The sequence below is a fragment of the Ambystoma mexicanum genome, chromosome 3p (genome assembly GCF_040938575.1).
Source record: "Ambystoma mexicanum isolate Mex_15411 chromosome 3p, UKY_AmexF1_1, whole genome shotgun sequence".
In the NCBI taxonomy this organism is placed as follows: domain Eukaryota; kingdom Metazoa; phylum Chordata; class Amphibia; order Caudata; family Ambystomatidae; genus Ambystoma; species Ambystoma mexicanum.
Window position 1 is genome coordinate 492,756,785 of NC_090925.1, and position 72,089 is coordinate 492,828,873.

Genomic DNA, 72,089 nt, shown 5'->3' on the forward strand with positions numbered 1-72,089 from the left:
TCAACACCAGTGGGCATAATTTATAAAACACCTGTTAGGATCTATAGTTTCCTGGCAAATACATGATCTCACAATTACAATCTTGCAATTTTCTTGCTTTTCATGACAAGACCCTTGAAATTCCCTTAACTGCAAAACTTTCACCATGGCTTTATGATCTGATCTAGTTATCAATGTATCACTCTAAACACATTGGCCCTCATTACAAGTCCGGTGCTGGACCATGGTGCTATTAGCACCATGGTCCATGCCGGACTCCGGCATGGTGGATGGTGGAATTACCGCCCCATTCCAAGGTGAGTGGGGTGGTAATTCCCCATTCACCATTTGCCCATCCCCATTCCCATTTTTGCCCCATAGGGCATAATGGGAATGGGGAAAGGCGCTAAGTACGGTGCCGCAAATTGCGGCACCGTACTTAGCACCAAGGTCACTTTGCGGCATGGGTTTTAACGCCTGCAAAAAGCAGGCGTTAAAACCCGGGACCTCTTAATCAGCCGTTAAACCCTTAACACCTGACTTGTAATGAGGGCCATTATGTGAAATGCCCTGCTCTGCAACAACATGCTAAATGCTATCTCTCTATAATTGATGATGTTAAAATGGATTTTCAGAATAAACACAGGAGGAACACGATGTCTAGCCAAACCCAATCAAGGAAGAAGAGCTGTTACGCTCACTTGGTATCCACGGGGATGCCACCCAGCTGCCGGAACCCTGGTGCCCTTCTCGGTCGCTCCCGGGTATTATCAGCGAGGAGTTCTTTCTGGAAAACAGGTGGGCAATGTTCAAGATTGAGCAACTGGGGAAATAACCACCCAACACCCGGTATGCCCGCAGCGCCTCCCCGGGCCTTGTTTTGGGCTTTGGCGAGCTCTACATCCTGCCTTCTTGGCAGGGGTGCGTTGTCCTCTGTGGGCGATTGCAGTCGAGTTACTTCACTGATGCTGCCCCTTTGAGTCTCTCAGGTGGGTCTTATTACTGTTATTCTGTAAGCCTTTCTTTGAACTAATGATGTCTTTTCTCTCCCAGTAGGTACGCGAGAGTCCGCTGTGGGCCGTTGGCTGGATTTGGGCTCACCGGCAAGTGATGGTGTTTCGGGAGCGCCTCGATGCGGTAAGTGAGCGCTATAAGTAGCGCTATGGTGCCGTGCTTCTGCTAACCTGTTGTCTTTTATTCCCGTTGGCCGCTGCGTTCACCGAAGCAAGAGGCTCCTAAGCGGTGCTGGTCGATGGGCGACTGGAGAGGTACGTTGCCGGCTCTGATGTAAATGTCCAATGTCTCTTTTCTCTCGTTTTCAGGTTCGAACATCCAAGAAGCTTGATGTTCCTTGGGTGCTGATTGCAGTCTGCGGTGGAATCTCAGCTAAGCTGCTGAAAATAATGATGTCCCTTTGTTTTGCAGGTGCAGACTTTTCGAGGTTCGAAGATGTTGCAGAACACGATGAGCGTCACGTTGCTGGAATGCAAAGTAACGCGAAGCGTGTACTGGAGTTCGGGTGTGGTTTATATAGCCTGCAGGCATCCCAGGTATCACGGGGCCTGCCACACCCAAAATGCTAGACCGCATGGTTCAGTTTAGGAACTGAGCCATGTGGAGGCATCCATGTTGTTGCGCAATGCCCTTATAGGCCCTGATTACTCCTTTAGCATATGAGCCTGGCGCCAAAGGCGCCAGGACTGACTCCAAGAGAGTCTGGGGGCAAATGTCAAGGCCCTTGAGGGCCTGATGGGGGTAGAAGTAGCCCACCTTGCCTGGCTATCCAGGCTTAGGGCAAGGATCGGGATAGCACTCCCCCTTACGGCCCCTCTCAAGGTGTTTCTTCTGTCTGGCCCAGGTTTAGTTGGGAAGTTTCGATGGTAGCTTTTAATCAGACGTGGTGCGTGAACATTTTTGCAGGGTTCCCAGGATCTATCTTGGGGTCCAAAACCTTTCCACTCGATTAGATAGTATAGCTTTTCTCTTGAGTACTTAGAATCCAGTATGCCTTTAACTTCGAATTCTGGTTCTCCGTCGACAAGAATGGGTTTTGGTGCTGCCTTAATCCGTGTACCTGGCTGCATTGGTTTTTAGAAGGGACACATGAAATACCAGATGGATGCGTAGAGTGGATGGTAAATCTAATTTGACGGCCGCTGGATTGATAACCGCCTTGATGGTGTAGGGTCCCAAATACCTGGGTTGGAAGGTCCGGGTTCCTTTGATGGGTATGAACCTGGTGGCTAGCCAAACCTTGTCTCCTACTCGATAATCAGGGGCCATAGTCCGGTGTTGGTCGGAGAATTGTTTTTGCTTGTCTTTGGCATGAATTTGATGTTCTTTGGCCTTTTTGAAAGCCTGAGTGATGTTGGTGGGAAGGGTGTTTACAGCTGGCATTTCTAAGTTGGTTGGGAGATCCAATTCTGAGGTACGTGGGTGTCTGCCATATAGAGTATAAAAGGGTGTTTGTCCAGTACTGGAATATAAGGAGTTGTTAATAGCATACTCGGCTATCCAAAGTAAGTCCTTCCAGTCTCTTAACTCGTGATGTAACATACACCGCAGGTATTGCACAAGGGTCTGGTTGGTCCTTTCGGTCTGGCCGTCCGATTGGGGGTGGTGACTAGTGGATAGCCAGACGTCAATTTGTGCCATTGCACAACACTTTCTCCAAAAGTTGGAAACAAACTGACTACCTCGATCGGAGATCAGGATTGATGGGAAGCCGTGTAATTTAACAATATTGTCCAGAAACACCTTGGCTAGAGTGGAGACATCTGGAAGGTCTTTGAGTGGAATAAAATGGGCCATCTTTGAGAATAGGTCTACAACTACAAGGATGGTGTTAAATCCTTGACTGGTAGGTAGATCAGTGATGAAGTCGAGGGAAAGGGTGTGCCATGGGGCTGGAGGTTGTCCAAAGGTTTCAGAAGGCCAGATGGTTTGTGTTTTTGCGATTTATTTTGTGCGCAGACTCCACAAGATTGGATGTATTGGATGATATCTCTTTGCCAAGTAGGCCACCAGAAGTTCTGTTTCACCTTGGCTAAGGTCTTGGTAATCCCGGGGTGCCCTTCGATCAGGGAATCGTGGTAACCAGAAATTACTTGTTGTTGTAAGTTCTTGGTGGGGATGTATAGGCGGCCCTTAAAGAAGGGTAAACGGTCTTGGATAGAATACTGTTCTCCCTGCGCTTGCCATGCAAGGAGGGTATCCGGATTCATGGTTTGTTGGATTTCCTTTTTCAGTTCCATGTGGGTTAAGGCTGTAGTAAGGCCTAAGAGTTTGTCTTCAAGTATGATGGGGACTGGATCTGGCACCATATAGACCAGGTCATCAGTGTCAGTACGGGAATGTGTGTCAGCTTTTCCGTTCTTGACACCTGGTCGAAATGTTATGACAAAATCATATTCGGTGAAAAAGAGAGGGCATCGCAGTTGGCGTGAAGATTGGGCCTTTGCTGTTTTAAGATATTGCAGATTTTGGTGATCAGTAATAACTGTAATGGTGTGTCTGGGTCCCAGAAGATAGTGTCGCCAGGCCTTGAAGGCGGATGTGATTGCTAAGAGTTCTTTGTGATGGCGTAATTAGTTTCTGGAGGTGAACATTTCTTCGACTAGAATGCCACTTGGTGTAGCTGGCCAGTTTCGGGATCCCTTTGTGAGAGGACAGCTCCCATAGCTATACTGGTAGCGTCTGTTCCCACAATATACGGGAGGTCTGGATGTGGATGTTGCAGGATCGGTGATGAGGTGAATCTTCTCTTTAGTTCCTGAAAAGCCTTTTCCACATCTTCGGTCGAGGCGAATTTCTTATTATTTTTTCTTAATAATGTGGTGATTGGGTGTACAACCTGTGAGAAGTCTGGTATGAACCGGCGGTAGAAGTTCGCAAAACCCAACATGCTCTGTACCCCTGTTATTGACGTTGGACATGGCCATTTCAAAACAGCATCCACCTTATGCAAGTCCATTCTGATGCCTTCTGGAGTAAGAACGAAACCCAGAAATTAAACTTCGGTGACGTGAAAAAAACACTTTTCCATTTTTGTATATAAACAATGTTCCCGGAGCTTGGAGAGAACTGAACGGACGTGCTTGATGTGATCCTGTTTTGAAGTTGAGTACACTAAGATATCATCTATTTATACTAGGGCTCAAACATCTATTAACTCTCTCAAAACGTCATTCATAAAATACTGAAACGGTGCAGGGGCGTTGCATAACCCAAAGGGCATGACTTGGTATTCGAACAAACCATACTTGGTGTGGAAAGCAGTCTTCCACTCGTCTCTGCTTCTGACCCGCACCGGGTGGTATGCTCCTCGAAGGTTCAGTTTGGTGTAAATTTGGGCATCTTTGACCTGGTCAAGCATTTCAGGGATGAGGGGCAAGTTGTAACAGTTCTTTACAGTGATCTGGTTTAATGCACGGTAGTCGATACAGGTTCTCAGGTCCCCTTCTTTTTTCGGTACAAAGAACAAAGGACTGGCTGCTGGGGACTTGGATGGGCGGATGAATCCTTTAGCGAGGTACTGGTTTAGATAAGCCTTCAAATGAAGGTTTTCGGGTTCTGTGAGAGGATAGATCCTGCCACAAGGGACCTGCGCACCCGGTACAAGGTCAATCTGGCAGTCATAGGGCCTGTGCGGAGGCAGGGTGTTTGCTTGGTCCTTCTGGAATACATCCTGGAAATCTTGGTATTCTTCAGGCAAAGTATTAGTCACTCCCAAAGCTGCCACTTCTGGAGTCGTAGAGATACTGAAAGCAGGTTTGTGTCCTTGGTAATAGCAGGCTGGAGAGCAGTTGCTGGGAAAGGTTAATTTTCTTGCCCGCCAGTCAATCATAGGGTTGTGAGCAACTAACCATGGCATCCCTAGTATGAGCTGGAATTGAGGTGCCTAGATGAGATCGAACGAAATGAGTTCTCGGTGTCCGTCCTGGCACAGCAAGGTTAATTCTGCTGTGTGCTGGGTCACGGGTCCAGAAGTGATTTCAGTCCCATCCACTGTGGTTACCTTATCTGTAGTCAGCTTGGAACATAGGGGAAGCCCCATCTCTGCAGCTAGATCCTGTTCTATATAATTCCCAACAGCTCCGCTTTCGATATATGCTTCAATGGCATGCATTCTTGACGATTGTTGGTTATTAATCAAGATCACCGGAATTGCAAAGTGTGAGGTCGGTGGCTCCTTTACCTCATTCGACAAACTGACCTCTACGTTTGCCGAGCTAAGCAGTTTCCCGACAGACTCTCTTCCTCTTTTTCCGTGGCTCCAACGAGCTTCCTCTGAGGTTTCACTGGGCAGTCCCTCAGGAAATGCCCGGACTTCCCGCAGTATAGGCATAGTTGTTGTTGTCTCCTTTTATCTAGTTCTTGTTTTGTTAGAGGGGGTCGTACCCCTCCAATTTGCATGGGTTCCACAGTATTCTCTTGTAGCCGAGGTGCATTGTCTCTAGGCCGAGCGTACCCAGGCCGAGGGTCCATCTTTGAACGGTCTGCTTTTTGGTCTTGCAACCAGTGATCCAGTTAAAAACCAGGTCTATGAATTCAGAACAATCTCTGGGAGGGTCAACCACTTGAGTTAGAACGTCCTTTAATTCACCTCGTAAGCAAAAACAATGTGGTTCTTTTGTTCTCAGGCCACCTAGCTTCAGCAACCAGTCGGTTGAAAGTAGCAATGTACCTTAACAAATCCTGATTTCCCTGTTGAAGGGAAAGGAGTTGATTGTCCACAGCTTGTTCACGGGTATGGTGAGCGAAGAGTTTATCCATTTCCCTCTGAAAGTTTCCAAAATTATGTAATAAAGGGTCATCCTGGGACACCAACGGTACCTACCAATCAGCGCCACTGCCACTTAAGTATCATAAAACAAAGGCTACCCGGGCTTGGTCATTTGGGAATGCTCCAGGCCTGCAAAGAAAATGAAGGCGACACTGATTTATGAAGGCTGCGTATTTACGTGGATCTCCAGAAAACTTCTCCGGAGGTGCCAAAGGAACTGTACCTGGTAACACGACTTGTACCAGAGCAGAGACTGTGGATGACATACTAGGATTTTGCATCAGTGGGTTGTTTCCAGGTAGAGGTGTCTGACCCGCATGGGATTGCAAGACTTGCCTGCTAATGTCTTCGGTACGCTCTTTAGTTGCCAACAAGTCTCTCCAAAGAGCGTTAGTCTCCTGGCTGGCAGAGTGAACCTCTGCACAAAGTTCTCCCAATAAGTGGGCCAATTGGTCTAATTCTGATGTTTCCATGGCGCCCAGGTGGATAGATTTGGTAGGCTTCGCGTTCTGTTACGCTTACCTGGTATCCACGGGGACGCCACCCAGCTGCCGGAACCTTGGTGCCCTTCTCGGTCGCTCCCGGGTATTATCAGCAGGGAGTTCTTTCTGGAAAACAGGTGGGCAATGTTCAAGTACTGGAGTTCGGGTGTGGTTTATATAGCCTGCAGGCATCCCAGGTATCACTGGGCCTGCCACACCCAAAATGCTAGACCGCATGGTTCAGTTTAGGAACTGAGCCATGTGGAGGCATCCATGTTGTTGCACAATGCCCTTATAGGCCCTGATTACTGCTCTAGCATATGAGCCTGGTGCCAAAGGCGCCAGGACTGCCTCCAAGAGAGCCTGGGGCAAATGTCAAGGCCCTTGAGGGCCTTATGGGGGTAGAAGTAGCCCACCTTGCCTGGCTATCCAGGCTTAGAGCAGGGATTGTGACAGTAGCAGATCATTAAAGTTAAGACTCAGTAGGGTGTGAAAGTGGTCTAGGGCTATAATGAAACACACAGAGCACTCCAATAATTTAGGATAGAAGGAAGATGTTCAAAATGTACAATTATGTATTAGGCCTTTGTGATATACTCTAAGCAATGAAAACCTTAGGTAAGTATTTTCACACAACTGCAATCATATACATATATACATTCTCTATTTGGGGTTCTTCTAACAGAACAGTAACTCTGTACCTTTAAAACAGTTATGCAGTAGTCAGCAATTTGCCAAGCAATACTTTAATTAGCTGAGTATGGTAAAGCATGCTAGAAAAAGAGCAAATAGCAATTTAGAACCAGTTGGAGACAGATAAGTAAACTGAAAGAACACATTTAGAACAAAACTTAAGATAAGGTCCCTAGTTCTGAATAACTTCAGCCCTTCTGCAAATTAAGGTCTAGTGCCTAAAAGCCACAAGTTGTACTAGTTTAACTTTGCAGAAAGGTTTTACTTTGTGATTCGCAAACAGGAGTTGCCAAGGTCAACGGTTGCAGGTAAACATTGCAGAATTAGAATAAAAAGGTAAGTAAAGTTCATACAAGTTTCTCTCCCAATACCACCAATCTAGGGGAAGGAATATGTATGCAAACTCACCCTCTTACTCCAATTTCCTGATCAACCATTTCAGTGGTTCTTGAGTCCACTGAGCCCACTTACCTCTAGGGGCTACTGATGCAGAGGTCACTTGAGGGTTCCGGTTTATGTTTGCCAATCATGGACAGCCTCTGGCCTACACATCTGCCCAGCAATAGTCAGACAGACCCAGCCCCCACATCTGGCCACACACACAGACCACCACTTTGCCTGGGAAAGCAGGAGCTTTGCCTTGTAAAATGCTTTCCATATATGGTAATAATTCCTGACCCAAGAGGGCAGTAAGAAGGCAAAGGGACACAATGGTCAAAGGACAGATGAAAATATCATTGCACTGCCATTTTAAAGTATATTGTACTTGGCATTATGCTGTAAAATGCAAATGTAAATAGTAATAAACACTGGTGAAAAAGTATTTCCGCTGCCAACAGTTCATCCTGGATACATTGTGATAGTAACCACAAAGCTACAAAATAAAAAAGTTGTAAGGATACAAAGTATCCAAGCCAGATTTCACTTTAAGGTGCTGTGTACTGCTTAAAAGTAACACAAATTCTACTAATGGAGACAAGGGGCCTCATTATGACCCTGGCGCTCCCTGATTGAAGGGGGCCGGTACAGCACCAGCCCCCTTAATTCCGGGAACGCCGATTACAAGCTTCCCATCGCGGAACCCGATTGCACGCCTGGTAACACCAGGCGTGCTTTCTGGGTCCCGCGAGGGGAAGAATGAGGCAATAATGGGCCAGATGTAATCTGCCCGTTATTACCTCCCTCCCCATTTCCATTGAACCCTATGGGGGCTCAAATGGGAATGGGGAAGGGTTCCTGCATGGAGGACTTACTGAGTCCGCCTATCTCGGAGTAACCGGGTAAATCCCCATTGCAGGAACCCGGTAATGGAGCCCGGAACGGTGGCAGCCATGGAGCTATTAGCTCCATGGCTACCGCCGTTCTCGTAATGAGGCCCAAGGTCTCCCTGTACTGAAAGTCTAAGGGACTAATCAATTTCCCCATGAAAGTGAGCAAAAAGCAATAAAGTAAAGCTGAGGTTTTTAATTCCCTCCTAAAGTCAGCACAGAACGCAGGCAATGGAAAAACAAATAGGGTGTCCAATTGAAATTTATGGGAGGACAGTAGCAAAAAGAAAATATTATAAACACGATTCTACTTCTGTTACTCCTCATGAATAATAATGGATACACTTTCTCAAGAGTGATCTGTGGGCTCCCACGAATCTCCTATTGAGATTTGTGTCGGTTCACAGGTTCTTGCAGAGCTTTCAACCTGCCTGAATTTGCCCAAATCTCCTTCGAGAATAATAAATCAACAGGGAAGTTCAGGAGACGTTTGGGCAGGTTTGGGCTGATTTGTGGGAAAAGTATGGACACAAACACTTAAAACACTCAGTCAGGTGAGGTTGGGTGGGTAATTGTTTAGCAGGAGAAGATGGATGCCTGTGCATTTGTAAACGTTATCCAATTTTGACAGCACATTAACATCTTCAGTACGCCTCCTTAATGCATTAATGCATCTACAGAAGAGATATACGTGTATGAATTTTGAATCTGTGTAAGAAGAGCTCATACTTGCATTCTTCTGTAGTTACATTTGATGTGTTACATTTTAAGATTGAATATCAGACTAGCAGAATGAGTCACACATCAGAAGTTTACATCTTTGCACTATTGAGGTTTATATGATATTATAATACACTGCATGTATATATAAATCCTCTAGGGCTGGGGAAGAATCAGTCATGCATTATGGGTGCATGATGTTTCACCCAGCTGAGGTTGCTTACATGAGGACTATTGAGGATATTTATATAATAATATGGAGAGTCCATGTCTGCAGGTCAATTACCTCAGAAAGAGCAGTAGTGCATTTATGATATAGACTCAGACATTCCTTAAATGAATACCATTTAGGCAGGTAGGATTTCACTGTTAGGAGCTCCCATATCTGGGAAAACACGTAACATATATCTACAGTAAAAGGTCTATGGGTGCAGGAAGCATGATGTATGCTCCCTACACTAATGTATGCAATAGGGTTGGCTAGAGCATCATTAATGATTACAATTATTTGTCAGTTGTAAAATTAAGAGTTCATTTTGGTGTGTATATTAAGGAAGTAACCAGGTGCACACCATTAGTCATTTAGACAGTTTGCTTTAATTGAGAGCATCCGTGGAAGGAAAGGTACTGAACTTCTTAACTATTCCCTTAAGGTTATACTTGGTTTGCTTTGATCTTGTGCTGGCAGGCAAATGCCTGACCTATTCAACCCAATGGCCCTCATTACGACCCTGGCGGAATTCGCGGTGCTAAATGCACCGCGGAGCACGGCGGAAAGCCGCCGATAGCGCCATGGGGGTTGGCGGATTTACCACCCCATGCCGACCTTGGCGGAGCGGTAAATCCCCAATCCCCATTTTGCCCTTCCCCATTCCCATTCTTGCCCCATAGGGTATAATGGGAGTGGGGAAGGCGTAAATTACGCCACCGTAAAGTACGGTGGCGTAATTAACAACGAGGTCCCTTAGCGCCATGGATTTCTCCGCCCGGTAAAACCAGGTGGAGAAAGGCTCCATGGCGCTACGGGAACTCGTAGTAGGGCGGACGGGTCCGCCGCGAATAACGCTGGCGGAAACCCACTCCGCCAGGGTCGTAATGAGGGCCAATGTGTACAGCAACATTTCATGAGCATGTGTTGTCAAAAGTTTAACCTAAATCTGTTATCCAAATATGTTAAAAGCTTGGCTGAATCATCAGAATCACCTGAATAAAGTGAACATTATTGTGATTCATGGTTTGGCTGAATTTGTTTTCCCATGCCTATTTGTCAAATATGTAAATGATACACACCATTGAGCCATGAGGTTGGAGAAGTAAGGCCCCAAGACCATTGCTGCTGTGTCCACCATTAGTGCTGAATGGCATCCAGGTTCAGAAACTCCCTGAGTGCACGCCCAATACATCACATCCTTTATTCACCCCAAAACCCAAAACTCACATAACGCAAACCACACTTGCTATTTCAGAAAACATCAAAATAAACATGATGTACTATTAATTTACTGTTTATGTCATTCTCGCTCAAGTAATGTTCTTGAACTAGGCACTTCCAGGAGCTGGTGGAGCAGAGCGGACGTGGGATGGGCTGTTACCTGGTGAAACAACTCCCCATAGTCACTAATCAACACAGCACATCAGCAGCAGAAGAGGAGGCAGTATATCTGACCACCTGAAAAGGCCCTTGGATCCCTGTGAGTGGAGCCAATGTGGGCGGCCTGTTACCTCGGGAGGATAGCTCAATGGCAATGTGCTTGCCTGGGAAGCAAGACGAAACAGAGCAACATAGGTCCGATCCCCGGGTCCGCGCTTAGAAACATCTGGGTATTAAGCGCATTATAAATAACCTATCACATCATATACCTGCTGCTCCAACTCATCTTACTTATTAATCAATGCAGCACAGCAGCAAAGGAGAAGGCAGTGTCTCTGACCACCTCAAAAGGCCTGTGGATCCCTGTGAGCAGAGTGGACGTGGGACAGGCTGTTACCTGCTGTTGGCTGCTTTTGGAGACTGGCGCACCTCTCCTCGCTTCTCCTGGATTTGACTGTTGCTAGTGTTTTAAATTTTTTATCCTGGTTCCCGGTGTTTGGGCTGCAGCTGTTCTTTGCTTTGCACTGATTGTTCTGGTAACTTGTTTCTTTTCCTTCCCGAACATCGGAGGTAGCTGCGTCAGTGATTTGAGCATTGTGGCCTGCTGCTGGAGGGTTTCTTCTTCAGATAATTTCCTGGAATTGTGGCAGCATGTTGATGTGAGGCAAGCCACACTGATGTTGGTTCCTATGGTGCTGTATCTTCATGAGATTCACAACTCATAAAGTGCTCAAGGAGTGATCGGGAATGCCAGGGAGTGTTGCTAAAATTCAGCAAGAGTCTGCTGTGCTGCACCATTGATTGGCGAGTTGAGACATAATTATCTTTTGTGATCTGTACATTCATGCCAGCCCCCCATTGTTGTGTTGGTGCCTCATTGCTCCCGAGGGCATTATGAACTGTGCACTGTATTGCACTGTGCAGTTACCCAGCAACAAGACTGAGATCTGGAGGGTGTGGTGCTCCTGGTTTTCTGATTACTGAGCTAAATTGTTCTATGGACGTCCCTGGATTATCTTGGAGTGCTTTGAAGTATCCTCTGCTTGTGCTTGCTTTGGGTCGATTTGTCATCTGTTCTTATTTATCAGTTCAACTTGTTCTCCCAAGAGCTACTATTTAAATTCAAACAAGCTCTTGTATGAGGTGTCTCAGACTGTATCAAATTGATTTTGCCGATATTCAGTTAATTTACAGCCAAGCCTGAGACTGGAAGATGCCCATAGTTTCCCTCATGGGGTCCTATTCATTACTGAAACCTTGGAATCTTGGATCTTGGTCTTGGAGCTTGAAGATCATTGAAGTGGACGTTTACTGAGAAACTAATCAATGTCTTGAAAGCCGGGTTCGATTTCTGACGATCCTGTCACTGACCATATATTCTCATTGTTCACTTTTGGCCCGTTCTTGATTGGTTTTATTACATGTATTTATAACTTCTTATTCATATATCCAAGTGAGTTTTAACTAATTATTGGTTGCCCTTGTATTTTAATACATGTTTTTCAATGGGCATGGCATTTTAATTATTTTACATTTTTAAATCGTTGTGGGTTTTATTGTAAGACCTAGCACTCTATAAATACAACAAATGTTTTTGAAATGGTTAAACACAGAGCTACTCTCTCCCTATAACCTTTGCTCCTATTTAAGAAAGTGGTATTGATTACTAAACCCATTAGTGAGGCTAACCTGTTAATTGAGGAGAATGAAAACGTGTTATTTGATATCAACAATTCATCCCTGACTTTTGTTGGGGTGGCCGGGAAGGTTCCCCATGATCACGAATTGGGCATGAGGTTACAATTTTATATACATTGAGTGTAGGTAATTATGGATGAGAAATAATACTTTAGTGTTACTGTTAGACTAGAAATTGATACATATTAGCTTGTATGCACCCAGAAAGATAAAATGTTAAACAACCAAATTTGAATACATACATTCACAGTAAAACAAATACGTGAGTAATTCATGAATCTCATAAATGAATCCAAAAACACAGTAGTTTGGGCCCTTTTACAAAATGCACTTTGACTTTTAAACTGACTTTGCTAGGTTTTCATAAGGCAGAGGGCAGGTGAACGAATAACTTCACAACCTTTGCGGTCAGCAGCTGCATGATGAATTTTAGGTAGGAGGGACATTCTGGTTTTCTCGGCCTGGGGTTTGACAGAAGAAAGAATGAGTCATCTGGTAAAAAAGTCAGTTTGCGAACAGGACAAAGGTTTATGATTTAACAGTTCTGCAAGCGAACAGATTTAATCTCACTCATTGCATTGCAGTTGCATAGAGGGTATCGGCCATTTGCATAGACCAGCAGTAAAGATGAGGCCCGATGCCAGAGTGTTTGGCGGTCAATTGTTGAACATGTTGAAACTAGAGGCTGTATGTGCTGAAGTGGTGGTCACAAAAATGTGTATGTCTTAAGAAGTGCCAGGAGTCTGGAGCAGGTGAGATGCAATCAGTAGTTCAAAGAAAAACCTGTTTATTCAGGCCTGCCTCGTATCGCTAAAATAATCAAGTGGACCATGTGCAAAAACTCTTAAGATTAAAGGCCCTAGACCAGTTATTGTTAGCAATGAATTATGCTCCAATACCAATGTTTAACCATGTGTTGATGTCATGACCTACTATGGACGAATCCCAAGAAGGGGTGTTATGAATATGATCTGAAGATGACTATTAAGGTAATACTGTCCAATGAAAATATAGGAATTGGGAAAAAATAGGATTTCTTTGAAGAGGCTGTTATCCAATCATGTTTGGGGGGTGGATTGTAATAAAATATTGGGGAGTGTTTTAACTGTTGCAAAATTGTATAAAAGATGTCAACTGATTTAACTGTTCCCCAGAGAATTACACAATAAACTTGCTTTATGTACAAAACGTGTACTTGTTCCTCAGATAGTGGACCTGGTTTGGGGTGAAGCAATTAGGCGTCTACCCCTACACTTTCTTATCTACTAATGCTAATCAAAGCCCTTAAGCCAAAACAATCTATTTCTAGGCACGTGATGCTACCGTTTTACCACTAAATACTAAGGCAATGCTGCTTAATCACCAGCATCGCCAACCTAATGTGATAAATGTTATTTATGTAATGTCATCTGCTTCAGACATAATTGTGTCAACATCCACTGAAGAAATGTCTCTCTGTATCATAGAGGCCTGTATTCCACTGATACCTACGATTGTGGATGGACCAGTGGTCTATGAGATTGATAGAACAGTGTGCTAATCTGGTAGTTGCTATTTTTGCAGACAGGCTAAAGTGTATGACATATCTAATAAAAATGCCTCAGAATCTCATTTTACTCTTGTCACAAAATTGTCCAAATACAAACAGGTTTACAATATTTCAGGATACTACTAAATGTGTTGATACTTGGAATGATGTGGTGAGACCACTTGATGAGATTGTCACAACCCAAAAATGTACAATGGCTAAATTGCGGTTACTAATGACACAATAAATGGACAAAATAATAGTGCAGGTGAATACATAACGTCCCTGTTGTAACGTATCTGGTGCAGCTGAATGTAATGTGGAAGTGGTGCAGGTTCCTCATTCTTTATTTCTACTGCATGATTTAAATACCAGTTTAATGGGAATGATGTGAGCTCTACGACATGGTCTCTAGACTGTCCAAAATGAAAATAAACATTTACGATCAGAGATAACAATTTTATTGAAGAATGACCTCATAATTTCTGTTGTTTCCGTTCCATCAAGTTTCTCGTTTGAACCATGCCTTCTAATAGGAACTGTGGTCTAGTTGTTGATAAGGCCCCCCAAACAAAAGTGTTAAGACATACTAGGGAGAATCCCAAATATTCTTCTTTGACTCCAATTCTGAATGTCATCTCAAAATTCGAGTCAAGTACTTGCTTTGGGACCCTTGAAAATGTCTGCCCAATACAACTATAATAATGCCAAAAATAGTTCTGCCAATGATTACATAAATACACCAGGGGATACTAACCTGTTGGTCATTTTTCTATGTGGGGTGCCTAAACTTGCACAGGGGCACTTTGAACATTCAACTTCCGTATGTAATAAAGTCATCCGTTGGATTAGACATACTAGAGGGTATTGCTGTTTGATCAGGTCTTACAGTAAATTGGTGGAGCGACAGAAAAACTATCTTTGCCCAATCCTGTAATCTACAAATAGCATAATCATTTGGGGATACGGGAATTCTTGTAAGGTTGCCCCTGGCTGGAATATCAGAATGAATGCCCACATCTAAAATGACCAGTTTCAATTGTAATAGGATTCTAATAAATGTTTTCGCTCATAGGTTTACAAAAGAAGTGTTCAAAATTGGCAATGGTATGGACCAGGTCTCCAATTCTTCAATGTCAATGCCAAGATAGTCCACATTGCCAATCTTGGCATTAAAATCACCCGCTAACAATACAGAATTCCAAAATGACAATTCTAGATCAGAAGAATGAATAATGGATTTCAAATCATCTATGAATAATAATTTATGTTTTTCATTAGAGAAATTATTTAATAAATGTTTGGATTAATCATGAAATGATACACACATGATATGGATATTACTGGTTGAGTGGCTGAAGACAGTTACCTTGGCATTTTCTTTTGCAATGACTTCTAATTCTGCTGGTTTGTCCCTCAGACCTTTATTTAGTGTGACTAAGAGAAGGCCTTTTAAGTGGTGCAATGTTTGAGGCAACGCTTATGTTCATAAGCTTTTCTAATTAGCAAAACCAGAAATCAGACATTTACCCAAATAATTAACAGCATAAAACTTCATGTAAAACTTGATTTAAGAAAGATTGTAAATTCGCGAAAGTACATTTCTTTAAAGGCCAATCCTGTGGTTAGCTTGGGTGTTATTAAGGCCAGATGCCAGTATCGAACAATTCTTACCAAAGCAAAATATGAGGCCCAAAAGCAGTTATGGGATGAGCTTTTCCTGGCATCCAATTCCAAGACATCAAACCCTTTTGGCAAAAGGTTGTCTCTGGTTCAGATTCCCACAGTATTTCTGATGCCTTACAGGATAATTTTCCAGGTCAAACTTGGTTTAACTACTTTGCCGAAGCTTATGGTCATCATACTTAATTCCATTACATGTGTTAATTCAAAATGTAAGTATTGACAAAGTATGATCATAGATAACCCAATTGACATCTGAAAAAGCACCAGGCTGTGTGGAGTTCCAGGTGATTTTTGTAAATCCAATGTTTTCATTTGAGCCATTGGATTATGTAAGGTTTTCGTGCCATATTTGTTTCAAGAAAACCTCCACCATCTTGACTCCTTTCTAACATAGTGCCTATTTTTTTTAAAAAGGGGATCAAGCCCAACCAATATGCCATAGACGAATAGACCAATAACCCTAACAGATATTTCACTAAAATGATTTCACAAGTTTGTTTGAAAAAACGTTCAACATGGGCCGACGATAACAACCTAATTTCCGATCTTCAAGTAAGTTTTAGAAATTTTGTTTAGGTACAAGCAAACAATGTTTAAACTTAGTGTTAATTATGTACAAGTACCAGCCTGTAAACCAACAACATGTCTTCTTAGCCTCCATGGCTTATCCACAGCTTTTGACAGTATTGCAAGGCCAAATTTATGGGAAAAACTTCTGAAATTCGGTATCGACAATGAACTTCAGAGTCTATTGGTACAACTTCATAGCAACACTAAAGCGTTTCTTACCTTTGGTACAAATGGCACTAAAATCAAGACTTTTCCATTTAAGCAAGATGTCAAACAGGGATGCATCCTTGCTCCACTTGTATTTAACCTTTATTTAAATGGCTTAGAAGATGACTCATTCAGATGCACCTTAGATGTACCTTGTACAGCTGGTATGTATATTCCATGTCTCTCCCATGCGGATGATGCTGTATTGATAGGCCATATTCCAGCTGCTCTACGAGTACTGTCATCCATTGTTGCAATAGAGGTAGATGTGACTGTAGGGGGGCAGTTTTTGCAGGTGCAACAAGGTCCTCGGAATGTTCTCTAGGATTCCAGACAGAAGGGTGAATCCCTGTGTGGATGCCTTGGGGTTCTCTCACATTTTCAGACTCTAAATGGTGACAGTAAACACAAGACTCTTCATCTTATATGTCAAACATGAACATTGTTGATTATTTTTGTGGCATCTGCTCCTATTACTCTACAGATCTCCCTGAATACTGCCAGATGTTCTGTGGAGAGGTGCCCCTGTCTGTGGTGTCAGGGCTCAATCTCAAGTACATGATGGACATGGGCCTGGTGTTGAGCATCGATGATAGGATCAGGTCCTCCTGAAGTTGGACCTGCTGAGGGCCCACTGGCAGGTTGTTCACAAGGCATTTCATGCCTGGCCTTGGTAGAGTTTGAGGTGTCTGGCTGTGCTGGGTGGTCAGAGGACCACTGTCCTGTGACACTGTCTTCATCATCAGTTTGCGTAATGTAGCTGCGGATGGGCTGTGCTCTCGAGTGGGCAGTTTATCCACTGTATCTGCATTCACAGTGTGAATTACAATGTCTGCTGGGCGGGTGATTTAGCTGTAGTACTGTGGACTGTTGGGGTCTCTCAGCACCTGCAGTGGGTGCCTTAAATGTTGTAAGGTTGTAGGTTAAAGGATCGACAACCAAAGGATCGAATGGTCAAAGGGTCGACACCAAAGAACCGAAAACAAAAGGATCGAAATTTATTTTTATTTTTTTACATTTTCTTTTTGGGAGGGGGGTCCCCCAGCCCCTGTTTTTTGTGGTAAAACCCACTTTTTTCCATAAATGAAAACCCAAAAATAAATGTAATTTAAAAAAAAAATGTGATCCTTTTGTTTTCGGTCATTTGGTGTCGATCCTTTGACCATTCGACCATTTGTAGTCGACCCTTTGACCGGACACCATGTTGTAACCTATAGAGCTGGTAATGATTGCTCTGTCGCCAACTGTGGTGGCCTGGATCTTAGGACCGTGGAATGTGTCCTTTTACCTTAGTTTGTTTGTTTCCGCTCAATCCGTGTCTGGGCTGTTGCTGCTGGGGGTGCAGATTTCTTTGTTGTGCCCTTCTTCCTGGTGGGCCCTTTACTGCCTGAAGTGGATCCACTGGAGGAAGATATGGCTAGTATGCCTTTAGTCTGTGTCCATAATGTTTCTGTCTTGTCACTGGGGTTGGCCTCTCTGATTGTAAATCATTGCCACCAACCTACCTGTGCTTTTAAACTTTGGTGTGTGTGCACATGGCATGATTCACATTACAGGACTGCTTGTGTGTTTGATGTACTGACTTTCCCTGAATATATATATGGGTTGTCCAGTCGGGGGGTAAAAGGGGTGACACATGTTTGGGGTTAACTTTGGCTATGTGTGATGTAACTGGAGATTGGTAAACATTTTGCATGGAAATTGTTGGTGGTACGCTGGTGGATACATGGCTGTACATGTTGACTCCTTTCCGAAGAGTATGAAGGCTTTCTGAGAAGGGATGGATGGTGTGCCATATGTATGTTTGATGTGCCAATGATCTGATTTTAATGTTGCAGAGAGTGGGACCTGTACCAAGTGGAAGGTTTGCCCCCCCACCCTTTTATGAGATTGTGCCTCCCCTTGTCTGTGCATTTGTGTTTGGTTAGACACACATTACATGCACCTCAGAGAGAAGATGCACTCACCAGCGGATACTTGCATTCCTGCACTAACCTGTGCATCCCCGGTTCCTATGGTCTTGGTCATTTCAACCAGAGTTGCCGCCTGCTCCTCTCATGGGTGCAATTATGGGTTAGGTGCTGCCAACCCTCTTCAGTGGCTTGGCACTCCTATCTGTGTTCTAAGATGAATGCTCACACAGTGATGTAGGTCCTCCTAGCGATTCCTCAAGTCCTTAGTGGACAATGGATAGGCAGATACTGATGATGATGCACTAAGTCCCAAAGTTGTGCCCTAATGGCTGGGCAGTTTTGGCCATTCGATGGTATAGCAACTATGCTGCTTCCTTTGATACATCATCAACAATTATTGTGAACTCCTGCCCACAGATTCCAAGCTTATACTGCCTGCCATCACCTCCCCTTCCACTACCAGTGATACTGTTCTACTGGTGTTCATTTTGTGTGGATCTGTTAATGTTGTTGAGATATGATATGGATTGTCTATCTCTGTACACTTTGCCACCTCATGTGGTGTATTGCAGATGTCCAGTATTTAAGAATCTGTTAATAATATTACCAGATGCAGTGAAATACTACTAGTATTATCAGATATGCTGTTCACAATGTATCACATCAGATAAATACCTTTACCACAAACTTGTCAGCAATGATGTAATAAGACGTACTGACAACCTGCAATAATGGTATTCACAGTATGCTGTGTTACCCTGTAAAATACCATCAGAATCATAATCAGGCCCTGTGTATTATCCGGCATACTTACTGGGGAGTCTGCCTTCGTTATATCCAATGGAAGATCAGTAGGTACTGCCCTATCAGGCTATTAATATCTGCCAACGCTTCCATCAAGCACACATGTGCTGAGAAAAATAATTATGGAAGCTGGTTGCTGGGCACTGAAGGAGTCTCCCTATGAAAACAATGCCAAATGTGGCCAGATGTGGTTTTATAATCATCTCCACTTCAGAAAACAGTTAAAGGCCCTCATTTTCACATTAGCATGTGATAACCACTGAAAATGTCGGCACTGGGATATTTTCACTATATCATCTGAATGCATGTACTCTTGCTAGACCTGCCTCACAGTGTTGGGGGAACCACCAGCAATCCATTGGTATGACTAGACTGATCTCCCTGTGCTTGTCTTAAAGAACAGCCTTGGTTGACAATATTAGTCCTTGGTATCTGCCACTATGAAGTCAACTATTATTTCCAACTACTGTTCTCCTCACACCCTGAGATAGCACTTGCATTGTTATCCTGTAAAGGACTGTGCTGCAATGGTAATCAAACTATTCACTTCACTGCAATATCTACACTGCAATATCCTCTTATCATTGGCATCACTTTATTCTTGCACTAACCTGATCTCAACTACAGGATGAACTTTGAGCTTCTGCACCCCTCCTGTATATTTGCACTTACATATTTCTGTATGGTGCAAAGCTTCTTAGGTTTAGGGGCACTACAAAGTTACTGTGTGGCAGCTGACACCTAGCAAAACAACATTTATATGATTTGATATTATATTTTATTTATATCGCACCTATACAAAAGTGTTTCAATGCATACATTACTAGGTGTACCCATCAGAATGCACACCTGGGGAGTTCATGTTTGATAAAGATTTGTTCTCGGATTGCATTTGTTGGGGTGGTTGATAATGGTCTCAATGGGAAAGAAGGGTTTGCGTTGCGTGTGCCATATTGGTGACTGGTGTGACAGCGATGTTGGTGCAGTGTTGTGATTTAGCATGTATCAGTGTAGTTAATAAGGATGGACAAAGTGTTACTATTAGTGTTACTTTGTGTATAATTGATACATTTTTTATTTGCACGCGTGTAGCAACATAATGACAAGTCTGTTGATACAAAAATGAACACAATGTAGTTGTGTGGCGTGCCACGTGGTGCCAACAGATACGAAGCAAGGAGCTTCATATGCACATGTGAGAAAGGAGATTCAGGATGGAGAAGCCTCTGTGAGGAGACGTGGTAGTCTTGAACATACATGCACAGACATACGTACACAGGGGTCTTCAGGGAAATGTGTTTGGGATAATTGGGGAACAAGGGGTACATGATGAATACCTGAATATGTATACTACTTGTCCCTCTTAGTTTATTGTGGGCTGCAGAAACCTTAGGTGGCAAGATAAACTATGTGTGACCTGGGTAGTTGGTTGATTGAGGTTGAAGGCTGTGGAAAGGCAGCTAACTGCACTTGGGCACCTACAATAACATCAAATGGTCAGTTGCAGACAGACTAGGGTTTTATGACTTGGTACATTTTTGGAGAGGAGATGTAATATTTTGAAGTACATGGGAGTTATTATTCAGTGACCAGGAAAGTCTGGATACCTGGTAGCAGCAGTTTGGGGCCAGGTAATAAAACTGGTGCAAGGGGTGCTTAAGGGCAGAGTGGACAACTGGTTTATGGGTTTTTAATCAGGTTCTAAGAAATGACCAGGATTTGGCCAGCGGCCATGCGTGCTGAAATGGTAGTCGCTAGATATTAATGTGAAATGAGGATGCCAGCCAGTATGGGCCAGATAAGATGCTTGTTGTCAATTCAATGTTGTTCTCTCCCTCCTCATATTGTTAAATTATCCTTGGTAAAGCCATGTGCATCACAACCTTGGTTAGAGGTCCCCGATCAGATTGGAACCTGTAATATATTTGGGTTGTTATACCTGAATATGAAACCACTTGGTGATGCTATGACTCACTAAGGAAAGATCTCGAAAAGGGGTGTGCTGTAAATATGAGATAATGCAAATGTGTTTCAGAAGGGGATGGTGGTTAAATATATGTATCCAATGAGAGCGTGTGAACTGAACAGGATTAGATTTATTTTTATAGGGTTGACCAATCATGTTTTGGGGATGACTTTGTAACAAAATATGTGGGAGTGTGCTAACTGTTGCAAAATGTACATCATGTGAAACATTTGTGTGGTTCAAGGAAAATCTGGTTACTTCGAACTTTAAAGAGTCATCTAGCCCCTCTCAGCTGTTTGTGTAATAAACTTGCTTTACAGACAAACATGCAATCACTTCTTGAGAGATGGGCCTATTTTGGGTAAGGAGATCAGAGGTCCATCCCCACATTTGGTGACTCTGATGAGATCTCCAGGCTTTTTGAGACAATGGGGTTTTCCTGTCCCTACAAAACAGCTGTGACACTTCTCTACGGGGGCCAGTCTTTCGTGCACATTAAAAGGAGAGTTTGAAAAGCACCATATTACTTAAAGGCTTGTCTGCTCCCCCCAAAATAATGGTGCCCCAGTCCAGCTGTGCAGGGTGAATACGGAGACCATTTTACGTGATCGCACTTTGGCAGATAAAGCAAGAGCGTAATATGGGAAAAAGATGGATTTTTCTGTAATATGGAGTTTTCTGGTAAGGGTAAAATAGGTGTATATGTGTGGGGTCAGACATGGTTAGACGGGATGAAAGGTTGAGTTTTTTGGATGAGTGAATGACCTGTTCCGTGTTGTAAGTCTTTTTTCCATATATCTTTCCATATAATTTTTCCAAGTTTGTTGTTTTAAGATGAATGATGTGGCATCTTAACCTTGCATCCTTTGTGGAGTGTGCCTTGACACCTTTCAGTTTGCTTGTTTGGTTGGCTGTAACCCTCACCTAGGGGTGAGGTGGCATATTTATGGTAAATCCACCTGTAGATACCTTTCTGGAGGATACCCTTGGCCAAATAAATTTTGCTTGTTTATGCGGTTGGAGCCCTCACCTCAAGGAAACAATATTTGTATGTAGTTTGTTATTTTCTTTTCTTGGTTTGTCAAAATAGTGTAGGGTGTATCTTTCCGTAGTTAGAAAAAGACAACATTGTAGTATAAAATGTTGTAAAGTAGATGAAGAAGTGATGAAGAAGTAATGAGCTGCATTGTGATTTTTTGAGTAAGAGTGGGAAGTGTAATTAAAAGTGAATAGCTAGTGAGGTGATTGTGGTGAAAACAAATGAGGTGAGTGGCTGAGGGGAAGCTTTACCACATTGGAAAAGGGAAGAAAGTTTTCTTTGGGTTGAAATGTGCCGTGTGTTTGGCTTCTGCATTTAGATCGCTGATTTTCTGAATACAATTGTAAGTGTTTGGTTGTTATGGAGTCCAGAGACTCCAATGAATCACTTATGTCAAGTACTTCCTGGATATTAGGTAAAGATTTTGAAATACCATCGAGAATTGCTGCAGGAAACTAAGGTAAATGTGCTTATTTCTTGGCTTGACAATAGGACCTATGATAAGGGTATGTTGGAAAACCTGTATACCTTATTGGTCACTTAACACTTAAATATAAGTGTTATAAGAGTTGAGGATGCATGAGATGGGCAGAAAGGCAGAGAATGCCAAAGTTGCAGAGGGAGGGACATGAAAGGAGGGTGCATAGATTCCTTCTGCACCACCAGCATATAGGTGCTATCCGTTATAGCCCGCAGAAGGATATATCAATCCCACGTTCAAACCCCCATTTTCTCCAGCGGCCACTCCAGTGGTCACAAGACAGACATGGTTATCGTCTCCATCAGCTACGGTTTCTGAAATAAAGTATACCGAGGAAAGTGGAATGATAACTCTTTCAGTGGTCATTACCATAGCGAGATTGAGCACAGGGGTACAAGGAGAATAACTCCCAGAGCTGTTAGGTTAGCAGAGAGCTTAAGGGTGCAGGAGCGAGAGAGCATGAGACCGGCAATCAAAATGTTAGGTGATGGCTGAAAAAGGGAGAAAAGGTGCTTTCTACAGCTAGAATAGAGGATAGGTTGCGGATGGAAGTGGAAAACCAGGAGGTGAAAAAAAGTGGAAGAAGCGTTGAGGCTAGCAGAGTAAGGGGTAGTGCTGTTGCGACAAACGGGACTCATTAAGAAAGTATAATTGATTGGCCACTTGATGTGTGTGGTCCCTTGACGTTTGTCTGTCAGAACATGAACTCATGGCAAACTGCACAAAGGATTCTTGGAATAAACTGACAATAGAGGTTAACTCAAATGGAACAGCTGTATATTTTGAAAGCAGGATTCAACAATGTTTTCTTTTTTTATAAGACCTCAATAGATTAACATTTGTATGTGTACCTTTAAAATATGCATTTACCACTATGCTTATGCTACAAGAGGCTCATGTTAATCCAGAGGAGCCTACATGGGACCTATGGATGAGACTGACAATAATAATGCATTTCAATTATGTTTTATTAAATAACGGAAAGACCAGCTTCCCAAGTGAGCTGCAATATAGTAATGGATACATTAGGGCGAGGAGGCTGGTGATCGAGCATTTGTTTACTTTTATTCTGATGTTGCATGCTGCGTGCCTGTGACATCAGTATTACTATTTAAATAACTCTCAATATGACGTGGCTTAGAGTGAAAGCACGCGGATGCCAGACGGAGGCCAGGTCCTTCATTTTAAGGAACCCAAAAGAACTTTAGGGTTTAAACGAATTTGAGGTAAGGTTAAGAGTCCTGAATGGAACTGTTGATGAACAGGACTCATTTATAAAGTATAATTGACTGGCCACTTGATGGCTTTATTTATTTATTTATTTATTTATTTATTTATTTATTTATTTATTTAATTTGTTGACAGTGCCCAAACCCGAAAGTATCATGGCTCTGGTAGCTTATGATCATGGGAAGAAAATCATACTTACAGTATAGTAAATGTTACAGAGAGACAGGTGGGGACCATGTTGTGTCCCTAAACAAGTTAGTCATATTTGTCAAACTGCCAGGTTTTTAGCAGTTTTCTGAAGATGAGGTAGGAATTCTGTTCTTTGATGTGAGGAGGTAGGGTGTTCCATAGGGTGGGGGCAACGACAGTGAAGCAGATTCCCCCTGCTTTTTTTTGTTGAGAATCTTTGGGTGACTAGTGACAAGGTGGACACAGAGTGTAAGCAGGGGAGTTTGGTTCTTACGGAATTGCATTGAGCTAGCAAACAGGTTGCAATATTGTGAATGAATCTGTGTGTTAGTGAGAGAATCTAAAAGTCAATGGGCCTCATTACGACCCTGCCGGTCCGGTTACAACAGTGCCGGTAGGCTCATTACCAGACCGGCAGGGTACAAGTCTGCAAGACAGATGCCTTTCCGCACGATAGATCGGACTTGGCGGGCAGAATGGCACCCGCACGCAGACTTTGACGGAAGCACCGGCACTGTTGCACACAGTGCCGGTGCTTCCGTCCTCCCCATTCCCATTGAGTCCTGTAGGACTCAAATGGGAATGGGGAGTTACTTTTTCCAGCGCCTGGCTTCCAGGACCGCCAAGGCTGTAGTGCCCCGGGAATTCCCCAAAAGCCATGGGCGAGAAAAAAACACAACTCTGGCGGTGCCGTTTTACCAGCACGGCTACCTCTGGGGTCGTAAAGACGCCCAATGTGTGCTTTGATGGGCAACCAGTTTGCGTCGTGTCTGGCGTGAGAGATGTGGTCCGAGTGTTTGAGACCCCAGACAGCTCAACAGGCATTGTTTTGGATCAGCTGTAGTTTTGTCAGCTTTCTAGTGGATGTGCCTGCAAGGATGGCATTGCAGTAATCTAGTTTACTACCTATAATGGCTCTGTTGAAGGTGAAGCAGCTGTCAGTGGATAGGAATTTTAAGCTGAGGTTGGTGAGTCTGGTGTTGTAGGCCGCCGAAGAGGCTAGGACGTTGACGTGTTTGTGCATAGATAATTCTGTATCTAGGTGAACACACACAGTGTTTTCACATGTTTTGAGACACTGGCAATGTTACTGCCAATGAACAAGCTTAATGGTCTGTTATAATCCGTAATTTTTCCTTGTAGTTAATTGGAATATGGGACTGATATTGGTTGACAAGCACTAAGCTTACTGACAAGGGTAAGTGACGGTATTTATGTCAGTTGGACAAGCACTATCAGTACAGAAGGGACAATGATTTTTGACATGTTTATTTATTATGACTAGAGTATACGGAATCAGAGGATAATTGTCAGTACACTTTTGATTCGAAGCAGGACCTTCTATGTAATATGAGTGTGAGTCATATAGCGCCGAATGATTTAGCAGATGACACAAATTCGTAAATGAGGAGCACTGTCTAATGTTATGAACCACCTTGATAGGGATGTTTGATAAGAAGGAGAGTAATGACCTATTGTAAGAAGATACAGTCCAACAGATGTATCTCTAATCCTGTTTTCAAGTAATACGGCTTTTCATTTGTGACACAGGAGCAAATGAAATATCAGGTGCTTATTTTCAGGCATGTCTACTAGAGATAATTAAAAAATTAGGATGATTTGAAAATGTACATTGGGGATTTGAAGGGCATTTTGAATATGGCATTGGGAATATTTGAGGGCACTCATTGATGGATTGTTTTCAAGTGGGGTTTTTAGCAACTTTTTAATACGAAATGATGAATAATAGTTTTTTATAATTGGTTAATAAGTGCATTATTGAATTTACAATGAATACATTTAATGAGGAGCACATCTAATATTATTTTCTTATTGGTTTCCCCTATTCCCCCTTTGTTGTCTCCTCTTTTAAGCATGTTATGCAAATGAAAAACAATTTCTTGTTATGTTAATTTCATGCATTTTTAATGGTCATTTTCCACCTAGCAATTTAGTTTTTTATAAATTGGATTTCCATATTGGCTAAGGTTTCTGTATCAGGTTTGCCTTGAAAAGGACCATGTTGGTCGGAACACTTGTTGGCAAACTATAGCAACCAACATTGAGATCTGTTCATTTATAACACCTAATGTTTTACTCCTTGGAAAATATCTATCAATTTTGCCAATTAAAAAAGACAAAATATACAAGTATTGTTTGTGAGGATAACATTGAATACTAACTTGAGATGCTTTGCAAAAAGTGCATTAGATGATGGCACATCTTGATTGAATGTGATTGAATGTGTTCAATATTTAAGCAGGGGGTCAGCTTAATTGGTGCCAGAATCTGTAGCTGATTTGCTTTATATACAGTGCTAGAGTGTTTTAAATGTGTCAGGTTCTTCGTCCCATCTTGACTGGAGCATCGGCAGCACAAATGCCTACCCCCCCTTAGGTCTTGGGACCTGGGATCTACTACAACCACATGCCACTGCAATCTGCCGGAGAAAGAGGGTTAGGGTCTGTTGGTTGGATAGGTTGAGGGTTTCAAGGATAACCGGAAAGATGGTTCGGGAGAGGTTGTGGATGGGAAAGGGAGTTTTAGGGTAAACTTGTTCCTCGGCTCCTGCTGCTGCTCTCTTGAGTATGGTGGTTGATCTCTGCCCTTTCATTCACTGCATACCACACACACACCCGCAGTGTGTGGACATTCCTTTGTGGGTGCTGAATTTAACAGGTGCTCTGAGTATCCTCCATTTTGGGATACCCAGGCCCTGCCATTGGAATCAGCTGATTCCTGATAGGAGACAAGATGGCCCCTGTGGCCTCTTGCTTTCTATTGCCTGTTACCATGTTTTTCCCAAAGATCTGGGAAGCCCTTACTCTGTCCCTTCCCCCTGACTGGCTGTTGGTTGGAAGTTCCATATATGGTATTGTGGGGAAGTCCAGGCCAGACTGGCTGGAGCCTTCCCATTGACTGTATGTTGTGGGTACACCCTGTGGGTGGGACCTGGGTGAATGGAGTGTGTGACCAATATGCACTTCTTGTTATGGCTGTCTAGTTTCTGGTATGTGACACAAAGACTGAGACAGCCCTGCCCGAAACTGGTATGAATGCAGCGTGGAGTGCTGAATGGCTGGATACTTGTACCAATACACATTCCTTGTTGTGAGTGTCTGAGAGGGACGGGAATGGCCTGAATGCATTGTGAGTCTGATTGGTTGCCTGCCTGCTGAATGCCCTTCTGAGTGAATGGTGACTTTCATCGCAATCTGAAAGATGCAGTGCCATCGAAACTGATCCAAGAGATGACCTGGCTAGCAGACCTCTTCATGAGCTACGACGGACCATCGTGTACTGCTAACCTTCAACGAAGCACCCTGGAAGCCAGACTTCGAAAGACTGTCAACCGGAGACGGAGACCGCCAAGGAGAACAAAGAGAAGCACCGGATATTCTGTCCACCGTCGTCGGCCAGGGTTCACAGTTTTGCTATAACCTCTGGAGGCACGTCAAAGTTGTGTTGCCCAGAAGCGAGAACCACTTGACGCCGAGCCGCTGATGACTGGAGAAGCAAAACTCTGTTGATTAAGACACTTGGAATTCACAGACGCTCTCCCCAGCACTGCTGACCGCTTTGTCCCACCGAGGGGCATCCACCGGTGGGTTTCCCAGCACCCGAAGACCACAGAGACGTTGAAGGCTTGATGCCCTATCTGGCCCAAAGTTCTTCAGTGACTCTTTGCAGCAACAAACTATCGTCGTCTAGGTGCACCACATGCCTCATCCTCTCAGGACGTCCCCGACTGATCGTCGACGTGAACCGCCAGGATGAAACTGCTACCTCAACCCCTTTGTTCATCAATTCTTTGAGGGATATTGACGATCCGTGTCTCCTGCCTTAAAGGGAGCTGCTCAAGAAGGATCCGTCGACAAGCCGACATCGAACTCTACTTCCAGGTACATTGGTGTGGTAGAACTATTTTAGAAGGAATTACAACTCATAGAAACAATATATGGACTGGGCTTGTATTATATCTTTATTTACAGTTTGCCCCAGTGGGGGATCCTCACACAGAACTGTGTCTAGGCAACATGGCCAGTATTCTGTCTATAATTTTAACCAACCTGCTTTCATCCTATGTCTATTGTTGGTTCACTTAATTAACTGATTTGTATGACATTTGAACTGAGTATAGTTAATGCATTTTAATGGAATCAAATAGTAATTGTGGTACCACATAGAAACTGTATATATTTGCCATTGTAGATTGACCTCAACACAAAGTATGTTGTTGTAACTGAGTATATAACCTTGAACCTTATTTATATAACGACTGTGTCATCACTAACATAGTGTGTGGACATTCCTTTGTGGGTGCTTGGGGACTACACTGTACTTAAGAACCAGCCTGCATCACCACCTGAGAACTTAAGCCTTGATTGCTCGCCCATAACTACTGAATAGAGAATCTTGGCTGGGGTGCCCTGTGTTTCCACTCTGCCATATAGAGAGCAGGAGTACAGACACCCCCCGCCAGTCATCACACGCAATCATCCTGTTGTGACGGTATAGCTCCTATTGCGTAACTGGACGGGTCTGTCACCACAACATATGGTCGAGTTGGGTCCGGCTGCATTTACACTGGTGCTGTTGTGAAGGCTTTCTTGAGTGCTTAGAATACTTCCTCTGCCGTTGAATCCCAGTTAAAAGGCACTCCATTCTTTAGTAGCCGTGTAATTGGTTGGGCCTTCTTGGTGAAACCATCTATGAACCACTGATAAAAGTTGGCGAATCCTAGTACTGTCTGCACGTCCTTTACGGAGGTGGGTGATGGCCAGTCAATGATGGCTTGCACTTTTTATTATCAACTCTATGGTTGATCGATGGAATTCCCATTTTTTCCAATTTAGCATAAAGCTGATGTTCCCTCAGTCTCTGTTGTACAGCTTTCACATGGCCCTAGTGTTCCTCCATGTTCTGTGAGTAAATCAGGATGTTGTCTACATAAACAACTGCAAATACCTCCAGGTATCCTCGTAATACCTCATCCAGGAAATGCTGAAATGTGGCTGGTGCATTACAAAGCCCAAAGGACATTACTTGGTATTCATATAGTCTGAGCTTGGTCCTGGAGGCTGTCTTCCACTCATCCCCCTGCTTTACACAAAGTAGATGGTATGCCCCAAGCAGGTCGAGTTTCATGTAAATCGTTGATCCATGTACCTGGTCTAGTAGAAAGGGTATCAGAGGGAGGGGGTAGTGATTATTTATGGTGATATGATTGATCCCTCTGTAGTCAATACAGGTCCTCAAGTCCCCCGTTTTCTTTGGCTTGAAAAGTTAGGGTGAGAAGACCAGAGAAGAGGAATGCCTTATGAAACCATTGGCTCACCTCAATGTACTCCTTCACATGTTTGTTTTCTGCTTCAGTGAGAGCGTAGATTGTACTACATGGTAGCACAGCACCGGGTTCAAGGTCTATTCAACAATCAAAGGACCGATGTGGTGGTAGGGTTTCAACGGCTGCTTTACTAAAGACATTGTTGAATTCTTCATACTCAGCAGGCAATGTATTCTCAGCACTCGCAATGATGTGAGTGGTGTTTTCTGGGACTCTACATCGCTCAGCACAGTGAGAAGATAGGAACAGTACGAGTCCCGAGGCCCAGTCAACTGTCCGATTATGTAGTCTCAGCCAAGACATGTACAAGATTAAACCAAACTCCGGGGCTGCAATGACATTAAACTGCAGGGTTTCCTGATAGTGTTTCCCACACTCTAACTGCATGGGCTGGGTCTGCTGTGTAATAGGGCCCGATATCAGCAAGGAGCCATCCACAGATCTTACCTCCTCCACTTGTGCTTTGCTGACCAACGGGAAACCCAAACACTGCGCCAACTGTGAATCTACATTGTTGCCTGTGGCCCCCGAGTCCACCATGTAGGACACAGGGATTAATTTATTCTGCCACCTTAAGTGGCCGGCTAGCATCACATGAGCAACCTGATTGTGGTGCGTATTGGCTAGGACCTTCAGGGTGTCTTTAGGTATGCTCGCCTGGGCCACCCTCACGGGCGAGAGTTGGCGTTTCCTGACAATTCTTCCTTTGGTTTAGTGGGAAACTCTCTGACAAAATGCCCAGACTTTCTGCATTACAAACACAGCTTGTCCCGTCTCCTCTTCTCCTTTTCTTCCTTTGACAGTAGCCCCCGCACCAACCCTATCTGCATGGATTTGTCAGGTATTGAGTGTTTTGGCAGGCTTCTGTTGGTCCAAACGTACTAGAGGTTTGGGTTCCCATTTTTGCCGATCTTTTCTACGTTCACTTTGACGCTGGTCCAGGCGGAGCGCCAGGTCTATCATAGTGGAACAGTTATCCGGCTGGGGGTCCACTTGTGCTATTAAATCCTTTAACTCATCCCTTAAACCCTGATAAAATAAGGCCATTTTTTTTTCCTGTGGCCAGTCTGTTTCCATGGCCAACCAGTTGAAAGTGGTTACATGGGTCCTTGATCAATGTTGCTGACCGTTGGTTAAAAATGTTGCAGAATTCCTCCAAGAACTCATGCCAACTATGTAGGAGAACATCTTCCTTGCGTACCAAGGGCATGGTCCAAGACGCAGCATCCCCAACCAGATTTGAAATCACGAAAGCAGTACGGGTTTGGGCCGTTCTAAAGACAGTAGGCTTAGGGCCTCATTACACGGTAGGTGGTAGGGGTTTACTGGGACCGGTAAGGGCACCGGTAACGGTAAACCCCTACCACCTTACTACGAGTTCCCTTTGCGGGACCCGACTTTAACGGCTGGTTTTATCAGCCTTTAAAGTAGGGTGCCGCAAAGGGACCTCAGAACTAATTACGGTACCGCAATTTGCAGTACCGTAATTAGCACCTTCCCCATTCCCATTATGCCCTGTGGGGGCAAAAATGGGAATGGGGAAGAGCCTTGGTGAATGGGGAATTACCGCCCCCGCTCACCTTGGAGTAGGGCGGTAATTCCGCCATCCACCAAGGCGGACACAGTAAAATACTGGCGGCAACCATGGTGCTAATAGCGCCATGGTTACCGTCTACCGTGTAATGAGGCCCTTAGTCAGGAAATGCAACTGGCACTGAACCATGTACTGATTGAATTTCTGGGGGTCTCCATGATAACTGTCTGGGGCTGCCAGTGGGAGAGGAGGTTCTGTGGACACTTGAACCTGCACCAAAGTGGGTGGGGCTCTGGGCAAGGGAGTTGCTTGGGCTAGGTTTTGCATTGTCAGGGTGTGTACTTGACCAGCTAAGGTCTGGTAGTCTTGTCTGGTCACAGTGAGATCCTCTTTGAACTCCTGCAACAAGGCCACCATATCATCCATGACTGGTCATGCTGTCTGGGCTTCTGATTACTTGTGGGCTCATAATTCTGTCAGGTTCTTTGCCTGATCTTGACTGGCGCAGAAACAGCACGAACGCTGACCTCCCTGTTGGGTCTTGGCACCTGGAATCTATTACATCCACAGGACACCGCAACCCACTGGGGAAAGAGGGTTAGGGTCCATTGGTTGGATAGGTTGAGGCTTTCAAGGATGACCTAAAGAGGGTTAGGCAGTGGTTGTGGAGGGAAAGGGGGTTTTAGGGTGAACATGCTCCTCGGCTCCTGCTACTGCTCTCCTGAGTATGGCGGTTGATCTCCGCCCTTGCATCACTGCACACCACACACACGCACACACATTAGCCCAGGGTGATGGAAGATTTTGCCTGGAGCATCTAACCAGGTACACAGTTGAATGGGTAGGTAACATCCAGAGGTGCACAGGGTTGTGCTGAAGCTTTTGCCTGGAGCTTCAACCAGATAAACTTAGAGGGAAGAATACCCCAAAGGTACACTTGCTAAGACCGTACTTCCTGCATTAACGCCATGCAGGTGTGCCTAGAACAAGCTGACATCACATTAGACTTTACAGTATTTGCTTGGTGCTTTCACATTGGGTAAACAAAGGAAATGGTACTTAGCTGCAGGTTTATTTCACAAGACTTCACTGGGCGGGCTTGTGCTAGCCTGGTAATGTTCTGGAAGCTCTGCTGGAAAACACCAAAGAAATGGTGAGAATGCACAGCAGAAGCGGTTCTTTAAGTCTCTGCTAACCCTAATTAATTTTGCTCGTCATGTGGCAGCTAGATCGTATGTTCAGTTACCTTGCTGCTCAGGGTTACTATCACTGTGAGCTTACTGTTCGCCGTGTTCACAGTGCTACGTTCAATATATTGCCCAGATCATGAGCACGTGAGTTTCATGCAGTTTAATCTTTTCCTGCTGGAAAATGTATTCTCTGGGAATTCCTCTGTCCCTGTTTATTTTTCTTGCAAAATAGATGGATAATCCTCCTAGAGTACCTTATTGTAGACTTACACATGTGTATAACAGCACTTACATGACTGACCGTACCTGCAGTATGCCTAGCCCTGACAAAATGTAACCTAAGCACCCATGACTACTTGGTTGAGTCCCTTCAATTTTGTTAATTTAGATAAAGAGTGGGATTTTTGTAAGAGGAGGCAAGAAAAGGAAAAGGAGAGTACTGAGCAGGCACAAAAGATAGAAGCCAAGCTTGTTCAGAAGAAACTAGCTAGGATCTATTTAGGAGGAGCATTGATTACCAGCTCCACAGAGAGACTGCAGGGACATTTGGGACAACAGGGGCGTATTGAACCAAGTATGTCACAGAGTTGGATGGACGGGTATGGTCCTGATCAAAGGCAAATGAGAGGGTATGCAAGGGGTAGCGGAGAATTTCCACAAGGAGTTAGGTCATTTGGTGGGTTCAGAGGAAGGAGTCCTTGGTTTAATGGGCCAGTGGGAGGAAATTATGGAGGATTGTATGGGATCCAGTGTTTGTCGAGTGGGAGAATGGGACACGTGGCACAAGATTGTTGGAATAGGCCACAGTATTTTAACGTAAGTACCCAGCAGATACAAACCCTGACCATGCCACATGCCCCAGCGTTTGTGCAATCGCATCTCGGTATGTGTTGGACCGAACCCGGCGCATGAGGCTCCATTTACCTATACATTTCAGCCAACCGTGCCAGTGCAGGCAGTGGTACAGGCATGGGAGAAAAATCCTTTACTTCAAGGAAAGGTCACTCACTATACTGGAGAAAGTGTTTTTGGAGGGAATCCTTTCCTGTTTCCAAGTGCTAACATGCATCAGGATTAGGAAAGTCCAAAGGGATCTCTGAAGTGTCTGGTCTTGTCTGTTACTGCCCATCCATAAGAGGGACTCTGGATAGGTGTAAAGGTAGGAGATCATGGTCGATACAGGGGCTACAAAATCTTGCATCAAGAAAGGTGACTTCCCCTTGTCAGGCAAAACAATGGACACACAGGGATTCTCTGGGGCTATCCTTTCATTTCCTTACACGGAGGCTCTACGTATTAAGGCACCGAGGCTCTACGTATTAAGGTAGGTACAATTAAAATGTACTGTGCAGATACCCTGGCGAATATCATGGGTAGAGCTATCCTAAGCAAGCTTGGCATTATTATTATTATTATTATTATTATTATTATTATTATTATTATTATTATTATTATTAATATTATTATATCTTTATATTATTATTGTATTTATTGTGTGCTGACCTAGCTTCGAGAAGCAGCAGAGTGCCTTACAGAGCTATACAACAATATAGATACATAATGGAGTGCTTTACACAGGTGTACAACATTATCGATGCATAACACAGTGCTTTTCAGAGGTAACAAGAGAACAGATATACAGTGGGAGGTAGGTGTTATGCTCACCGTTACTCTGCAGGAGCACCCGGACCCTCTCCTCTGCGGAATGATAGCCTGGACCCTCTGGACCCTGGATTTGCTGGAGCTGCACCTAAGATTGTGTATATATGGGACAAGGTTAGAATACAGGTGTGTGTGGGACTATGTCTGCTCACACCCAAATGCCACCCTTAGTGTCCCAGGTTAGACTGCTGGCTAACTCATCAGATATATGTGGAAGGATGGCTCTCCGTCCTGCTCTTAACTCAGGCAGGGGCGCAAGTCTGTTCTGCGTTGGAACCATTAACATCACTGGTTTGTGCCTCCTAAGCCCAGTCCTGCTGCGGCGTGGATGAATGTTCATTCAGGTAAGTCTTTATGTTGTGAGGAATTTCCTCGGTAAATGTTCATACCTTCTTTTTGTCTTCTATGTCGTACTTGCTTCAATATGCTGTTTTCAGGTATGTGATTATTGTTCTCCTAATGCTCTTTTGTTCTTTCAATTGCAGGCCTGCTGGTGGATGATGGAATAAATGAATGCAGGCGGCAACGGAAACAGGTAACGCCCCTGTAACTTGCTTTGCCTTCTGTGTGCCCGCAGTGTTAATGATGATCTGTTCTTTGCCTTGCAGGTGTTTGCCGACCTGTGCTGATGATGCCGATCAGATCCACCACTGTAGTCACCGCCAGGTAATGTTCATAAGATTGCGCAGCGTTCTTAAGATATCCGCAATACTGTTCTGTTAAACTGCACTTACTTTTTAAATTTTTTTGCAGGTGTCTGCCGAAGTTGCGTAGCTGGAGTGAAGCGAATCATGAAGTTGTGCCGTGTCCATGAAGCTGTGATAGCAGGAGCTGGATGCCGGTCATCTGAAAATGAGTCGTGTGAGTATTCTGCAGCTGTGGTTCATCCGAGGCTGGAGCGGAACAGGTGAGGGTAGCATGAGGTCCTTGGGTAAGTATCTTCAGGAGATGTGCCGGTGAGCGTCACGCTGCATAAATCAGAGTAACACAAAGCAGGGATTGCATGCCTGGGTGTGGTTTATATAGCAACCACACCCAGCCACACCCAAAAGGCAGGACTACAGCCCTGCGTTCTGTCTTGGACCATTCCTCCTCCACGTTGGAGGAAACAGGAAGTGCTGGAGTCTATTCAATCAAAGTGTGATGCACACGATGCCAGATACACCAAGCCTGAGCCCAACCCACCTTTATATGACCTCTGACCCAGCAGATTTTACAGAGGGTATGTGTCCCTCGAGGATACCCCGAGCTGTGTGTATGAGTGGATGTTGTGGAATGGACAGTAGGATACAGGGGGACACAGAGCAGGGGAACTGCTGCAATGGGTGTCGGTGATGAGAGGGGCGTGCGGTGTCTACCGAATCAGGTGGCAGGCACAAGGGGGTGACATGATGGCCTAGGTGTTAAGGAGGAGAGACTCCTTGAATAGGTGGGTCTTAAGTTCTTTTCTGAATTGTAGGAGCACGGGGGTGAGTCTGATGCCGATAGGGAGGAGGTTCCATACTCTTGGAGGATAGACCAAAAAGACTTGTTTTCTGGTGCTTCCTTTTTGCAGCAGTGGATTTAAACTTTGTTTGTGCCATGGCTTCTGGTGGTGCACTGTCTGCCAGAGATGCAGAGTTTCTCCACAAGGTTGCTGGGTGACTTGAGGTTGACTGCCTTATAGATGATGCAGCAAGACTTGAAGGTGATTTGTGCGTGCAGTGGGAGCCAGTGAAGGTCGATGAGGGCTGGGTTGATGTGGTCATATCTGCGTAGACCCTTGATGAGGCATGCCAATCTCTTTCACAGAGGAAGGTATCTGAGAGAAGCAGCATTTTTGCATGCATGCTACAATGACAGCACAATAAGGGGGGTGCCTGTACATACAGCTTTCTTCTTTTACAGAGTAATGGTGCTGTTGGGCTGTGTTCATGGGATCAGAGATCGGACATGGCAGATACTGATTGAATATTTATTTAGACCTGCTGAGACACAGGAGGTAAAGCCAGGCACCATTCTTACAATTCTCCTAGAAGCAGTGATTACTAAGAAGGACAAGGTGGTTCCTTCAGGTACAGATGAGGAAGGAGGAGAGTGGTACACATGTGCATCAATCTGACCGAATCACTAAGGGACATGTCCGACAAACAATTGTTCAAAGATGCCGAAGCCACAGGAGAGATGCCTTCAAGATGGGGGCTGCCTAGCCAGATAGCGTATGAGCCAAGGGAAATACCACAGACCATGTTCATCGTTAAAAATACATTGCCCAATTGGAAGGAGGATTTGGAGAAGGTTGCAGACCACTTGTGGACCAGCAATCCTCCTGATGTGGGAATGTTAAAGAGTGTTGGAGCAGTACAAATAAACTTGAAACCTGGTGCAATATTGCCATGAGCGAAGCAACACCTGATGTCTAGAGAGGCTGACAAAGGGATTTATGAGACCATTAGGGTGTTGTTAAAGCAAGGCATTATACAACCTTCCATGTCCCCATTCAACACAGTCATCTACTCTGTGCAGAAAGTGAAGGGGTTGGAGGATGGTTCATGATTTGCTCCCCCGAAAATCATTGTTGAGGCAGAGTTTCCGGGGGGTACCAAATTCTGCTACCATTCTTTTTAACATCCCTACTGGGTCGACACACTTCACTGTGATTGACTTAAAAAATACATTTTTCTCTGTCCCCTTACACCCTGATTCTCAGTACCTTACTTCTTTCACGAATCATGGGCAAAGATTTGAGAGTGCTTGGGTACTTTGAATCTCTGAGAGTTTTCAATGCAGTGGTTAAAATAGATTTTGGGGAATTTACATGTGTCCAGTATGGTAATCCAGTATGTGGATGATTTATTAGTATGTAGCATTTCAGAAGGGCAGACAGAGGTAGTATATTTGGGCAAGTGATACTGTCCACAGAAAGAAAGGTAATGCTGGAGAGAACCCCTGCAGTTCAGAATACGGCTCAGCCAGTTACAGTGAAACAGTTGCAGCAGTTTTTGTGGCCCTTTATCTATTGTAGATCATGGATCCTAGACCACCCTAGTTACATGAGGACTTTACTGCAAGGACTTAACGAAGCACAGAAGGTGAAAGGCGCGATTGAGTGGTCCAAATATATGGTCTCCTGCTTTCAGGAACTGAAGGCTGTGATCAGCAATGCTCCAGTCTTGCCAACCCTGGACTATCAAAAGCCATTTTATCTATTTTCTCATTCGGATGAGCAGGTGATGACAGCGGGCCTAGCCAAGAAAACATCACTGGGGCATAAACCCTTGGCTTACTACAGTGGACTCCTAGAGCCAGTTTTGTAAGGCAGCATCTTACGCAAGTTTTGCAACACAAATGTCTTTGCTCATTTCCATGAGCTGCCCGGTGCCATTATATGTAGAGCATGTGTTTTTTGCTATTTTGGAAAAGTGCAAATTGACTCTAACAACATTGAGAATCCCTGGATATAAAGTTATCCTGTCAAATGCTTCCAGACATCCAGTAAGGTGCCACAATATTTGTAGTTGAACCAGTGAAACCTGATGACATTGTTCATGACTGTGTGACTTATGAGGGAGAAGATGAAGAGAGGACAAATGTTGTGGAGGAGGCCATGGAGGGAGGTAAGATACTCTTTGTTTATGGTTCTTCAACAATTAATCAGGAAACCAGTGAGAGGCATATAGATGCAGCCATTGTGGGCCTTGTGGATGGGGAATACCAGGTCAGGATGAAGAAATGGTTGGCTCCACATTACTCTGCGCAAGCAGCGGAACTAGTGGCACTCGTGGAGGTGCTGCAAATGAGTAAGGGGAAGGTTATCACTATTTATTCAGACTCTACATATGTAACCTCCACCATACATTCAAGCTTGTCAAGGTGGCTGAGAAGAGGGTTTAGGAGATCTGAAGGGAACCTCTTCCAGCAGGCTGTGCTATAATCCATACTAATCGAAGCGTCAACACTGTCCACAGAGGTAGGAATAGTTAAATGTGTTGTGCATACTAACCGTATTGACCCAAAAGCATTTGGAACAAACGGCAAAAGAAGTTGTGTATTTACCTGTCACAGATTCCCAGAAAATTGAAATTGTGTGCCAGCAGGTACAGTTGCCAGCCGTGTATTCTGCGGTCCCTTTGCTTCAGATAGTGGAAATCCCGGAAAGAGCCCTTAAAGAGGAGAATGAGCTCTGGGTGAAGAGGGAATGTGCCCTTTCGCCCACAGATTTGCCATGGAAATAGGATCTTACGGGCTATGTAGTAATGCATGTTGCCTGCTTTTTGTGGCTCTAGAACAACTACATACCCATGGCACACTTCTCGGTGATAAATCAGAGCAGAGCTCCAGGAGGAATGGTTTATACCAAATCTCCAAGAACAGTTGAGTACAGTTGCAGGGAACTGTATAGTTTGTAGAGAATTCAATCCTGGAAACACTATGAAGATGTTAAGATGTAAGAGGAGTTTTTGTGTACTCCACTTAGATTTTGTAGAAATGATACAAAGACATGTTCTACCATCTGCACCTTATTCAAGACAACTCTCATAGGGTGACACCAGTGACTTCAAACAGACCTGTTTACCTTCACAACAGAGCATGTGGACCAGGGGTGTTGCTAGGTCTAGAAAAGATCATGGGCTAAACTAATGTCAGGACTGGCCGGACTGCGGGATAGCTAGCATGTAGGTTGTGGCACCTGAGCTTCTTTCTGGGGCCACAACCAAAGGACCCAGGGCTATAGACCTCTCAGCCCCCCCCTAGCAATGCCTCTGATGTGGACAGAGGGTAAAGTGCTTGCCCTACACCAGTAAGTCAGTATGCCACTGTGTACGTGACCAATTAATAATTGGCGTTTTTGATGTTAGCACCAACTATTCCACATACCTAGGATCTGTCACTATTCCCCGATGTCTCAGTATAAACTACCTTGCAACTTCAAGAGTAGTCACTAGACACCACCATGCATGTTTCCTAAAGCCATTGATTCCTTACATTCCCACAAAAGGCATATTTGTAATTTTCTGTTGATTTTAATCAATTGATTCCCATCACGTCGATCCTGTATCTTTTTCAATATTTCTATATGCCTGGACAACATGATATCACAGCGTTATCTGTGTGTTGACAGTACGTCGATTCCTGGTCAAAACATTCTAAGAATTAATCAAGTTAAAAGTTTGATTTTGTGACTAGTTTATAATCTCCCACATGGATTACCAAGTGAAGGGAGTCTTCATTCCTGCAATTCTGATGTACAGTTCTTTCAACAGGTCACACAGTTGTTATAACATGAGCTCCAAGCACTAGAATATTTCCTTTCCTGAACTGCATCCATACAAAAAGAAGGCATTGCACCATTTTGCATTATATCTCAAAATCTAAGTGTTCGGTATCAGTAGTGTGAATACACTCAAATATTTGGTATAATTGGTGCAGAAGAGGTGTTATGTCACACCATTTGACCTGCTACAACATCACATGACTGCACATCAAATACAATTTAATATCAATAAAATCACAAGAAGGGAATTCATCAACCGAGAGAAAGAAAATCCTTTAATATGGGAACATATTGATTACATAACTACAACATCTAAAACTAGTATGCTGCCAACATAGGAAAGAGGGAGCTGCCACTGAAGGGAATATCTTTTTTTGCATTTGATAGTATGTTGCATCACATTAGAGGTCCCTAATTCTTATGAGCAAAAGGTAGAAGAGTAACTCGAGAACATTCCCAAACGATGTGAAGGATGAAATCATAGATGTCAGGTCCAAGAAGGAACACTATATATAGAAAGCCTCCAGAGATATAGAAACCTGTCAGAAAGTTACCAGACATTGGGATGATCAGAGGTCCATTCTGGTAGAATACAAACGAGCTGGAATTGCTTAAAGTGTGATACCTTGGAAGCATAGAGTCCTTCACCCTAGGTCGTTTTGTACCCTATACAGTGCTTGGGAACAGGAGTGAGTTTAACCACCATGCTGAGTGTTTACAAAAAGGTCTGGGAGCCCCTCTAGCAAGCATGGACATGGCAAATAACCTGTTCTATTCAAAGGTGCCCAGACACTTAGGCAGTAAAGCACCAAAATGTTATGCAATTCTTCTCTGAACATGAGTACCAACAGCAACCCCAGATACGTGTTTCAGTCTAGTCTGGCCTCATCATTTAGGTGTAAATGTGCCTCTCGAAGCACAGTGAGCATGGGGTTCATGCATGGATTACGCTTGGTAACTTCAGGTGAACCCCTGAGTTCCTAACATTTCACACACAGGTCTGGGAGCCCCTCCACCGAGAACAAACACAGCCAAATAACCTGTTCTTTCGGAAGGTTCCCACGCGCAAGGGTCTACAACCACATTTTAGCTCACTATAATTTCCACAGAGGAGAAATAACTATTTGCATATCAGTCTGGTCCCACCCACCTAGCCATTCTAGCACATAAATGATAGCCAATTCTTCTCTGACCCAGCGTACCAACAGCAACCCCAGACATGTGTTTCAGCCTAACCGGGCCTCATCAGTGAGGTGAAGCTGAGCCTCTCTAAGCAGTGCTCTCTCTTGTGGAGTGAAACCAAAATACCAGCAAGCACTGTAATTCACATTAACAGGTGTACAGTCTGTTCAAGGGTAGCTGAATAAGAGCAGGAGGAAAGAGAGCCATCTCTGCCTTGCTATTGACATCTTGTTGTCAATTAGACTTTTTAATTAGACTTTCTGAGGTTTGATCAAACACATTTGGTCGATTCAACCCAATACATATACATACATATTTAGATGTGTTTATATCAGAAAAAAAGGAACATGACTCTGTGACGAAAGGTTAACTCTTCACCGCCATGCTATTACAGCAAAAGACGGATGATTACCAGTTATTGCAACAGATCCTTAGTCCGGTTTTACTTGCCAAATCCCTCACTTGATGATGTGCAATTTCCAGCAATACTGACAGCCGTTTGTTCTAAAAAAAGAAGAAGTATCTACAAGGTGTCTAATATGGTAAGGGACTGAATGACTGAATCAAAGAAACATGACGTGGTTTCTTGTGGGACCAACTAGATGGCTAAGGAAGTCTTTCAACAGTGCACATTGGTAGCAGGTGGAGCTCTTACCTAGAACCTCTGCAACATCATTCAAAAACTAATTCCCAGCCCAGGAAGTGGCATGACAAGTGGTTTCTTGTGGTTCCTTGCTGGTTTCTGGTGAGTTTGAAAGTTCCTTATTCTCCTTCAAGTGGTTATCGGATCTGTGCAGCCACCTAAAGTAAGTTGCCTGCATGCTGCTATTGTGTACATGCCTGTTTTTACCTGCTATGGGTTGCATTGCCATCAGCTTCACTTTAAATTCTGGCTACTAGCCGTAAATGTTCGCTACGTACCAAGGAATGCTCTGCTTGTTCTCAAGTTCTTGCGGCAAGCCGTAATTTAAAAAAGAGAGACTGCAGGAATCTTAATAGACATCCCAAATCGGTTGCAGCAGGAATTATGAGTTCTATCTGCAATATGAATGAGATTGCGGTGAATGGCTCAGGTAAAATAACATAATTTCTTAATTCATCTATAAAGGAGATGTCTGCTCAGCCACCCCTTTCTAATATCCCTGAAGAAACTAACATACCTCAAACTGATCCCAATTTATCTCTGGAGAATCCAAAGGATAATAATTAACTTTTAAACTTGTGCTTAATGATCCTTAATGATGCAAGAAGAATCAAATGCAGGTAATTCTATGGCTCCTGTGGGTGTTCATTGTACAATGCTGACAGTCCACCCTACTCCTCCTTCTAATTTTGCTAAACACCGGACTTCATCAGATTACAATAAATGCATATGCCTCCTCACCAAGACACAAACCAAGTTTTTCTGCTTCTGAGTCATCATTTATGCAAGACCTGTTATCTGAACCAGAGTTCTTGATTATACTAAAAGCCCTTTTCTCTGCTATGTAACATCTTATATATATAAATATCAACTAATTATAAAGCAAGAACTCACTAAACTAATTGATATGAGTGCACCTATGCAACCCTCTTTTTCTGAGGAAAGTCAAAGTGCAGACTTATGTCAAGGTGGCCCCCTGCATCCACGGATTATTGAGATCCAAGATATCCAGTGCCACACAAAGAATGAATGATGATGGTGCTATTACAAATCTAATGGGCCTGGGCCAGCATCTAAACCCTCAAGTTCACTCTACCTCATTGACTAAGGGTGAATATAATATCCCAGGAAAGATGAGAACTCCAAAACCTAATCACCTTGCATCTAAGAAAGCTTTAATGGCCAATAGGGAAAACTCTCCTGCTTCAACATCAACCCAAGCATTGGGATTCAACCTTCCTGAAAATATGACATGTCAAGAAACTAGTAGAGGGTTTGTAATTGCTCCAATTAAGCCTCAAGAATCTATTGTAGGTAAACCACAGGGATATATTTCCGGGATATGGATGGAAAACAATGAAACTCCTCTGAGGAGTCGCTTCCTGACTGTTCTATGGCTAGGGATAGCTTTTTTGCCTCCATTAAAAATAATGAAGAAGGCCAAAGAGAGGCCAGACATTCAGGCGGTTTGGTTACGGTCAGTAACATAGGACAAACCATGGGCCTTGCATCAGAACAATTATTAAATACTATTCTGACTCTACAAGTAAAAGATAATATATTACATTTGGATCTACTATCTGGAAAATCAATTAATTTTGCAGCAAAAAAGAAAAGAAAATTGTGGATCATAATGCCACTTCTGCAAACCCTTTCTTGAATTGGGTCAATGTCCTAGAATTGATACATCAAGTATCATCCTTATAAATTATCACTTCTCCAGACCTTAAATATACTACATCTGGTATTGCCAATAGTCACTGAGCTCATTATGACACAAGCAGTAAATGTACTCACCCTGAGTTATGACTTTGTGAAAGATGCAAAGTCTGAAGAAACGAAAACGCAGAAACCTGGGAATGATCTTATTGCCAGCCACTTGTCCGAATATTTTATTGAAGATATTGTAAAAAAGGTATGCAGGTATGCTTTACATTGCAGCCTAACATAAACCCTTCTAACTTTGGCACATTATGCTGTACGGAAGTGGGTAGAGTCACTGAATAAAGTTGCACCAAAGCAGGTAATTATTTGATCGTGGAATACGACGGGTTTTAGATCCATTGCAGATAACCCCTTGGGGCTAGCTACCAATCTGATTATATCTTGACTACTAACATTTAATGGTCATATGATGGAACCAAAACAAGGTTGCTACTGATACATGTTTATAATCCACCAGGCAACCTGCAGTCTGAAATTATATTTACTTTGATAGACTGTTAGTTGGAGATTTGGGCTAGCATTCATCCGAAAGGTCATTATTAATTAGTGGGGGACCAGAATTATAGACATCCGTTGTTCCCTAATAATAAAGTCATCATCTCTCAAGATTTTATTTATACCCCAACTGGCCACAATATGTGGGTGATTAGAAGTGATGAAGACGAACTAGGGAAGGATACTAATCCATAGCTGCATTTTATACATGCCCATGAAATGTTACAAATGGTTAATGTGGCTGTTAAGGATGTCTTTTTTACATGGTCTAATGGTTCGTGTTTTTCATGGATTGATTTAGTCTTGACAAATGCTTTGGGTTTTGAAAAAGTTGGTAAGTTTGGGCTTTAATGATTTGAGTAATCACGTGGTGATCGAATTTTCTCTTGATGATATCTAAATACAGATACCAGAGCCGATAAATGGAGACTTGCGATTCAATGTGGGAGGTTACAGAATAAAATAGGTGAAATGGAATACATGTAAAAGGAACTCTGGCCTATTGGATGCGCTAATAAAAAATAATGCTTCTAAATTTAATAAATGTTAAAGAATTGCAGAACCAACAATGTCATACAAAAAAATTAAGGATGAGATTTAGGAATTGTAATTGAATGCATAAGGGCTCAGTAGCCTATGTGCAGTGGAAGATCATGTACACGGCGCTAAAGGATAAAAATGTGCACACATTTTGTCATATTTTTAATAGATTTAACTCTGGCCACATGGCTGTGAGAGAGATTAATCCTATCTCCAACAAGAATTGGAAAAGCTATATACTAAAACTCTTTTATCAGGAATATTTCCTAGTTGTGCTAAATAATTATCAGAATGTATCTAACAAAAGCTTTGTCCAGTTCTCTGCAGTAGATGTGGAGAATATATAAAGAGACTAAAACCTTCACGAGCTCCAGGCCTTGATGGCCTCACAAATATATAATTTAAAAAAAATCCTAAAGTATATGCTCATTTCTTGTACATAATTTTTCAAGAGATATTGGTAACAGGGTGCATACCAGAATCTTGGAATAGGTATTTGTTAATTTCCATTTATAAACAAGGCCCTAGAGATTCTCCAGGAAATTATCGAATTTTAGCTACAATTGATTCTAGCTCTGAAAATGTTTCCCAATTGCTTTTTGGTTATATTAATGAGTTGATCACGGAGAAGATGATTTTTAGCAATCAAAAGGCAGGTTTTAGAAAAGGGTTACAGCACGTTATTAAATCTTTGGCTTTCAATTTGTTTTATTAGAACTACTTTGAAATATAAGACAAAATCTTTGTATATTTGTTTTATTGATTTTAGAAAAGCCTTTGATAAGGTTGAGTGCCACATTTTATGGATAAGATGGAAAGATGGGATTTACATCCACAGATTGTATATTTTGTTAATGCTTTTTACAAGGACAATAGCGTTCAAATCAGAATTAACTAGAAAGGTATGTTAAAGGACCAACTTCAGGTAAATCAAGGATTAAAACAAGGGTGTACATTGGCTCTCGTATAATTACACAGCCACGCTGGTGGCTGTGTAGTCATGGTTAAGTTGCTGTTTATATAGGAAGAGCCCTTTTTGGGTGGCTTATAACTTCGCTCTCCTTGGACGAATCCTCACCAAACTTTGCAAAAAAAGTATATGGGTCCTCTGAATTGTTTTGCAAAGTTTGGTGAGGTTTGGTTCAGGGGGGGAAAAGTTATAAAGGGGGTCCCAAAACTTTTTTACCATAGACTGAATGGGTAAAAAACTTTGCTCACGTCTACAGCCCAAACCGTTAGATGGATTTTCACCAAATTTGGATCAGGAGCAGCGGCTTGGTCCTGAAAGCGTGCTTTTCCACATTTGGTGAACATCCGTCCAGTAGTTTTTTAATAAAATTAGCAAAAAATAGGTCCAACAAAAATTTGTGATATCTATGTTCGGTCCGCGGACACACTTCCCTGTTCGATCCGCGGACAGTGTCCTGATTGGCCAATCGACTTGCGTCATGTCAGCGGACATGCAACGTGTTCATTGATTGGATGGTGAAGAGCGTGAAAGGCGTCAGATTTTCAGGAACGCCCGCCATCTTGGATTCGCGGATGTTCGCGGTGAAACTTTGTTGAAAAATACAATTTAGTACAGTGTGTTGTTGTGTGAAAGTGTTTGGGAAGAGTGGGGGAGTAAGAGATGGGTTGAATGTTTTATTTATTTAGGTGGTAGACCGCCCTGTTGTGTTTGCTTTGTCCGCCGACAACGCAGATTTTCTAAAATGTTCTAAATAAACGAAATGGGGATGTTCTGAGGACACTACGCCTGTCCGTATTGTTCGCAAGCACGCTGAAAGTGTTCTAAAAACACTGGTGGTGTCCTGAAATGTTCAAAAATAAACAAAATGGGTGTGTTCTCAGGACGGTAAGCCTGTTTGTTTTGTTCGCAGGCAAGTGAATCTGTTGTAAGAATACATCATGTGTCCTGGGATGTTCATCAATAAATAAAATGGGGGTGTCCTGAGGACGGTATGCCTGTCCGTTCTGTTCGCAAGCAATTTCAAATTGTTCTAAGAACACATGTTCGCAAGCATGTTCAAAGTGTTCTTAGAACACATTATATGTCCTGGGATGTTCGTAAATAAACGAAATGAGGGTGTCCTGAGGACGGTATGTCTGTCATTACTGTTCGTAGGCAAGTTGAAACTGTTCTAAGGACACTCATGATGTCCGCGAACATTAAAAGTGTACATATGGCATAGTTGAAATGTTTGATTCTATGGATGTGATATGCTGCAATGGTTGTAGCTAGGGTATAGAGTCTTGGGAGCATGGCCATATGGTCATTTGGCCATGCACCCAAGACTCTATGCCCTGGCTACAACTACCGCAGCATATCACACCCATAGTGGTTTATAACTTTGGGATCCAAGAACAAATGTATTAGCAACAAAGTTATAAGCCACTATGGGTGTGATATGTTGTGGTGGTTGTGGGCAGTGCCTATAGTCTTGGGTGCATGGACAAGATCAAATTTATAGGCAGCAAAGTTGAAACTGTTCTAAGAACACTCATGATGTCCGCGGACATTAAAAGTGTCCATATGGCATAGTTGAAATGTTTGATTCTATGGGGGTGATATGCTGCAATGGTAGTGGCTAGGGTATAGAGTCTTGGGAGCATGGCCGTACGGCCATGCTCCCAAGACTCTATGCCCTGGCCACAACCACCGCAGCTTATCACACCCATAGTGGCTTATAACTTTTGGATCCAAGAACAAATTTATAAGCAACAAAGTTATAAGCCACTATGGGTGTAATATGCTGTGGTGGTTGTGGGCAGGGCATAGAGTCTTGGGAGCATGGACAAGATCAAATGTATAGGCAGCAAAGTTATAAGTCACTATGGGTGTGATTTGCTGTGATGGTTGTACTTAATATAATATACTTACTCTTTGGTTTAGTAACTGGAGTACATGTATTTCTTGTTTATTTCTGTGATAAAAGAAAAGATCATGTTAGTATTGGTATTGTGTAACAATTTATAACATTGAATAATCAACAATTTTTTTTACCCTCATATTTAGTAGATTGTAAACCAGTGTACTGTGCAATTTGCTCAGTTTCTGTGTTTGTTGCTAAAATCATTGGGTCTGTGGGAAAAAGAAAATCAATGTTGGATAAAAAAAAACTTTTTTGTTATGCTACAGTCTATTTGTTTGTTTGTTTTCAGTGTTCACTTGTTGTTTCTGTCTAATGCTCTATATATTGGCTTGTTGCAGATTTTTGGAGCAGTTAGATACCTGTTGACATATTCTAACAGTCTATTATTTGTTATAATGAAGTGGTATTGATTTATCTATTTGGATATTGTAAAATTTTGAGTTAGTTAGATACCATGTAGCGTATTCTAACTGTCTATTTTTTGTTATAATGTAGTGGTATTGATTTATCTGTTTGGTCATTGAAAATCTTGGGGTAGTTAGATACCAGTTGGCGTATTCTAACTGTTTATTTTTTTATATAATTTAGTGGTATTCATTTATCTGTTTAGTTGTTGTAGAATCTTGGGGCAGTTATACAGCTGTTGGCATATTGTAACAGTTTATAGTTTTCTAATAAAAGTTTAGTTAATGTTTAAGTACAGTTTAGTTAATAAAGTCTGTGTTAAGAAGATTAAATAAATGTTTGTAAGATTTGCAGGTAATCTCTGTTTTAGAGTAATGGTACTATCATTACATTCGAACCGTCCACAATTCTTTTTTATATATGTAGTATAGTGACCTGCATTGGTTGTGGCTCCTGTGTGGTAGATTATACCTATTGTTGTGAAGGTTTTATTACCAAGTGATACTTGACCATGTGTGAATCCAGTCAGCTTGCAGTTGTTTTTGGTGCCATCTGCATTGTAACGTAGAAGCATTAGTATTACGTATTTACTATGTGTATGTATTAGTAAGGTGGAGCGATTATCTGAATTGCAGGTAGTACATAATCTACCATGGTTTGCATTTGGTACAAGTTGCTGAAATGGAACAGATTCACAATTAGGTATTGATACATACACAAAGCGTTCATTGGGGATTTGTTCTTGTGTCACATTGTTGCACAGAGTGCATGTATGTTTCCATATGTATGAATTCTGGAAGATTTTATTTACAGGTATGTTTTTGTTTTCCAGTACTTGTAGTAAGTACATTAGAAATTCTTGTGGATCTTCCTGTGAGTGTATAGTGAATTTCACCATTCCAGCACAGTAGTCAATTGTTGTCTTATTCCATTAACACTATACGTGTTGTCAGGATTGTTTGTTGAGTTTCTATGAAGTACTAACATTTGCAAACACAATTGGTCTGTACTTTGTAAGTAAATGTTGTCAACTATTGGTGGTAATTGGAATAGAATGTTCATTGCTACATTTGGGTAGCAACTTACACCATTTGCATTTGAAAGTTTAAATGGACCAGGTAGTTCTGTATCTGAGTGCTTTATTCGGAGTTTGTCTTCCTTCTTTGAAGAAGTACCTGGTTTACTTTCCCTAATAGGTTCTTTTTTGATTGTGGTACTTGATGAAGTATTAGTTTCTTTTAATCTCTTTGGAGGATTTGCAGTGACATCCTGTTGCATTTCTGTTTGATTTAGTTTTCTTTTAGAACATTTTACTTTTTGTGGAATAGGATATGTTATTAGATGAGGGTGTATAGTGAACGAAGTCTATTGTATTCTGAAATGCAAGGAATATCAGTATTTACTTTACTTGCATCAAAGTTGATTAGAAATAGACCGTCAAGTGTACGTAACTGTGATAGTGCTACGTAGCTTGTGCCTTCTTTAAAGACTGTGTTACCAATGTCTATCAATGCTTTGTCTAGGGTAAGACCTTGTGATTTATGAATGGTGACTGCGTATGCAAGAGTTAGAGAAAATTGTTCTCTTCATACATATATGTCTTTGAAGAGAAGGAATTGAGCTGTTAAGCGTCCTATCCTTTTCACTTCTGAATGTATGTCAAAGGGAATATTGACAAACTGAATGTTGTTGTCATGTGGGTATGTTTGAAAGCCAACAACTCTAGCCAGTGCTCCATTAACTAGTCCTTGGTCCACGTCAAGATTACGTTTAAGCATTACTCTGCAATTTAAGGATAATTTTAATATGTTTTCCAATCCAGCTGTGTTGGAGATTGAATTTTCTAAACTATTTAGTCTCGTGGCTTGTTCACACATGGGTAGTGTCATACCATGTATGTCTAGTTTGTCTGTGGCACTAATTTCAATTATTGGTTGCATTTCTTTTTTTAACATTGTTTCATTGAATTTGAAACAGCTTGCAAAACTTGGCATTAAGGCCATACAATTTACATTTTTGTGGGCTAATTGTTCCATAACATCCGTAGCACATGCATTATGGCCATAAAATGCATGAATGTGCCGGGTTTTCAATGTTGTTTGTGCTTCTTGCGATAATATACCAACTCTAATACTTTTTAAGATGTTGGCATAAGTGAGATCTCCAGATTGCCGCATATTTTATGTTAATTCTCTGTATTGGAAATGTTTCCAAAGGTTGACATTTCCAATGCTGCCAACAGTTTTACGGCAGAGTTTGTGTCCTAAGGTTTTAAAAATAGGCTCACCTTTCATTGGTGTCAATTGAAGAAGATCTCCGAAAACAATAATGTGTTTTCCACCAAAGAGCACTTCGTAGTTTGTTTTGAGTTCTTCTTGTAATCCGAGGTGAATCAAGGCCAATATTAGGTTGGAGACCATGCTCACTTCATCTATTAGTAGCATTTTCATTTGTTTTAATACTCTGCGTAGTTCCATTGCAGCTTCTGTAGAAAGTTTGTAATAGTCTCATTTGTTTTGGTGTTCTACTGGCAGGAGTAGTAATCGGTGTAAAGTGACACCGCCTATGCTGTAGGCAGCTAAACCTGTGGGGGCAGTGACAACAGCTGACGGTTTGTTGTTTGCCAATTGTTGAAGGAATTTACTGATGATTTTGATTAAGAATGTTTTGCCAGAACCAGCTTCACCACTGACGTACAGCAGTATAGGTTTGTAATTTTGGCAGGTGCATTCTTGTTGTACACCATGTGCAATTTCTTTTGTTACTTCTTCAAAAATGCTACTTTGCTCATTGTTTAGTTTTGATTGTAGTATAGTTAAGTCTTCTTTATCCTCATACTGACACATGGTGTTTTCTACTTCTGTCATAGCTAATTCTGCCTCATTTGTTATTAGCGGCTCTCCCAGTGGTTCTTGGCTTCCTGTTACATTAGGTTGACTACTGTCAGGAGTGTCCTTATCTAGTTGGGCCTGCAGTTCTTCTTCGTGTTGCTGTTCATTGTGCAACATTGTTTTGTACTGTGTAAAGTTTACATCAGTTATAGTGCTTTCATTTGCTTTGAAAGCGTCTTCATAGGAGTCATAGTTATGGAGTATTTCTTCTTCTTTTCTCCATGGTTTAAAGAGTTGTAACAGGGACATGTAATATAGTTCTTTATGTTGAGGAGTCTTTAATGACAATTTGATATGATTAATAAAATTTGGTTTTGTGAGTTTTACTAAGCTGCCTTCACAATTTGTCTCTCTGTATCTACCTTTTTTTTCATCAGGTTTTATATTATTTTTGAATGTGAAGTTTTGGGCTATGTGGTATAGACACATGGTTTCCAAAGTGGTACTTCTGTTAGGGTAGTAGGTGTTCAGCAAATTGTTTTTTAAAATGTCTTGGCTGTTGGGATCATGTTTGGCTATTGTTTCTATATCTTTGTATGATTTTAGAACTCTTTTTCTAGATTTAGCAGGACCAAGACTTAGCCATACTATATTTTCAGATTTTCCATACAAAGCAGTACCAGTTAAACGATCTGCTGCTTCATAGGAGACACATTCTCTATGGGAGAGCATTTTTATGCCCAAGCTGTATAATTTTTGAGACTGTGTTTTGTCTGATGACAGGTCATTCCAGAGGTCGTGTAGCTCTGTTTTTTCTGCTTTGGTTAAGTATGCTGTAACATATCGTGCAACTGCAGTGGAATTGTCTGCAATGTACTGCATTCCATAAGTGGGCAAAGATTGCATTGTAATCATTGATATATTTTTCTTCTTCTGTTCTTTTTATGTAATATGTATTTTTAGCTGATTTGCCTTTAACACTATGTCTAACTGATGACATGAAGCTGTTCACTTGACATGTTTTTGTAACCGGTCTAGGGAAACCAAAGTGGCATTTAGTGTAGTATTTCCCTTTGTTTTTGTATATGCAATGACAATATTTGCCACATTTGTGTCTTTGAAATTGTAAAATTTGTGCCTCGAGATCACTATTTGTTGCTTTTGATGGAATTTGACAAGTGACATATTTTTCAATAAACTGTAAAACAGTGGCGTCACTGTCTTGACCAAATTTAGGAGCATCTTTAATCCATAAAAGCATGTGGATATGTGGTGCTCCTCTGGCTTGGTATTCTTTTCTCCAAAAGAAGTGTTGCACTTCTCCAAGGGGAGGAGCAGTTTTATTACAAATAAAGTGTAACATAGCAATGAAGCGATGGTGAAAATATCTTGAAACATTAACAGGATCTAGAGAACAAAGCTCTCCAGGTGTTAGTATATCTATGTTTGTTTTGTTTTTGTTTGATATGCGTATGAAATCATGTAAATCTTCCTATGCATATTCTGCACAACTTAATGTAACAAACCAAGTGGGTGGGCCAAAGTTTCTTATCATACAACGTATATCTCTGTGACATCGAAACCAGTATTCTTTAGTACCACGCATATTTGCTAATAGATGTGTAATATTTGATTGTAAAACCTCATTTTTTTGTTGCACTTTTTGTAATAATTGTGTAGCTGACATATTTTGAAAGTGGGATCCTGATTTTAATGTGTGTGCAACTCCATAACTTAAAGTTGCTAGTTCACTTTCAAAGAGTAGGTGGAATATGTATTCCACATTTTGTCTAAATCTGGGATCTTCAGAATACATCCGTAATGAGCGATATTCTGATGCTGTTATTTGAATAGGTCTATCATCGTACCTTCCTCCTTTGCCAGTAGGAAAAAGTAGAGGAAAAGCATGTGCTTCTATACTTTTTTCCCATATGCTGATTGGTGATCCTTTTGTTTGACGCATTAGGTACATTTCTAGTGCATCTTCTACGATGTCATTAGAATGCAATGGGTAAATTGTATAATGGTCTAAAGTATTGGATATTGTACCAGGATCTAGGAGCTCAAATTGACCAGCTTCTTGTGTCTCTTGAATTATTTCAGTGGTATCCTTCAAGTTTTCTTCAATATTAATTTCTTTGTAGTATTCATTAATGTCTTTTAGATATTGCAAACCTTGTCTAACTTTATGTAAATCTACCAGTTGTTGCCAAATTGTTTTGTCTTTTGTAGGTACACCATTTACTAAGATAATTAAAGATTGCTCCAGTGGATGTTACACTCCTAGAGTGTGCACATTTTCTTTTAGATCTAATGGTAAATACAATACTTTTCCACGAATACCTTTCACTAATTCAGAGGGAGGTAATTTTGCTGCTTTTGATTGAAGGCATATTATTGCTTGAAAGGGGTGCACTGTTTGAATTATGATGCTCTCATATACATTGAGTTGTTGTAGGGCTTTTGGTAGTGGAAATAATTCCAAATTATTTGTGGTAGCACGTGAAGGAGTTTGGTTGTTGTCAAGTTTTGCAGTGCAGTAACTGCAAAGAATTAAGGGGTCAGTTTTTCCATATTTGTTTTCTGCTATAAGGTAGAGAGCTAATTCAAACCATTTAGAATCTTCATTGTTTTCTATTTTATATGGTAGGTCTACAGTTTTTGTGTTACTTTCATAGAAAGTTGTACGGCAACATACACACACATGGTTTGGTATTTCAGCAGATGTACTTTAAATTTCAGTATTTCTTTTTTGTATGTGTGTAGTAGAAGGTTTCCATGCATAGAATTGTTGCTAATTTGCTTTAAAGCTATTTCATTCTGTAAGTGGCTTTCACGTGCAAAATATTTTTTCTGGATATAGTCGATTTCTTCAAGTAGGTCTTTTGCTGTACCATGTAGAACATGGGTGCACAACATACGGCCGGCGGGCCAGTTGCGGCCCGCCATGCTCTTTTGTCCGGCCCGCGAGGCACAAAGACTTTCCTAATGGAGGGCGGCCCGCAAGCAGCATCGGCCGCCCTCCATTAGGAAAGTCTTTGTTGTCTTCCGGGCCGGACAAAACACTGGCCCTCATTGACTCAGCACACACGTACCACTTCGCTCCCACGGGCCACGTAGTGCGTGTGTGCTGCACCAATGGAGGGCCAGCACTAAGGCTGGCGTGGCCAGTAAGGCTTGATGCCAGAAGGTATTTCAGCCTTGCTTGCCACGCCAGTCGTAGTACGATTCCACCTACCACGCCAGCATTCCAGCTTACCTGCCTTCCAGCACGTCTCCGGTAAGTGGTCTGTGTGTTTGTGTGTCGGGTCTGTTCTGCTGTATGTTTGTGTTGTGTATGTTGAGATGGAGGGGGGTTGGGGGGTGTGTGGGATGTGTATGAATGTGTATGAATGTGTGTTTTTTAATGTGTTGTGTATGTTGAGATGGGGTCGGGGGCGTGTCGGATGTGTATGAATGTTTGTTTTTGAGTGTTTGTGTTGTGTATGTTGAGATGGGGGGTGGGTGGGTGTGTCGGATGTGAATGAATGTTTGTTTTTGAGTGTTTGTGTTGTGTATGTTGAGATGGGGGGTGGGGGAGCGTGTCGGATGTGTATGAATGTTTGCTTTTGAGTGTTTGTGTTGTGTATGTTGAGATGGGGGGCGGGGGGCGTGTCGGATGTGTATGAATGTTTGTTTTTGAGTGTTTGTGTTGTGTATGTTGAGATGGGGGGTGGGGGGCGTGTCGGATGTGTATGAATGTTTGTTTTGGAGTGTTTGTGTTGTGTATGTTGAGATGGGGGGTGGGGGGCGTGTCGGATGTGTATGAATGTGTATGAATGTGTGTTTTTGAGTGTGTTGTGTATGTTGAGATGGGGGTGTGGGGGGCGTGTCGGATGTGTATGAATGTTTGTTTTTGAGTGTTTGTGTTGTGTATGTTGAGATGGGGTGTGGGTGGCGTGTCGGATGTGTATGAATGTTTGTTTTTGAGTGTTTCTGTTGTGTAAGTTGAGATGGGGGGGTGGGGGAGCGTGTCGGATGTGTATGAATGTTTATTTTTGAGTGTTTGTGTTGTGTATGTTGAGATGGGGGGTGCGGGGCGTGTCGGATGTGTATGAATGTTTGTATTTGAGTGTTTGTGTTGGGTATGTTGAGATGGGGGTGGGGGCGTGTCGGATGTGTATGAATGTTTGTTTTTGAGTGTTTGTGTTGTGTATGTTGAGATGGGGGTGGGGGGTGTGTCAGATGTGCATGAATGTTTGTTTTTGAATGTTCGTGTTGTGTATGTTGAGATGCATGTATGGGTGCAGGCTTCAGAGTTTGTGTGCTGAGTTGGGAGGTTTGGGTCTGTATGGGTGCATGTTTGAGAGTGTGTGTGCTGAGTTGGGGGGTGGGGGTTTCCAGTCTGTATGGGTTCATGGTGTATGCTTGAGAGTGTGTGCTGAGTTGGGGGGTGGGGGGTTCAGGTCTGTATGGGTGCATGTTTGAGAGTGTGCTGATTTGGGGGGTGGGGGTTTTGTGTCTGTATGGGTGCATGTTTGAGAGTGTGTGTGCTGAGTTGGGGGGTGGGGGGTTCGGGTCTGTATGGGTGCATGTTTGAGAGTGTGTGTGCTGAGTTGGGGGGTGGGGGGTTTGGGTCTGTAAGGGTGCATGTTTCAGAGTGTGCTGATTTGGGGGGTTGGGGGTTCGGGTCTGTATGGGTGCATGTTTGAGAGTATGCTGATTTGGGGGGTGGGGGTTCGGGTCTGTATGGGTGCATGTTTGAGAGTGTGCTGATTTGGGGGGTGGGGGGTTTGGGTCTGTATGGGTGCATGTTTGAGAGTGTGTGTGCTGAGTTGGGGGGTGGGGGGTTCGGGTGTGCATGAATGTTTGTTTATGTATGTTTGTGTTGTGTATGTTGAGATGCATGTATGGGTGCATGCTTCAGAGTTTGTGTGCTGAGTTGGGGGGTTTGGGTCTGTATGGGTGCATGTTTGAGAGTGTTTGTGCTGAGTTGGGGGTGGGGGGTTCGGGTCTGTATGGGTGCATGTTTGACAGTGTGCTGATTTGGGGGGTTTGGGTCTGAATGGGTGCATGCTTGAGTGTGTTTGGGGCATAGTGTTTGGTTGGGGGGTGAGGGACAGGGGGCATAGTGTTTGGTTGGGGGTGGGGGCCATGGGGCATAGTGTTTGGTTGGGGGTGAGGGAGCCATGGGGCATAGTATTTGGTTGGGGGTGAGGGGGCCATGGGCATAGTGTTTGGTTGGGGGTGAGGGGGCCATGGGGCATAGTGTTTGGTTGGGGGTGAAGGGGCCATGGGGCATAGTGTTTGGTTGGGGGTGAGGGACAGGGGGCATAGTGTTTGCTTGGGGGGTGAGGCGGCCATGGGCATAGTGTTTGGTTGGGGGTGGGGGCCATGGGGCATAGTGTTTGGTTGGGGGTGAGGGGGCCATGGGGCATAGTGTTTGGTTGGAGGTGAGGGAGCCATGGTGCATAGTGTTTGGTTGGGGGTGAGGGAGCCATGGGGCATAGTGTTTGCTTGGGGGTGGGAGCCATGGGGCATAGTGTTTGGTTGGGGGTCAGGGGCCCATGGGGCATAGTGTTTGGTTGGGGGTTGAGGGAGCCATGGGGCATAGTGTTTGGTTGGGGGTGGTGAGGGGGCCATGGGGCATAGTGTTTGGTTGGGGGTGGGAGCCATGGGGCATAGTGTTTGGTTGGGGGTGGGAGCCATGGGGCATAGTGTTGCACTCCAAGAGTGAACCCAATAATAAAGCTAAAACAGGCACAGTTAGGAGATGTACATCCTTTGCTTTTTGAGGAAACCTGACTCAACGAAGGCCATACTCCTCTTGGGCAACCCAAACAGCAAACTATAGCAGTCCAAAATAACAGAATGTCCAATCAAGGGTCAATAAAATATATATAATTTAATTAAACAGACGATATACAATAACTACATTGAAATAAATGATAATAATGGAAAATGTGTAGTACAAAATGTAAGTTTGAAATGCAATAAAAATCGTTACCCCTCAAAAACATATTCTTTTTCCATGTGTTTAATACAAATTGGGGGTTGAAAAAGCCTCCTGACATGTCCCGCCTACCGCCCCGCCCACTTTTACTTTTCGGCCCACTATAGCCCTCATGTAAGGTACTTTCGGCCCTCTGTCAAAATCAGTTGTGCACCCCTGATGTAGAAGAATGTTATTTAAATTGGCTAGTGCTAAAGCAGGACTTTTAGCATAGTACAGTTTATAGACTAGATTTCTTATAGTTGAATGATGTGTTGATATCATTTTGATGTAATGGAAGGTGGTTTTGCAAGTAGGTCCTGAAATGCAGGCCAATGAATGTCCTTGTAGTCCTGTGTTATTGAGCACTGGACAGGTATCCATATTTTACAGTAGTTTAATTTTCATTTTGTCTTTGCCTTTCACATATTGATTGAGGAATTGGCGTAAAGACTTGAAAGATTCTTTGGGAATGTTTCACATTGACGTGCATGGCCATTTGTATACTAGACGTTCTGATTCAATTGAATGTAGAGGTAATTCTAAATTTTCTGGGGATATTTTTGTAAGTAGTATTACTTGTTCCATTATGGCATTATTAACTTTTTCATAACCTCATCCACTGCTACGTCTGGCAATTGTATTTGTTTGCTTTTGTTTGTATGGTTCTTCATTAAAGTATGGTTCTGTGCTCGTATTGTGACTCCATTCACCTCCACAGATACTTAAGAAGTTATTTCTGTTGGCATTTTGTTTATTTAGAAGTCTTTTTTGTAATTTATTAGTTTTGTTAGTGGTTTCATTTTGTTTAACACTAAAATAAATAAGTTTCTTTTGAGAAGGATTGCACTGTCTATCAACACTTCTAAGATTAATTTCCTACGATAGATTTTAAGGGTTGAGTTTGATTTCTCTCCTGTTTTTAGAAGATTTTGCAGGACTCTGTGACGGAACATTTTTGCTAAAATACTTTTTTTGGTATGCTTAGTTTGCACTATATCAAGATTTATAGGAGCAGTTTCATCTGTAGTGGTAGCTGATTTGTTGTTAATTGTTTTGTGGTTTGTTGTACATTTTGATAGAGGAGGCAAAGTTTCTGTACTTGAAGCTTGTTTTGTTTCGCTAAATGACTGTATTAGCTGTTTTGTTTTAACTTTTTGGTAGGCATTCTTTAGGGTCTGTTGAAAAAAATAAAGAAGGTATGGTTTGGGGTGTTCTTAAAGTACGTGTGCTGTTTGTATGAGTATGAGAGTAAGATAATAAAGAAGTATGTAATGGTGTGTGATTGTGCATTGGGCAACTACAACTAGTTGGGATGGCTATTCTTGAATTTATGTGCTACTAAACTGGGGTTCAGATGATAGTAGAAAGTAAGCTGGTGGTGTGGAGAAGTAGAAAGAGTAAATCTAATGGTATACAATTAAAACAGTTGTTTGTTCTATAATATGAAAATTCTAGGGGTTGAGTTGGGTTATTTGTGTGTCGAAAACTAAGAAATTGTGTGTCATTCTGCCTGTAAATCTCTGTTTAAGAAATGGGGATTTGTAGACAGAATGGAACACAATCTTTATTTTTAGACACAGAAATAGCATGAATTAACCTCACAGTGTGTTTGAATAATAGGACAAATAATATGGTGGTATTCAACTTACTTTTATTTTAAATGAGCAGGTTTCTTTTTAGTTGTTCTTTGTACTTCAAATTCAGCTGCTTCTTTTCAGGAGAATGGTCTTCACTGCAATTGTAAAGGAAACAAATAAGGAATTTTGTTTGTATATAGCATTGTTTTTAATTTAGACATTGATTTTTTTAATTGACATTGACCCTCAGTGCCTTCCTCAAAATCATGAAAACTATCTTATTCACATAAGATGCGTCGCACCAGTTGAATACATATCATATGTTCTTAATGCATAAACTGTATTGTAATGACTAACTGTACCAACCAAACTATAATTTATATGCCTTGTGGAATTCATAGTGTACCACTGAATACCACTATTTCTGTAACTAAGCTCTTGTAAGTAACAGCACCTCAATGCCATGGGCTGCTTGCGCAGTATATAAATATAAGTAAACATTTTTGTACAAGTATTATTGTTTGATTTTTGAACATACAGTGTGCATGCAATTTAGTTTGAGTATGTTAACTCTTCATATTGTACTTTAAATATGTTAGTTCAACATGCTTTGAAAATGTGTGTGTAAAAAGAAATTAAATAGCAGATAGGTTTGGAAGTGACAGTTGATTTTAGGAGATGGAAAAAATGACAGTAAATTCATTTTATAGATTATACAAGCTAAAAGTCAGTTAATCTGTTAATATGAATCTATAAAAATTGTACATGTACTATATAGAAAATATGCATACCTGTAGATTGTGTTCATGCATATGGATATGCATGGAGCTGCAAGTAGAAATCTTGGAGACTTGTACAGTATTTCTGGTAGAAGGTGCTTTCCAATGATATGACACTTGTACTCAGAGAGATTAACAGTACATTTAAAGTGCTGATCTATGATGATGCAGTTAGATGTATAGGTCTTGGATGTGATTGGTGGATGTTCATGTGACTTCTTAGCTATATCTAATGAGGGAATGGCACAGAAAGTGAAAAGGAAATGGTAGAAGGACTGTTCATGTTACGATATGTCCACTTACATGGTGGTAGTTTGCGGACATCGGGTGTTACATCCGGGGATTTTTGGGTTGGGGAGCCATGCAAATGAGAATGAGCAGAGAAAGGCATTGGTCAGCAAAGTTTAGTGGGTGTGTTGTGCCAGGAGAGAGTTTCTCAGATACTCTTTTTGCTGAGAGAAGAACAGATAGCTATGGCTGTGTGTTTCAAAAAACAGATTGTTTGGATTTTGGGAGACTCGTGGATACATTGGTTGAAGGTGCATGCAGAAAGCTGTGGATTAGCTGTAGTTCTTGGATTCCCACATGTGGAAGTGCACTGGCATGGAGTACGTGGAATGAAGTGGTTGGACTTGCTACCTCTCTGTGCTACTTTGGCGACAGAGCAACATCCAGACATAATTGTAATTCATTGTGGAGGGAACAGTTTAGGACGTGTGTCTGGAATTTCTTTGCAATTTGCAATGAAAGAAGGACTTTGGAAGGTCATGGACATGTTTCCAAATTCTCAAGTAATTTTTTCACGGATTGCGCAGAGACAAATGTGGGCTTCGTTCTTCTTCATTTGGTCCACAAAAGGAGAAAGCAAGGCGCAATGTCAATAAGGCTGTTTGAGCCTTTCTAAGAGATTTTGGCATATCTTCTTTTCACAATGAAAATATTATGTTTCATAGTACATACATTTTTCGCAGAGATGGAGTCCATCTTACTTATGCTGGCAATCAGATTTTTTTGAGAAATGTACAAAATGCATTGTGACCTTTTTTGGAATTACAGCATCCATTTTATAGTAGGTGTTGAGCATTTCAAATTTTTCAAACACAAATAAACATCACCAAAAGGCTCTTTTCAGAGCCACCACTTCCTCCCAGATAAAACTGCAATGGTGATGATAGGGCAGCACCCCAAAATTTTAGATGTCCGCAGACTGTCCGCTTCATTTATTTTCACTTCTAATTTTTAACTGTAAAAGGCAGCTCTGAAAAGAGCCTTTTTTTATTTTAGTTGTTTTAATATTTTAAATTTTTTTATACAAGACACACTAGGAGAGGAGGGGAAAGGAGGATAAGGGAGATAAGGGAGGACCACCTCTGTGGGACAGCGTCTTTCTCAAGCTGCCTCACAGGCCATACAGAATGCTGATGACCCTTACCTTTCGAGGGTCACAGTTGTATGTATGTACTGTGACACAGTACTCTGCAGCGGGGAGCGACTTCGTAGTGCTTTTGAGACTATCGTCTCAGAGCACGAGAAGATCTGCTCACTACCCAAATAAAACCCACACTACATCTTCCTCTCTCAGCTCGCCCTTTCTTATCCCTGTGGTTGGTGTCCGCCCCTTTACCTTCCTTTCCCCTCCTCTCCTAGTGTGTTGTGTATAAAAAAAAAATTAAAAAAAATATCAAAAAAAAAAAAAAAGGCATTTTTCAGAGCCGCCTTTCACAGTTAAAAAATAGAAGTGAAAATAAATGAAGCAGGGCCCTTTGTATTTTTTAGAATTCTGCGGACAGTTCACAAACATTTAAAAAATTGGGTTGCTACCCCATCGCAAACATTACAATTTTCTCTGGGAAGAAGTGGTGGCTCTGAAAAGAGCCTTTTGGTGCTGTTTGTAAGTCAAAAATTATAAATGCTTAACACCTACTTCAAAATGGTTGTTGTAATTCCAAAAAAAGGTCGCAATGCATTTTGTACATTTCTCAGAAAAATCTGATTGCCAGCATAAATAAGATGGACTCCATCTCTGCAAAAAATGTATGTACTACGAAACATAATATTTTCATTGTGAAAAGAGGACATGCCAAAATCTCTTAGAAAGGCACAAACAGCCTTATTAACATTGCGCCTTGCTTTTTCCATTTGTGGACCAAATGAAGAAGAACGAAGCCACATTTGTCTCTGCGCAATCCGTGAAAATATCACTTGAGAATTAGGAAACATGTCCATAACCTTCCCAAGTCCTTCTTTCATAGCAAATTGCAAAATAATTCCAGTCACACGTCCTAAACTGTTCCCTCCACAATGAATTACAATTATGTCTGGCTGTTGCTCTGTCTCCAAAGTAGCACAGAGAGGTAGCAAGTCCAACCACTTCATTCCACGTACTCCATGCCAGTGTACTTCCACATGTGGGAATCCAAGATCTACAGCTACTCCACAGCTTTCTGCATGCACCTTCAACCAATGTATCCACGAATCTCCCAAAATCCAAACAATCTGTTTTCTGAAACACACAGCCATAGCTATCTTTTGTTCTCTCAGCAAAAAGAGTATCTGAGAAACTCTCTCCTGGCACAACACACCCACTAAACTTTCCTGACCAATCCCTTTCACTGCTTATTCTCATTTGCATGACTTCTGAACCCAGAAGTTCCCGGATGTAACTCCCGATGTCCGCGAACTACCGCCATGTCCGCGGACATATTGTAACATGAACAGCCCTTCTACCATTTCCACTTCACTCTCTCTGCCATTCCCTTATTGGATGTAGCTAAAAAATCACATGACCATGCACCAATCACATTCAAGACCTCTAGATCTAACTGCATCATCATAGATCAGCACTGCAAATGTACTGTGAATCTCTCTGAGTACCAGTGTCATATCATTGGCAAGCACCATCTACCAGAAATACTGTACAAGTCGCCAAGATTTCTACATGCAGCTCCATGCATATCCATATGCATGAACACAAACTTCAGGTATGCATATTTTCTGTACAGTAGATGAACACAATTTCAAACAGACTTTTAGCTTGTGTAATCTGTAAAATGAATTTACTGTATTTTTTTCAATATCCTAAAATCAACTATCACATATAAACCTTTATACTATTTACTTTCTTCATACATACACACTCAAATCATGTTAAACTAACATTTTTTAAATGAAATATATAGACTACATATATTCAAACAAAATTGCATGCAAGCACAATCTATGTTTAAATCTTTAAAAAAATACTTATACAATTTCATATTTTTTTGTTGTTATTTATTTATTTACTTAATTACTTTAACTTAGACATGACATTGAGGCGCTATTACTTAGAACAGCTTACTTACAGAAATAGTAGTATTCACTGGTATATTCTAAATTTCACAAGACATAGTAAAGATATTTTTTTTGCTACAGTTAGTCATTCAATACAATTTGTTCATTAAGAACATATCATATTTACTGAACTGATGCAATGTATCTTATGTAAACAAATTAGTTTAATGGTTTTAAAGAAGGCACTGAGGATTTCAATTATAAAAAAAAATTATCTAAATTAAAAACAGCGCTATATACAAACAAAGTTACTAATTTGAAGCTTTTACAATTGCAGTAAAGACCAGTCTACTGAAAAGAAGCAGCCAAATTTGAAGAACAAAGAAGAACTAAGAAGTTACCTGTTAATTTAAGAAAGAAAGTAGAATATAACCATAATATTTGTATTATTAATCAAACATTCTATAACATTAATACAAGCTATTTTGGTGCCTAAAAATAGAGATTGTGTACCATTTTCTCCAAAAATCTCCATGTCTTAAACAGCGATTTACAGCCAGAATGGCCCACAAATTCCTATTTTTGGACACATAAATTACCCAACTGAACCTCTACAATTTTCATATTATAGAACAAACAACTGTTTTAATTGTATACATTAGATTTACTATTATTACTTATCCACCCCACTAGCTTACTTTTTTTTGTCGTCTGAACCCCAGTTTAGTAACACATAAATTCAAGAATACCTATCCCTACTAGTTGTAGTTCCCAATGCACAATCACACACCATTACATACATCGTTATCATCTTACTCAAACACTCATGCACACAGCACACATACATTCCAAAACACCCCAACCCATATCTTCTTTATTTTTTTCAACAGACCCTAAAGAATGCCTACCAAAAGTCAAGTCCGTAGAAAGCAACGCAAAAGTAGAGCAAATGAAAATAAAAGTGTCCAACATAAGCATCCATCTCTAGCAGAATTTGTAAAAAAAAAGCTGAAACAAAACAGCTAATACAGTCATTTAGTGAAACACAAGAAGTTTCAAGTACAAAAACTTTGCCTCTTCTATCAAAATGTAAAACAAACCAAAAAACAATTAACAGAAAATCAGCTATCACTGCAGATAAAACTACTTCTTCAAATTTTAATATAGTGCAAAGTAAGCATACCAAGAAAAGTATTTTAGCCAAAATGTACCGTCACAAAGTCCTTCAAAATCTTATAAAAACAGGAGAGAAATCAGGTTCAATGCTTAAAACCTATCTTAGGAAATTAATCTTAGAAGCGTTGATGGACAGTGCAATTCTTCTGAAAAGAAAGTTATTTATTTTACTGTTAAACAAAATGAAACCACTAACAAAACTAATAAATAAATTACAAAAAAGACTTCTCAATAAGCTAATGTCAACAGAAAGAACTTCTTAAGTAACTGCAGAGGTGAATGCAATCACACTACGAGCACAGAACCATATTTTAATGAAGAAGCGTACAAACAAAAGCAAACAAATACAATTGCCATACATAGCAGTGGTCGTGGTTATGAAAAAGTGAATAATACCATAATGGAACAAGAAGTACTCCTTACAAAAATATGCCCTGAAAACCCCTCCATTCAACTGAATCAGAATGTCTAGTGCACAAATGGCCATGTACGTCAATGTGTAACATTCCCAAACAATGTTTCAAATCTTTACGCCAATTCCTCAATAAATATGTAAAAAGCAAAGACAAAATAAAAATTAAATTACTGCAAAGTTTGGATACCTGTCCAATGCTCAAGTACACAGGACTACAAGGACATTCATTGGCCTGCATTACAGGACCTACTTGTAAAACCACTTTCCATGATATCAAAAGGATATCAACACATCATTCAACTAGAAAAAATCTAGTCTATAAACTGTACTATGCTAAAAGTCCTGCTTTAGCACTAGCAAAGTTAAATAACATCCTTCTACATGGTACAGCAAAAGACCTACTTGAAGAAATTCACTATATCCAGAAAAAATATTTTGGAAGTGAAAGCCATTTACAGAATGAAATAGCTTTAAACCAATTAAGCAACAATTCTACACATGGCAAACATTTGCTAAACACATACAAAAAAGAAATACTAAAAATTAAAAGTACATCAGCTGAAGTACCAAACCATGTATGTGTATGTTGCTGTAGAACTTTTTATAAAAGTAACACAAAAACTGTAGACCTATCATACAAAATAGAAGACAATGAAGATTCTAAATGGTTTGAATTAGTTCTCTACCTTGTAGCAGAAAACAAATACGAAATAACTGAGCCCTTAATTATTTGCAGTTACTGCACTACAAAACTTGACAACAACCAAACTCCTGCACGTGCTATCACAAATTATTTGGAATTATACCCAGTACCAAAACCCCTACAACAACTTCATTTATATAAGAGCATCATAATTCAACCAGTACACCCATTTCAAGCAATAATACGCCTTCAACCAAAAACAGCAAAATTACCTCCTTCTGAATTGGTAAAAGGCATTCATGGAAAAGTAGTTTATTTACCATTAGATCTAAAAGAAAATGAGCATACTCTAGGAGTGCAACGTCCAATGCAGCAATCTTTAATTATCTTAGTAAATGGAGTACCTACAAAAGACAAAAAAATATGGCAACAGCTGGTAGATTTACATAAAGTTAGACAAGCCTTCCAATATCTTAAAGAGAATAATGAATATTACAAAGAAATTAATATTGAAGAAAACTTGAAAGATACAACTGAAATAATTCAAGAAACACAAGAAGCTGGTCAATTTGAGCTACTAGATCCCGCTACAATATCAAATACTTTAGACCATTATACAATTCATCCTTTGCACTGTAATGACACCGTAGAAGATGCACTGGAAACTTACCAAATGCGTCAAACAAAAGGATCACCAATCAGCATATGGGAAAAAAGTATAGAAGCACGTGCTTTTCCTCTACTCTTTCCTACTGGCAAAGGAGGAAGGTATGATGATAGACCTATTCAAATATCAGCTTCAGAATACCGCTCATTACGGATGTATTCTGAAGATCCCAGATTTAGACAAAATGTGGAATACATATTCCACCTACTCTTTGAAAGTGAACTACAACTTTATGTTACGGAGTTGCACACATATTAAAATCAGGATCACACTTTCAAAATATGACAGCTACACAATTATTAGAAAAAGTGCAACAAAAGGATGAGGTTTTACAATCAAATATTAGAAATCTATTAGCAAATATGCGTGGTACTAAAGAGTACTGGTTTCGACGTCATGGAGTTGTACATTGTATGATCAGAAACCTTGGCTCACCCACTTGGTTTGTTACATTAAGTTGTGCAGAATATGCATGGGAAGATTTACATGATTTCCTATGCATATCAAATAAAAACAAAACAAACATAGATATACTAACACCTGGAGAAATTTGTTCTTTGGATCCTGTTAATGTTTCAAGATATTTTCACCATTGCTTCATTGCTATGCTACATTTTATTTGTAAAAAAACTGTTCCTCCCCTTGGAGAAGTTCAACACTTCTTTTGGAGTAAAGAATACCAAGCCAGAGGAGCACCACATATCCACATGCTTTTATGGATTAAAGATGCTCCTAAATTAGGTCAAGACAGTGATGCCACTGTTTTACAGTTTATTGAAAAATATGTCACTTGTGAAATTCCATCAGAAGCCACAAATAGTGATCTTCATGCACAAATTTTACACTTTCAAAGACACAAATGTGGAAAATATTGTTGTCGCAAATACAAAAACAAAGGGAAATACTACACCAAATGCAGATTTAGTTTCTCTAGATCAGTTACAAATGCAGGTCAAGTGAACAACCTCATGTCTTCAGTTAACATAGTGTTAAAGGTAAGTCACCTAAAAATACATATTACATAAAAAGAAAAGAAGAAGAAAAATATATCAATGATTATAATGCAAGCATTGCCCACTTATGGAATGTAAACATAGATGTGCAGTACATTGCAGACAATTCTCCTGCAGTTGCACGATATGTCACAGCATACTTAACTAAAGCAGAAAAGACAGAGCTCCAAGACCTCTGGAATGACCTGTCGTCAGATAAAACAGTATCTCAGAAATTATACAGCTTGGGCATAAAAATGCTCACCCATAGAGAATGTGGATCATATGAAGCAGCTGATTTTTTAACTGGTACTGCATTGTATGGTAAATCTGATAATATAGTATGGCTAAGTCTTGGTCCAGCTAAATCTAGAAAAAGAGTTCTATTATCATATGAAGATATAGAAACAATAGCCAAACATGATCCCAACAGCCAAGACATTTTAAAAAACTATTTATTGGACACATACTACACAAACAGAAGTAATACTTTGGAAAACATGTGTCCATACCACATAGCCCAAAACTACACATACAAATATAATATGAAACCTGATGAAAAAAAAGGTAAATATAGAGTAACAAACTGTGAAGGCAGCTTAGTTAAACTCACTAAACCAAATTTAATTAATCATATCAAATTGTCATTAAAGACTCCTCAACATAAAGAAGTATATTACATGTCCCTGCTACAACTCTTCAAACCATGGAGAAAAGAAGAACAATTACTAGATAACTATGACTCATATGAGGATGCTTTCAAAGCAAATGAAAGCACTATAACTGATGTAAACTTTACACAGTACAAAACAATGTTGCACAATGAACAGCAACACGAAGAAGAACTCCAAGCCCAACTAGATAAGGGAACTCCTGACAGTAGTCAACCTTCTGTAACAGGAAGCCAAGAACCACTGGGAGAACCACTAATAATAAATGAGGCAGAATTAGCTATGATAGAAGTAGAAAACACCATGTGTCAGTATGAAGATAAGGAAGACTTAACTATACTACAATCAAAACTAAACAATGAGCAAAGTAGCATTTTTCAAGAAGTAACAAAACAAATTGCACATGGTGTAAAACATGAAAATAAAGAATGTTCCTGCCATAATTATAAACCTATACTACTGTACGTCAGTGGTGAAGCTGGTTCTGGCAAAACATTCCTAATCAAAATCATTAGTAAGTTCCTTCAACAATTGACAAACAACAAACTGTCAGCTGTTGTCACTGCCCCCAAAGGTTTAGCTGCCTACAACATAGGTGGTGTTACATTACACTGTTTACTACTATTACCAGTAGAACACCAGAACAAATTAGACTATTACAAACTTTCTGCAGAAGCTGCAATGGAATTACGCAGAATATTGAAACAAATGAAAATGCTACTAATAGATGAAGTGAGCATGGTCTCCAACCTGATGTTAGCTTTGATTCACCTCAGATTACAAGAAGTACTGAAAACCGAATATGAAGAGCTCTTTGCAGGAAAACATATTATTGTTTTTGGAGATCTGCCTCAATTAACACCAGTAAAAGGTGAGCCTATTTTTAAAACATTAGGACACAAACTCTGTCGTAAAACTGTTGGCAGCATTGGAAATGTCAACATTTGGCAACATTTCCAATACAGAGAATTAACAGAAAACATGCGGCAATCTGCAGATCTCACTTATGCCAACATTTTAAAAAGTATCATAGTTGGTATACTTTCTAAAGAAGCAGAAGGAATATTGAAAACCCGGCACATTAATGCACTTTATGGCGATAATGTATGTGCTACAGATGTTATGGAACAATTAGCCCACAAAAATGTCAATTGTATGGCCTTAATGCCAACTCTTGCAAGCAGTTTCAAATTCAATGAAATCATGCTAAGTAAAGAAATGCAACCAATCATGGAAATTAGCGCCACAGACAAACTAGATGTATATGGTATGACACTACCCATGTGTGACCAAGCCACAACAAGACTAAATAGTTTAGAAAAATCAATCTCAAACACAGCAGGCTTAGAAAAGATATTAAAATGATCCTTAAATTGCAGAGTAATGCTTAAACGTAACGTTGACGTGGACCAAGGACTAGTTAATGGAGCACTGGGTACAGTTGTTGGCTTGAAAACATACCCACGCGACAACAAAATTCAGTTTGTCAATATACTCTTTGACAAACTTTCAGAAGTAAAAAGGATAGGACGCTCAACAGCTAGATTCCTTCTCTTCAAAGATATGTATGTACGCAGAGAACAATTTTCTCTAACTCTTGCATACGCAGTCACGATTCATAAATCACAAGGTCTTACCCTAGAAAAAGCAATGATAGATATTGGTAACACAGTCTTTAAAGAAGGTAAATTAAATGCTGATATTCCTTGCATTTTAGAATACAATAGACTTCACTCAATATACACCCCCCACCTAAACACATATTCTGTTCCACAAAAAGTAAAACGTTATAAAAGAAAAATAAATCAAACAGAAATGCAACAGGATGTCACTGCAAATCCTCCAAAGAGTGTAAAAGAAACAAATACTTCATCAAGTACCACAAGCAAAAAAGAATCAATTAGGGAAAGTAAACCAAGTACTTCTTTAAAGAAGGAAGACAAACTCCAAAAAAAGCAGTTAGATACAGAACTACCTGGACCATTTAAATTCTCAAATATAGTTGGTGTAAGTTGCTACGCAAATGTAGCAATGAATATTCTATTTCAATTACCACCAATTGTTGACAACATTTACTTACACAGTACAGACCCATTTTGTTTGCAAATGTTAGTACTTCACAGAAATGCAGCAAACAATCCTGACAACACGTATAGTGTTTTTGGAATAAGACAACAATTGGACTACTGTGCTGGAATGGTGAAATTCACTATAAATTCACAGGAAGATCCACAAGCATTTCTAATGTACTTACTACAAGTACAAGTACTGGAAAACAAAAACATACCTATAAATGAAATCTTTCAGATTTCATACATGTGGAAACATACATGCCCTCTCTGCAACAATGTGACACAAGAAGAAATCCCCAATGAACGCTTCATATATATATCATTACCAAATTGTGAATCCATTCCGTTTCAGCGACTTGTACAAAATGAAAACCATGGTAGATTATGCTCTACCTGCAATTCAGATAATCGCTCCACGTTAGTAATACAAACACATAGTAAATACATAATACTAATGCTTCTGCGTTACAATGCAGATGGTACCAAAAACAACTGCAAGCTGACTGGATTCACACATGGTCAAATATCACTTGGTAAGAAAACCTTCACAACAATAGGTATAATCTACCACGCAGGAGGCACAACCAATTCAGGGCACTACACTGCATATATAAAAAAGAAATGTGGATGGTTTGAATGTAATGATAGTACCATTACTCTAAAGCAGAGATTACCAGGAAATATTACAAACGCTTATTTGATGTTCTTAAAACCAAAATTTGATAACTAAACTGTATTTAAACCCTAAGTAAACTTGTGTTAAAAAAATATAAACTGTTAGAATGCTCCAAAAGCTATCTAACTGCTCAAAGATTCTACAACAACTAATCAGATAAATGAATACCACTAAATTAGACCAAAAAATGCACAGTTAGAATACGCCAATTGGTGTCTAACTGCTCCAAAATTTTATATCAAAACAAATAAATAATATGTTACTGCTCCAAAAAAATACAACAAGCCAAAGTATTAAGCATTAGCCAGAAACAACAAGTGAACACTGAAAACAAACAAACAAATAAACTGTAGCATAACAGAAAAAGGCTTTTTTTTAATCCAACATGGATTTTTTTTTCTCCCACAGACCCAATGATTTTAGCAACAAATACAGAAACTGAGCAAATTGCACAGTACTCTGATTTGTAATCTACTGAATATGAGGGTCAAAAAAAAAAGTTTATTGATTATACAATGTAATAAGTCATTACAAAATACTAATACTAACATGCTATTTTCTTTTATCACAGAAATTAACAAGAAAAACATAGACTCCCGTTACTAGACCAAACAGTAAGTATACAATAATAAGGAGAACCATAGCAGCATATCACATCCATAGTATCTAATACCTTTGTTCCTTATACATTTGTTTTTCACCCAAAGTTATAAGCAAATATGAATGTGATATGCTGCAGTGGTTTTTGCCAGGGCATACAGTCAAATGGCCATGCACCCAAGACTCTATGCCCTGGCAACAACCACTGCAGCATATCACATCCATAGAGTCAAACATTTCAACTATGGTCTAGGGAATCTTTTAATGTACGCAGACATTATGAGTGTTCTTAGAACACTTTCAACTTGCCAGCGAACAATACGGACAGCGTTTTCAGGACACCCCCTACAAACATTTCAGAACAACGCGATAGTTCTTAGAACACATTCAATTTGCCAGCGAACAATACAGACTACGCCTTCAGGCAACCCCCTATGAACATTCCATGACACCGCGAGTGTTCTTAGAAACGTCTTCAGAACACCCCCATTTTGTTTATTTGCGAACATTTCAGGACACCGCGAGTGTTCTTAGAACACATTCAACTTGACAACGAACAATATGGAAAGTGTCCTCAGAACACCCCCATTTCGTTTATTTGCGAACATTTCAGGACACCATGAGTGTTCTAAGAACACATTCAACTTGACAGAGAACAATACGCACAGCGTCCTCAGGACACCCCCATTTTGTTTATTTGCGAACATTTCAGGACACCGCGAGTGTTCTTAGAACACATTCAACTTGACAGAGAACAATACGGACAGCGTCCTCAGGACACCCCCTACGAACATTCCCCGGACACCGCGAGTGTTCTTAGAAGCGTCTTCAGAACACCACCATCTTGTTTATTTGCGAACATTTCAGGACACCGCGAGTGTTCTTAGAACACATTCAACTTGACAACGAACAATATGGACAGTGTCCTCAGTACACCCCCATTTCCTTTATTTGCTAACTTTTCAGGACACCATGAGTGTTCTAAGAACACATTCAACTTGACAGAGAACAATATGGACAGCATCCTCAGGACACCCCCATTTTGTTTATTTGCGAACATTTCAGGACACTGCGAGTGTTCTTAGAACAGTTTCAGTTTGCTTGCGAACAAAACGGACACATATTGAGTCCTCAGAACACCCCCATTCAGTTTATTTAGAACATTTCAGAACACCCGTGATGTCCGCAGACAAATCAAACACAAAAAGAACGTCTTACACATAAAAAACACAACTTTCATCCTATCTCATACACTCCCACCCTCCCCAAGCACTCCTACACACCAACACACTCTACCAAATACAAATTTTGAACAAAGTTTCACTGTGCTGTCCGTGGACGACTGCGAATCCAAGATGGCGGGCGCTACCAAAAATCTGACGCGCTTCACGCTCCACGGCGTCCAATCAGCGAACACGTTGCATGTCCGCGAACATCACGCAACCCGATTGGCCAATCAGGACACTGTCCGCGGAGCGAACAGGGAAGTCCGTCCGCGGACCGAACACAGATATCACTATTTTTTTTTTACCTACTTTTTGGTCATTTTGAAAAAAAACTACTGGACGGATTTTCACCAAATTTGCAAAAGCACGGTTTCGGGACCAAGCCACTGCTCCTGGTCCAAATTTGGTAAAAAATCTGTCCAGCGGTTTGGGCTGTAGACGCGAGCAACATTTTTTTCCCATTAAGACTATGGGAAAAAAAAAAGTTTTGGGACCCCCCCTATAACTTTGCCCCCCCTGGACGAATCCTCACCAAACTTTGCAGAAAAATTCAGAGTGACCCAAATACATCTTTTGCAAAGTTTGGTGAGGATCCGTCCAGGGGGAGCGAAGTTATAAGCCGCCCAAAAAGTGATCTTCCTATGGAAACAGCAACTTAACCATAACCACATGGCCACTACCGTGGCCATGTAATATATGGCTGATTTAGAGAAATGTAGAAATGTTCCTCCACATATTTCCCAACACCTGATTGCCTGGTTGTCATACGCAGATGACATTCTGGTCCTGGACCAAACTGCAGTAGGCTTACAACATAGTCTTGAGAAAAATATTAAGAGAAATAATTGGGCTATTCAAAATGTTCTGTTAGAAGAATTTGCCGGTTATAGTTACTTAGAAATACTCATTACGGATAATATGGATAGAGATATTTCATCCAAAGCCATAATAAACAAAACCAATAGAAAATTCAAGGCCATTAGATATATTTTTTTTTTTTAAAGTTACTCAACAGAGGGCCTGTAACAATTATACAATTCTTGCATTGTACCATGCATTTTGTGTGGTCTGGAGGCATTTACTGCAAAAAGAAACGACCTCGTTGTGTGTGCTAGAAGGTAAACTATGGAGGACCTCTCTAGGGCTGGCACAGTCTGTTCCTGTGGAAGCCATCTGTAGTGAATTATTTCTCTCTCCACATGGAAAGTGACATCCGCCTGTGTTTTATATGTGAATATTGTAATTAATAAGAATAATTTTAAATATGTTCATATTTTTCGGAAGATGCAGTTCTTAAAGGTACCCAACAAGCCTTAAAACCTTGGTATAATGAGAGCACAGCGTTTCTTTATGAAATAGGATGTTCTTGCCTCCCAACACACAATCTGTTTGAGAAATGTAGGGAAATTAAACAAAAAGCAGCAATTTGCGAATGAGTGCCACCCGTGCTATCAATTTAGCAAGAACGTCTTTTTATTTGGAATATACTATGCAAGTGTTTCCTGTGAATACTTCATGCTCTTATGTAAAAATATTGCAAAATGGAAAGGTGAGACGATTTTGATATGCCTTAGGTTGAACCAACTCCCGACACTAGCAAGGACTGGTGCTTAGCATGATATTCCATGTAAGGACCGTCTCGGTTGGCGATGTGGGATGAATTCGGAGCCTGCCAGACACCTATTGGCTCATTGCAAGGCCCTAACAACATTTTATATGAAAGGATATGTAAAATGAGTACATGATTTACAGTGTATCCATACAGACAAATATAGGGTTTGTTCAGTTGCAGATGAAAATGTGGTTATGAATTTTACTATAATTTATATGTGGCAGGA